Raw genomic sequence first — 72,089 nt, forward strand, 5'->3', positions numbered from 1 at the left:
TGTTGATGTTTGACACTCGTAAGGGAGTTCTATTCTTGATGTGGGACAAGAATAGATGTTTGGGAGATTATTGGTGCAACCGTAGGTCAAGGTTGACCTGGTTGACCTGATTCGGGAAAAGTCCAAGTATGGGGACTTGGCACGGAAAAGTCCAAGCAGGGAGCTTGGCACGCGAAAAGTCCAAGTATGGAGACTTGGCACGGGGAAAAGTCCTGGTGAGTGAAGCCAGGCATTCGGGAAAATCCTGGTGAGTGAATCCAGGTGAAAATCCTAGTGAGTGAAGCTAGGTGAAGGTGAAAGTCCTGGTGAGTGAAGCCAGGCATTCGGGAAAATCCTGGTGAGTGAAGCCAGGTGAAAATCCTAGTGAGTGAAGCTAGGTGAATGAGAAAGTCCTAACTGGGATGTTAGGCAGTGTGGAAAGTCCTGGTGAGTGAAGCCAGGCAGTGTGGAAAGTCCTGGTGAGTGAAGCCAGGCAGTGTGGAAAGTCCTGGTGAGTGAAGCCAGGCAGTGGGAAAGTCCTGGTGAGTGAAGCCAGGTGAAAGTCCTGGTGAGTGAAGCCAGGCAAGGGAAAATCCAGATGGATCAGGGATGATCGGACTTCTGGTGTTGGAAAGTCCAAGTAGGTCAAAGGGATTGACCGGACACTTGGCAGGGAGTTCTAGCAGGTCAAGGGAGTGACCAGATGTTAGGGATGAAGTACCAATAGGTCAAGGTTGACCGGATATTGGTTTGGAAGTCTTGGGACTTGGTTTGGGCCAAACCCAAGCTCCGGATCGGTCACCAAACCGATCCGGTGATATTTGTTGCTCGATCGGTCCGGTGACCGATCGATATCTGTTCGATTCTTGTCGATCGGTGACCGATCGGCCAACAGAGGCAAAGAGAGGCGGTGATCGGTCCACGCATCGATCAGTTACGTCCTCGATCGGTGCGGGGACCGATCGAGACGATGTCGCTGAGGTTGGGATCGTGTCGTGGACCGATCCAGATCGGTCCTGACGGCCATCGAACCCGCGAAGGTGGGCGGCTACGTGAAGCGTCGATGGGACCGATCGAATAGGTCTGATCGGTCCCCGACCGATCAGCACTAGCCGTTGCGTCGCAACGGCTAGATTTCTTCTGTGTTTTCTTCGCTTTTTTCGCAGGTTATAAAAGGAGGGCTACGGCTGCGAGCCAAAAATCTCTTCTTCCTTCTTCCTGTTCTAAGTGCTGCTGTGCTTGAGCTTTGTTGAGCTCCTCCGAAGCTTCGCGTGAGTTTCATTCTACGACTGGGTCAGCTGCTGCTGCTCGCTCTTCCGTGAAGTTGCTGCTTCGTCAACGGAAACCAGTCGAAGGCAAGCTAGCGTTTGTTTTTACATTCATATTGCTCTTGCTTCTTGCTGTATTTCTTGTACACTTATCTTGCTGTTGCAAGAGACTTTGTGGTGAGGTTTCTCCACCCACAAGGAGTATATTATTAGCCGGTTCTCCGGGGACTCATCCACCGACGGATTGACCGGACTCGTCCACCTTACGGACACGCCGAGGAGTAGGAGCCCTAATCTCCGAACCTCGTTACATCCATCGAGTTTGAGGTTTGCTTTCTTCTCCTTAGTTTCTTTCTTGTATTTCCGCTGCGACTAACCTAATCGTAGGAAGAAAATCGAACGAATTGGGGTCGGCTATTCACACCCCCCTCTCTAGCCGCACGAAGGATCCTAATAAGTGGTATCAGAGCGAGGTCGCTCTTCATCGGATTCACACCCGTGGGAGCACAAGCGCTAGAGATGGATCAATTCGGAGAAGACATCACCATTCCACCCTTCTACAACGACAACTTCGCATATTGGAAGGTAAGGATGATGTATTTTCTTAGGACTAATATGTGGAATTGGTTTTGTGTACAAGAAGGGTTTACTCCTCCAATGGATAAAGAAGGAGAGCCTCTAGAGAAGAACAAGTGGACAAAGGAACAAGTCCATCAATCAACGATCAACAATGAGGTAACTAAAACAATTGAATTTTCATTACCTACTAATATTTTGCGTAAGATAGGTGAATACAACAATGCCAAGGAGTTGTGGGATAACTTGGCCAAGTACCATGAGGAGAGTTCCACTTCAAGCCATGAAGAGGAGCCTAGTGAGCCAAGTAGCTCACATCATGGAGGGAGCGAATTGGGAGTTGAGGGCTACTCAACATCCAAGGAAGAAGAGGAGGAGAGTTCCTCTTGCTCAAGTTCGGAGCAAGAAGAAGAAGTTTCCACCTCCGGAAGGGTTGAAGAAGAAAGCTCATCTCCATCCACAACCCTAGGTAACTCAAACACTGTGATTTCAAGCAAATTACACATAATGTGTTTTGAGTGTAGGAAACATGGACATTACAAGAGTAAGTGTCCAAAGAGGGTAAGAAAGACTCCACCGGCGCCAAAGGTCAAGGAAGCCGGAGTCCCGAAACGCAAGGGCAAGGAGCACATCGTGTGCTTCCAATGCAAGCAAAGGGGACACTATAGGAGCCATTGTCCGAGGGGGAGGCAACCTCACAAGGGCAAGAGACCGGGCACATCGATAGGGGGAGCTAAGGCAAACCCTAAGGTAACCTCTAAGGTTCATTTTTGCAACTCTAATAAAATGCATGCTAGGAATTTTATTGCACTTGTCGATAATAACAAGCATGATAACCTTAGGAATCAATACATGTGCTTAGGTGCAAAACATGTGAGCCTAGATAAGGATAACACTAGGAAAGCCAACCCTAGAATTACCTCATCTAAGGTTAAGGAGAACCTAGGTAGGAATCCCAAATCAACTAGACACATGCCTAGGAATGCCTCAAAGAAAAATGACAAATCAAAAATTGAGGTATTAGAGAAGGAGAATCAAGTCTTGAGGTCAAGACTTGATACTTTGGAAAAGGCTCTTAAAAACATGGAGAAGTCATCTCTAGGGTTTAAGAGTCAAAAACCCAAGTTCAAGGACAAGAAAGGTTTGAGTCACAAACCTAAGTCCCAAATGGTCAAGCCCACTTACCACAATGTTCCATTTGATTATGGAACAAAACCTAGGGCTAGGAAGACCATTACCAAGGTCACAAGGGGAGTCATCCCTATAGTTGACCTTGATGAGACCCAAATGACCAAGGCTTTAAAGCCTAAGAGGGTCATTAGGAGGGTTGCTAGGGAAGTTATCCCTAGTGAATATTTAGTGAACCCAATGAGCTCAAATAGGTATTGGGTTCCTAGGAGCATCTTCTCTACCCCATAAATGGGTTAGAGAGTGTCAACTCAATAAGAAGGGTAGTTAACCCAACTTTGAGGAAATTGACACTCAAGGAGCATTTTCAAGGTTTGAGAACTTTTGAAAATGAAATGGAATTATCATTTACTCCTTTGAAGAGCTAAATGTGCCTAATGGTGGAAATATCATTTTAATCTTAAGTGGCACAATTTGAGAAAACCTAGAGAAATACCATAATTGGGATTTTGGTTTTCTCTTAGGGATATATGGGCAATCTAGGGTTAGATTTTAAGTTAGCTAAGGCTAAGGATACTTAGATAGAGATTTAGGTATTTTATTTGTGCTAACTTGCCATGATTGGTTGCCATATGCCATGTCATGACATCATATTTAAGTTATGATCACTTGAAATGTCATGATAATGCTTAGGTTATTATATGTCATGTTTTTTTTTAAGTTTTCAAGCTTTATGCCATGACATCATGACATTGGCACATGTTTTTACTTATGATATCATTTATGCCATGTCATCATCTCTTGCATTAATAATCAATTGAATTGGTTTAAGGATGAAAAACACATTTTGATATTGAGATCAAAGTGTAGTTTAGAAAATGCATGAGAACTTAGCCTAAGTTGACCTTAACCCATATCTCACATCAAATTGACTTGAATGTGGTTTGATACACTTTAGATGTGTGTGAGATATTAGGATCATGAGTTAGGATCAAGGTGCATAATTCTTGTACCTAGATGACCCTAATTCAAGAAATGGAGGATCATAGGGAAAGCTTATGTACAAGTCATGTACATTTAGCCCTAAGATTATGGTCCTAAATTCAAATGGTTTTAAAAGCATTTTAAAATTGATTTGAAAACCTTGATGAAGCTTTCTAGTGATAGCATTCATCATTGAACATTGTGATACAAAGTTGAGTTAAAACTTGAACTATTTCAAAGTTTTTGAACTTTGTATCAAGATTTGAAAATGGAAACTATTTTCATAGAAAATTATTTTTCCATGGTAGTGTATGATATGAGGAATGTATCCTCAAAATTTCACAATTTTTCGAATTTTCTGGAATTTATTAGGGGTTTCTGAATTTCGGGAGAGGAAAAATCAGAAATCCCTGTGATCAGTGTCTGGATCGGTCGCTGGACCGATCCAGGGAGGGCTGGATCGGTCACTGGACCGATCCAGAGTTCTGTGGATCGGTCTGGTGACCGATCCAGTGAGGTCTGATAGCGTGCCAATGTGCTGAAATTCGACTGCATGTCTGAAATTTCGGCTGAAAGTTGGTTTTTAGATTTCTAAAGGTTTGAAACTCTCCAAGACATTGTTGGTGCAATGGTCAAGGGGGAGTTGGCCTTTAGGGGGAGTTGGCCTTTAGGGGGAGTTTTAACTATTAGTCAAGGGGAGTTGACTTTTAGGGGGAGTTTTTACTCCTTGAGGATTAGTGATATGGTATTATCACTAAGTGGACTGTTGAGCTTAGTATCAAGGGGAAAATAAGAGTTTCAATGAAAGGTATGGGACTTTCATTAGGAAGAAACTCTTGACCTTGATACCCTCCTTATTCTTTTTGATGTGTGTCAAAAAGGGGAGAGTGCTCATTGGAGAGTTATTGGAGAACCCAAGTTAGGTTATCGGTTTAACCTAAGCTAGGGGAAGAATGTCAAGGAATGTTCGAGGAAGAACATTGGAATTCTTTTTGATGTGTGTCAAAAAGGGGGAGAATTATTGGAGAACCCAAGTTAGGTTATCGGGTTAACCTAAGGGGAGAATGTCCAGAGAATGTTCAAGGAAAGAACATTGGACATTGGAAGATGGTTGGAAAACCTAAGTTAGGTTATCGGGTTAACCTAACTTGATTATGATTTTGTCAAACATCAAAAACGGGGAGATTGTTGGTGCAACCTTAGGTCAAGGTTGACCTGGTTGACCCGACTCAAGTTGACTTGACTCGAGTTGTATTTTGATGTTTGACTTGGGAAGATTGTTGATGCAACTTTAGGTCAAGGTTGACCTAGTTGAGTTGCATGTTGATGTTTGACACTCGTAAGGGAGTTCTATTCTTGATGTGGGACAAGAATAGATGTTTGGGAGATTATTGGTGCAACCGTAGGTCAAGGTTGACCTGGTTGACCTGATTCGGGAAAAGTCCAAGTATGGGGACTTGGCACGGAAAAGTCCAAGCAGGGAGCTTGGCACGCGAAAAGTCCAAGTATGGAGACTTGGCACGGGGAAAGTCCAAACAGGGAGTTTGGCACGGGGAAAAGTCCTGGTGAGTGAAGCCAGGCAGTCGGGAAATCCTGGTGAGTGAATCCAGGTGAAAATCCTAGTGAGTGAAGCTAGGTGAAGGTGAAAGTCCTGGTGAGTGAAGCCAGGCAAGGGAAAATCGTGGTGAGTGAAGCCAGGTGAGTGAAGCTAGGTGAATGAGAAAGTCCTAACTGGGATGTTAGGCAGTGTGGAAAGTCCTGGTGAGTGAAGCCAGGCAGTGTGGAAAGTCCTGGTGAGTGAAGCCAGGCAGTGGGAAAGTCCTAACTGGGATGTTAGGCAATGTGGAAATCCTGGTGAGTGAAGCCAGGTGAAAGTCCTGGTGAGTGAAGCCAGGCAAGGGAAAATCCAGATGGATCAGGGATGATCGGACTTCTGGTGTTGGAAAGTCCAAGTAGGTCAAAGGGATTGACCGGACACTTGGCAGGGAGTTCTAGCAGGTCAAGGGAGTGACCAGATGTTAGGGATGAAGTACCAATAGGTCAAGGTTGACCGGATATTGGTTTGGAAGTCTTGGGACTTGGTTTGGGCCAAACCCAAGCTCTGGATCGGTCACCAAACCGATCGAGTGATACTTGTTGCTCGATCGGTCCGGTGACCGATCGATATCGATCAAGCTCTGTTGATTCTTGATCGATCGGTGACCGATCGCCAACAGAGGCAAAGAGAGGTGATCGGTCCACGCCGTCAGGCCATGTCTGATCGGCGGGACCGATCGAGACGATGTCGCTGAGGTTGGGATCGATGCGTGGACCGATCCAGGTTGTTTGATCGGTCCGCACCGATCGAACCCGCATGAAGGTGGGCGGCTCGTGAAGAAAGTCGATCGGGACCGATCAGAATAGGTCCTGATCGGTCCCCTGACCGATCCAGGCACTAGCCGTTGCGTCGCAACGGCTAGATTTCTTCTGTGTTTTCTTCGCTTTTTTCGCAGGTTATAAAAGGAGGGCTACGGCTGCGAGCCAAAAATCTCTTCTTCCTTCTTCCTGTTCTAAGTGCTGCTGTGCTTGAGCTTTGTTGAGCTCCTCCGAAGCTTCGCGTGAGTTTCATTCTACGACTGGGTCAGCTGCTGCTGCTCGCTCTTCCGTGAAGTTGCTGCTTCGTCAACGGAAACCAGTCGAAGGCAAGCTAGCGTTTGTTTTTACATTCATATTGCTCTTGCTTCTTGCTGTATTTCTTGTACACTTATCTTGCTGTTGCAAGAGACTTTGTGGTGAGGTTTCTCCACCCACAAGGAGTATATTATTAGCCGGTTCTCCGGGGACTCATCCACCGACGGATTGACCGGACTCGTCCACCTTACGGACACGCCGAGGAGTAGGAGCCCTAATCTCCGAACCTCGTTACATCCATCGAGTTTGAGGTTTGCTTTCTTCTCCTTAGTTTCTTTCTTGTATTTCCGCTGCGACTAACCTAATCGTAGGAAGAAAATCGAACGAATTGGGGTCGGCTATTCACACCCCCCTCTCTAGCCGCACGAAGGATCCTAATAGTAATATGGTATTGGTGCGGTAGTACAATAATAACTCTTTAGTGGAATGAGATATTATTGATGAACTTGAGTTGGGTGTTCGTGGCGAACACGGGAAGCTCAAGCTCATCGGGAGACTAAAAACAATTCCTCCTCTCAGTCCCTGTCGTAGCCTCTTATTTATAAAGTCTTATACCCACCTAAACCCAACTTCCTACCCACCTTAAGGTGGCCGGCCAAGCCTAACTTGGAGCCCGAGCTTGGGCTGGCTAAACCAAGGAGAGATGGGTTCAAGTAGGTGGTCGGCCCTAGATTGGAGCCCAAGAAGGTGGCCGACCACAATAAAAATAAAAGGGATTTTAATTTTAAAATCTTTCTTTATGTGAAAGCCATGATTTAAAAGAGAGTTTTAAAATTAAATTTTTCCTTTTATAGTTTCTATAAAGGATTAAGAGAAAGGTTTGATATCTTTCCTTATTTGTAGTTAAAAGGAAGATTTTAATTTTGGAGAAAACTTTTCTTTTTGCAATCATCCACATGTTTTGATAGAGAGATTTTAATTTATAAAAGTTTCCTTTTATAACCAACTATGAAGGGAATTTTAAAAGAGAAATTTTTATTTTAAAAATTTTTAGAAACAAATTAGGAAGTTTTAATTTTGTGTTTAAAACTTTCCTTATTTGGAGGACATGTAGGGGTCGGCCATTAAAAGAATAAAAGGAAATTTTTAATTAAATTTTCCTTTGATTGGCAAGGAAAATAAGGAAGTTTTAATTATGTTTAAAACTTTCCTTATTTGCCAAGACCAAAGAATATAAAAGAGAGGGTAGAGGTGCCTCACCTCACAATACATCTATTATTCCTCCTCTCTTCCTTGGTGGTGGCCGGCCCTCATCCCTCCTCTCCTCCTTTTCTTCTTCTTTGGTGGCCGGTGGCATCAATCCCTTGGAGCTTGGTTGGTGGCCAGATTTAGCTTGGAGAAGAAGTAGAGAAAGGAGGCTTTGTTTCTTAGCATCCCTTGGAGCTTGGGTGGTGGCCAAAGTTCTTCATCTCAAGGAGATTGTTGGCGGTCGAAACTTGCAACGAGAAGGAGGCTTGGGTGGATTCTCGTCTCGGTAGATCATCGGCCACACGACGTCCGAGATAAGAAGAGGAATACGATAGAAGATCGTGAGGTCTATAAGCTACAAAACGTATAACTAGTTATTAGTTTCCGCATCATAACTAGTTTATTCTTTTGTTTAGATCTTGAAATACCAAACACAAGAGGCTAATGATTCTAGGCAATCAAATTTATGTTTCAATTTTGTGTTTCTTTTGTTTTTCGATCTTGTGATTTGATTGTTCTTAATGGTTAAACCTAGGGTTACTATAAGGAGATTAAATATTGAATTTCGTTCAAAGGTTTTGTCTAGGAAGTGGTGGATGATCCCATACCCAAGAAGGCCTAGTGCCTCATCATGTTTAACCTAGAAGTCAATCTCTGAAATAAATATTTAATCAAATTTATAACATAGGTGGATTTGGATTAATAATGCTAAGCATCGTTTGCGATCCAAGTCTAAACCTCTAAGAATAGATAAGTTGAATTTAGAATCAATAATGTTAAGTTCTGTTTGCGATTCCAAATTTAATTTCTAAAGAACACAATAGGTTGTTAGGAAAGGTTCAGGACTTGTACAAAATTTTTGTACAGGGGAACCAGTACGATATTCCGGATAGCAACCAACACAGAGTTCTCTTCCAGTGACAGTCGTGAATAGACACCTCGGGCATAAGCATTTTGCTTGACCTACTTGCTCCAAATGGATTCGAGCTTGTGCCAGCTCGGCCTTAGTCAACTGAATGATGCATTGTTGTTGAGTAATGGTTTCATCTTTAATCTGGGCTTCTTTCTAAAGAAGAGATATAGAAGAGGTGTGTTTTTCTTTCGAATAGATCAGAAATTGGGCTTGGCTCTCCAGGTCTACATAACATTTATGTTTCAGCGCTACCTCAGCCCGGGCCCAAGATTTAGCGACTAACCAAAGTTCCTCAATTTCTCGGCGAAGGGAAGATTAAAGATCCCTATCTTGCATCATCATGGCTAAGACCGTACCCCTCTGGGTAAGTAATTGAGTCATCTGATCCAATTGTTGATAGAGGCACTGCAATTCATTCGACTCGAAATTCAAATCCATGATTAAGGGGTGTTAGTTGAAAGAAAGTATGACTCTATGAATGGAGATTAGCCCCTTTTAAAGAGGAGGGGAGGGAGAGGTCAACTCCTGTAGAGATTAAAGTGGCCTTTGCCCTGATGATGATTAAGCAATTAAACTGGTTATACTACCGAGGATCTGGGGAAAGGAACAACATTTATAGTCATAGAGGCGAAGTAAATGAAACCAGGGTTTGAGTCTAGTTAGTCGGACCTGAGCCTCCTTCGACTAGACTTGGAGGAGAGGCTTGTAATACGGTGCATAAAGGTGGGGTCCGATAAGGCCATACAGTCAAAAGTCAAGAGGACGTGGCAGTCAGAAGTCAAGGGGACGTGGCAGTTAGAAGTCAAGGGGGCATGCCAGTCAACAGTTAGGAGAAAGAAGGAGCTAAATCACCTAACGTCATCAACCGCATAATTTATGGTCGGATACTGGCAGATCAGGATCCTAGATTAGAGACATAAGATGTAGCCTAGCGTAAGGCTTGACCTTCCCCGTCCGATCTGGTTTCTTCAACCCGATCTGCATAAACAGGCCTGGTACTTTTAGTAAAACAACTCCCGTTCGACCCCTCAGTACTCCAAGCGTGAAAGAGGGGGCCCTCGTCGTAGTTTGTCTCCCTCCTCAAGACTTGGGACAAGCGCCACATCCTAACGGCCATCCCGAGCTACTCGTAGCTAAACCTGGGCGGGATAAAAGACACCAGGCGATAACAATGTCAAGGAATCATAACCGTCCGTCAGAAAATAACTATCATCTATCAAGGAATATTCTTATGGTCTGTTGTCATCTGCGAATGGAACCTTCTTTCATTCCATAAGAGGGTGTCACACGTCCTCCATCACCTGACAGGCCCTGACATCTGACATTCTCTGGTATCGGTCAGGCTCCATAGGTATGCATGGTCATATAAAAAGGGAGGTCCTCTCCCTTGAGCAGGTATGCGCACATTCGCACTTGTCTTCTACCATTCTTTTTCCTTCGTACACTGTTCTTCTGGGGAAAAAGTACCTGAATTGAGCGCCGGAGGGCTTGTGTCGGGGACTTTTTCCCTGATTTCCGATCTCTAACATTCTTTGTACCTGTATGAGTACGCGCAGAGCCTAAATACCACTGGCGTAGTCACCACCATCCGTCAGTCCCACATGGGGGTCTGTTTTCCTGGGCACATATACTAAGAGTGTCCAAGTCGCCTCTCCTCAACACCAGTGACATCTCACCCGGCCTCCATCTGACTTAGATTCTGGATAGGATCAATTCTCATTGCAACTTATACCTTGGGAATATCCCCACAATAGTATACTCACTTTGAGAATATCTTCGACCAAGAATATCCCGTAGCAGTTCACACCTTAGAAATATATCGACTAGGAACATCTCGCAACAACACACACTTTGGAAACATTCCCGATTGAAAATATTTTTTTGTAGCGACTCTCACCTTGAGAACATCCCTATTGAGTCAATAGTCAGTGCCAACAATTGTGGTCAATAGTCACTGCCAACAACCTCTGACAGGCTAATGAGCATGGGCAAGGTTTGCAGCAAGCAACTGGATGGTAGATGTATGACATTAATGTTGTTGCCTCTACTACCTGGCACAACTCTGCCATGCAGGACGACCATAGGCTAAGGTGACATCCTACATGGAAAGCAACACCTCTGAGAAACATGTTTAACATGATATGGTTTACATACTTAAGTTTCTAATAAATGTTCCAATGTTATATTATACTATTATTATTATTATTATTATTATTATTATTATTATTATTATTATTATTATTAGGATTTTCTATTTATTAGCTATTAAGGATAGATTAGTCTTTTTCTTATTCTTGACCTAACTATATAAACATCTTATTATGTAATTTTTCATTATTGATTGATGTACATAATAAAGCAAGCCATAGTTTTATCTCTTTTTTTATTTCTATATGGTATTAGAGTAATTAGTTCCTCAGTCATAGCATTCTATCAAAGTGGATTACAAACAACTTCTCTATAGGATATAAGCTCAAAAAATAACGAACAAATATAACAAATGAAGAAAAAGAACTAGAATAACAAGAGTAAGTAAAATCTTGTAGTTCAATAGAATTACGAACATGAGTGGACAAAAGAAGGAGCATCCGTAATTTTAAGAGATGATTGGGTAGTGACAAAAGGAGGAGCACTTAAAGCAGATGTCTCAGAATATAATAAATATCAATAAGAAATAAACAAGTAGTAATAATTGAACCAACACCTATTAATGACATAGGAGAATCATCAACCATCACAATAGATATAGATGAAATGGGAGAAAAAAGAAATAAAAGATTATAAATTATGTGACATATGATGGGAGACACCAGAGTTCAAAACCCACAAGGATGAAGATATATCTAAAATACCAGACGATGACAAACCTATATGAGAAGAAACTATCATGGCAAAGGACTATGAAGCAAAGAACTGTTGAAACTGCTCAAGTATATACAGATCTAAAGAGGGGCAACCACTACATTACTAGATTGAGGTAGTAGATATGACAACTATTGTAGTTGATTACCAGGTTTCATTGAAGCATTATGATATAGCAATAGTGGCTTTTGAGGTCGTTGTTGCTGATACCATTGGTACGATGGTAGTTTCTACTGCTGGGTTGGTTTACCTTTGTTCAATAATACTGGACAATAAGACTTCCATTGTCCATTATCTTTGCAATAACCACACTCATAACTAGAAACCTTCGAAGTTGACCTATTTAGATTATGAGGCTGAGGTCATTGTGGTGCTGCAAAAATAGAAGGCATAGACAGTGTAATAGTCCCCTTATCAATATGAGACATAAGGTGAATCTCCTCAGCTAACAATTTATGTACCACTGAATCAATGGAAAGGATAGGATTACGATGCAAAATTATCCCATGTAATACTTCAAAATCATCATGAAGATTCATCAAAAATTGGATCAGACGTTGTTATTCTCTACAAGTGACATAAGCTAGGAATGCTTGTAATTCTGAGGATTCTGTGAGTGTCAACTAGTCTCATAGTTCTGACATGGTAGAATAAAAATCTTGGACACCCCTATCTTTCTGCCAAAGTATGTGGATATTTGCTTCCAATTGATATTATTTGGCAAAGTTAAACTGCATCTATAATCTTACTAGATGATCTTAAACCTCTTTGATAATCTCATACATGGGCAATTGACTACCAATGGAGTGTGTAATAAAATTATTGATGATGGATCGAAAGCGCTAGAGGAGGGGGGGGGGGGTGAATAGCGCTCGTGACTATTTCGTTTTTCGAAATCGTAAAAGCTTGTTCAGAAATAACGCAGTGGAAAAGTAAATAAAGTGGACACGAAGGATTTACTTCGTTCGAAGCCTGTGACGACTCCTACTCGAAGGCCCGCGATCTTTGATCGCTTCCGGTGGGCAACAACTATAATTCTTAAAAGCTATTACACGCTAAGTACAATTTAAGCAGAAAAGAATATTATACCGACAATAAAAAGAATAAATCTGAAGCTCCGAATTGTCGTTGCAGCACTTCTGAGTCGAGACGTTAGCAGCTTGTCGCACGGAGATTGCTTAGAAGATCGTTGTCTTTGAAGCTGCACCTCAACTCTCATTTTATATGAGGTTCCGGGCGCCTGGGACCTTTCCGGGCGCCTGGGACCTTTCCGGGCGCCTGGAGTGTGACGTGGCCAGCCAACTAGGTTGCTCCACGTGGTGAAGTCGCGCAGGGGATAAAAGTTGGTCCCGGGCGCCCGGACCTCTTCCAGGCGCCCGGACCTCCGGGCGCCCGGATCCATCCCAGGCGCCCGACCTCCTTTTTCCAGGAACCGCTTCTCCTGCAAAACAAGGTTAGTCCGAGCAATTGCATACCCTGCAAGACAATGTTAGAATCTGATAATTCATAAGTGAAAAATAGCTGACAGTCTTTGGACTGTCCGAGTCTGACTTCGGATTTCCAACCGGAAACCCTAGGTTGACCCGACGCCTACTGTTCCCTCTACGGGGAACGCGTCCTCACCTACTCCACTCAGGAGATTTATCTGATGTCAGTCCGGTCCTCCAGACCGACTGGACTTTTTGCCTAGGGTTACCACCCCCTAGGACCTAGGGTTACCGCCCCCTAGGGTTTTTCTCCACCTAGGGTTACCACCCCCTAGGACCTAAGGTTACCGCCCCTTAAGATTTTCCTCCACCTAGGGTTACCGCCCCCTAGGACCTAAGGTTACCACCCCTTAGGGTTTTTCACCTGCCTAACCGCAGCTAGGACTTTCCTGAAACACTCATTCAAACATGTTAGATCACACACTAACTTAACTTTGAATCCTTTGCCATTATCAAAACCAAGGTTCGATCGTCGGATGCTTCCCGCACCAACAATCTCCCCCTTTTTTATAATGGCAACCGAAATTCAATGTTAAGTAAAAAATATGCAGTTATGTATAAGCACAAGAAATAAGATAAGCGTGATAGCAAGATAAGCATAAACATAGCTCCCCCTTAATATAAGTTATTCTCTTTGAATTTTTTGCTAATAGCCATAGCTCCCTTTAAAATATTTTCTTTGAATTTCTCTACTCTCCCCCTTTGCCATATATCAAAAATGAGCTAGTTTTGAAAAACTTAACTTTTCAAGACAGAATTTTGCAGAAAACATATTAGCTTAAGCAAGGAGCAAGTGAAAGGCAACACCTTAGAATAGCAAGATTTTATCAATTTATTTTGCTTGAAGAGATATAGCAAAAAGGATCTATTTTTAACTTAGTGTAATTTTAGGAGTTTCTAAAATTTTCACAGAAAAATTTTCAAAACACAACTTTCAACTTCAGAAATTTTCCGAAAAAAAATATTCAGGTTTTTAAAGAAAATTTCCAAGGAAAATTTTCAACTTAAAGAAGTTAATTGTAGCTTTAAAAAGATTTCAAACTTTAAAGAATTTTCTAACTTAAGGAAAAAATTTTAACTAATTTTCGAAAAAATTTCAGCTTAAATAATTTTCTAAAAAATTCCAAAAAAAAATTTGAAAGTTTTTGAAAAGCTGCTTAAGGCATGTTTTTGAAATGAATTTCAAGAATACTTAAAGCAAAGGAGAGGCGATAACTTTAATGTTTAATAGCTTGCCATTTTGTTTTAGTAAGGTATCAGAGCCCTAAAGACCAAGCATGAGTCAAGATTTGTTTTGATCTGGTATCAGATCCCTTAAGTACTGACATGCTTAAACTTATTATTTCCTTCACCAACTGTCTAACCGTTTAGCTACTTGCTGATTGCCTAGAGGGCAACAGTGTTCACTTGGTTAGTCAAGTCAAGTCAATTGATCCAGTTAGATTTGACTAAGGCTGGAAGACTTGATTTGATTACTGTTAATCACGTATTTAACGCCCAGACTCATATTGATGCACAGAAATAAGCATTCTCGAGTCCAGGCTGTACCCTATGCATCTCACACCATTCTATGTTTTACAAACACAATCAAGGTAAACCTAGGTGCTTGTGAGATGCTCTGGCTGAGACCTGGGGGAACATGATTTCTAGGGGAAATCCTAGGCTAAATCCAACTTTTGAAAGTCTAGTAAGTAGGGATTTTGAAAAATCAAAAGTTTGCCTAGAAGTTAAAAATGTGATTAAAAGACTGATCTATTAGATTAAGGTATAATCAATCAAGTCTGAAGTAAAAAGTCGACATAGATAAAAGAGTCATAAAAGGGTCATAATAGAGCTGCTACATGCTGCTACATGTTGTACTAGAGTCATAATAGAGCTACAGTCGGAGCTACTGAGATGATGAGGGAGGTGGTCCGGAACCCAGCGACCAGAGTAGTGTCAGGAGCTCAGTGTGACGAGCCCAATCGTCCTCTCATAGATCTCAGCGCAGGTCGGAGAGCTCCTGCCGTACGTCTCATCGTAAGTCGGAGACCTCCTGTCGGACCTCTCGTCGAAGATCGGAGACCTCTCACCGCATGGCCTGATGAAACTCGGAGCTCTCATTCTGGAGACTCGACATAGCCCTCTCTAGTCCGGAAACTCGATCAGCTAGAGTGCGGGGAGCTGGGTGTGGTGCTCGAGGTGGTGGTGGGGCAGGAGCAGCCTCCTCAGGAAATAGTGCCAACATGAACTCATCTTGCTCTGCCTCCCCCGCCTGCTGGTGCTGTGCCCCCCTTCGCCAGGACATGGTACCCTCATCGTCTATATGGATATTTGCTAGGGAAAAGTTCCTGGCTCCTATGATGTCAAACTCGGTCATGTGGTGGATGTCACCTCTGGTGACATCAATGTGCAATGAGGACATGTAAGCTGTCAGAATGTGACAGTAAGGCATATGTACTCGTCTGCTGGTCACGTATCCAGCTGCGTAAATAATAGTGGAAAAGATGTGTAGGCTGATGTCTATGTCTAACCTATGACACAGAGCATAGAGAAGAAAGGAGTGAAATGGACGCATCACCGCAATGTCGTGAGTGGTCAGCGGTAGAATACAAAGCACTAGAACCCTATAAAGGGCGTAGTCCTGAATTCTAAGGGTAACTGACCTAAACTGGGTCTCAATGGGATCACGCTGGTCCTCAAAGAAATACGAATAGATCGTATCGAGGGTAATATGTGAGTAGGGATCTTCAAAAGGTAGCTCCCTGGGAGGATAGCATAAAAAGGTGCAGGGTGACTCTCGTAACCCTAAAAACTCACGAATGGTAGTGGGAGATAATGTGATATCCATGCCAGCTGCCCTAGTGGTATAGGAGAAGTCGTCTACTTTTACTACGTTGTTGTAAAATTCGGCACATAAACTTATGTTTATTGGGCTGGTGCACTCAACAAGGTTTCGCAACCTATAGTGGTTTATAGCCTCGGAGACTGGAATACAAGAGCGTAGAAAGAACGATCTATCTATACATTTGGTTTTAATGGCCATGTAATTTGTTGACATAAACTTAATCCTAAGTTCTTCGGTGGGAAACCTAGGGTCAATGCTAGGTGTAGAGGGCCCAGCACCAGATTTAGAACGCTTCCTAAATTTCAAACTAATATTACACTAAGAAATAAACAAGCATTATAAGAAATAAAGTTTAGGAGGGGATAGAAATTTTACCGAGGAGCCATTGTAAGAAATTTTAGAACTGACGACCTCGGTTGAGTCACGACTCCGTGTCAACCGCGGAAAATTTTAATTTTGAAAGTCTTCGCAGGGAAGCTAAAAAGCTTAAGGAAGACTTGGAGGTGCAAGGGTAGGGGGCGCCCCCTGCCCCCTATATATAAGGGAGTTCGGGCGCCCGGACTTGTTCCGGGCGCCCGGGGTCGTGTGAGGTGGGGCGCCCGGGTTCTCTGCGGGCGCCCTGAGTCCGAATACCGGGGGCGCCCGCCCCCGATTTTTGACCCTTGTTTGTTCGTTTTTTTTTTAATGTTTTAATTTATTAACTTAAAAACGTTTAAGTTAATTTGATTTTAAAAATGTTTAAGTTAAGTAATTTGGAGGATTATATAAATTTTAATTTGCTTAGTCATCTCACCCGATGTATGTTTTCAATCAGGGGATCCTATTATTTTGTGAGATGAATTAGTTCAATTTATAGGGTTATGTTTAACTTTATGTTAGATTCGGGTTTAGCTTTGGGTTCAACAAGTAAGCGTTATTTGGATAAACTTCTGGGCTATGGTGAGTCACAAGGAGCTCATTAAAGTAACCATGCCTTCGAGGTTTCCCAAATAGTCCTACCCATTGAGTTTAATACTAAACCTTGGTCTAACTAGTTAGGATCCATTTAAGGGTAGCTTCGGTTAGTTCCACTTGGCCAAAAGCACCAGGTCGAAGCCATATCTTCCTAGACATGCGATGCCCAAGTTTTCCCAACGTACTATCATCCAAAAACTTCACCAGTACTATGCTTCAAGTTAAAATTTAACCCTTTTTAATCTATCCTTAATTACCCATCCGGGTAATCTACTCTTGTTTACCCATTTCGGGTAGATTAAGTTCGGTTACCCTGTCGGGTAAATAGATTTCGGAGTTGCCAGCTATTCTGGACCCTCCTTCTATTTGATTTTTGAGTTTTAAATTTTAAAATTTCAATTACGAATTTTGAATTTTGAGTTTTAGATTTATTTTGAATTTTGAATTTTGAGTTTTAGATTTTAGATTTTGAATTTTGAATTTTGAATTTTGAGTTTTAGATTTTGAATTTTGAGTTTTAGATTTATTTTGAATTTTTATTGTTTTAGATTAATTTTGAATTTTTATTGTTTTAGATTAATTTCAAATTTTTATTGTTTTAGATTAATTTCAAATTTTTAATTTTGAGTTTTAGATTAATTTTGAATTTTTATTGTTTTAGCTCCCCCTAGATCATAGCCTCGATAAGGTTTATTGAGGTAATGTATTTGATCTTTAGGAACCCAATAATATCCAAGTCCAACTTGATTGATCAGGTTGGACTTGGCAACCCATGCTTGGACCATTTTTCTATTTGGTTTGTTTATTAAGGATAGGTAAGATTTATATTTCTTTTTATATCCTAGTCCAGTTCGATTGTAGATTGCCCTTTGTGTTCCAAGAATCAAGTCAAGATTCTTGGATCCCAAGGAAAATCGTTCTAGGGTAATTTTCAAATCCTTTACCTGACTTTTCAGATTGGAATTCTCTTCCTCAAGTTTTTGAACTTGAGTTGAGGTTCCAGTCTGAACTTGATCAGTTAAGGATTCGTTGTTTGGTGTTTCTTTAAGGAGTGTTACCTCCTTTAGAAGCGTTTTGATTCGAATCTTGGACTTAGCTACTTTATGCATTAAATAATTAATTAAGCTATATAAACAATTTTTACTTACAGAGAGGTTCGGTCCTTCAGAAACGGATGCGGATACGTGGCTTCTCTCGGACTTGGTTTCCGATTCGTCCTCACTTCCGGATCCGTTGGTGTAGTCCCGGGCTGTCAAGGCGAGAAAGTTCGTCTGTTCTATTTCTTCGTCGTCGGATTCCTCGGAAGAAGACTCGTCCCATGTTGCCTTCAATGCTTTCTTTCTTTTGGGTTTCTTTGGATCCTTCTGGTTTGGGCAATTTGCCTTGATGTGACCCTTCTGATTGCATCCTTAGCAGGTCACTTCGAATTTAACCTTCGAGCTTGGTTGGGCTTCTTTAGACTGAATGACCTTTTTGAGATCCTTTTTGTCGAAGCCCTTCTTTTTGCAGAGCTTCTTTACTAAGTTGACTATTTCGGTTGTAAGTTCATCGTCGTCTTCTGAGTCAGGTTCTTCTTCAGACTCCGGTTCGGTTCTCCACTTGATTTTTGACTCACGCGATCTCCTTGTTCCTGCAACCAAAGCCAACCCTTTCTCGGTCGGGCGTGCATTAGTCTGTTCATGAAGTTCGAGTTTTGCAAAAAGTTCATCTAGTTTAATGGTAGATAAGTCCTTGGAGACCTTGTAGGCATCTACCATGGATGCCCACAAGGTGTTCCTTGGAAAGGCGTTTAGAGAATACCTTATGATGTCCCGGTTGTCTACCTTCTGTCCAATTGCATGAAGACCATTGAGCAGATCTTGAATCCGGGCATGGAGTTGGGCAGCTGTTTCACCTTCCTGCAATTTTATGTTACATAATTTATTAAAAATTAGGTCTCTTTTACTTACTTTGGTGTCGGATGTCCCTTCGTGAAGTTCAATTAGTTTCTCCCACAACTCTTTGGCACTGCTGAAGGGGCCGACGCGGTTGAGTTCTTCTTTTGATAGGCCACACTGGAGGGTGCAGGTTGCCTTGGCATTAGCTTCCACTTTCTTGATCAAAGATGCATCCCAGTCCTCGTACGGTAGTGGTTTGCCGGCGCTATCAGATGGTCGTTCGAATCCGGTTTTGACAATCATCCAGACTTCAAAGTGAGTCTGGAGATATGCCTCCATCCGACCTTTCCAGTACCCGAAGTCGTCCCCGGTGAATAGCGGAGGGTGGGCAGTACTGTAGCCTTCTTGAAGGGCCATTTCAGTTTTACCTAAAGTGAAAAACAACCAAAAAAAAAATTGTCCCAGGACTTGGTCCTGGCTTAGTAGTGCGGTAGGAAAAAAATGGATCACGAGCTCGGGTGGTGTTGCACCAATTCCGAGAAAAACCGATTCGAGGGAAAACAGAATTAGAATATAGCTATGAGGCTAAATTCTAATCGACTCCGAAAATAAAAAAAAAACATGAAAAAATATTTTGAATGGTGGTTGCACCGATTCAAAATGACCCCGCTCTGATACCAATTGATGGATCGAAAGCGCTAGAGGGGGGGTGAATAGCGCTCGTGGCTATTTCATTTTTCGAAATCGTAAAAGCTTGTTCAGAAATAACACAGCGGAAAAGTAAATAAAGTGGACACGAAGGATTTACTTCGTTCGGAGCCTGTGACGACTCCTACTCGAAGGCCCGCGATCCTTGATCGCTTCCGGTGGGCAACAACTATAATTCGTAAAAGCTATTACACGCTAAGTACAATTTAAGCAGAAAAGAATATTGTACCGACAATAAAAAGAATAAAGCTGAAGCTCCGAATTGTCGTTGCAGCACTTCTGAGTCGAGACGTTAGCAGCTTGTCGCACGGAGAATGCTTAGAAGATCGTTGTCTTTGAAGCTGCACCTCAACTCTCCTTTTATATGAGGTTCCGGGCGCCTGGAGTGTGACGTGGCCAGCCAACTAGGTTGCTCCACGTGGTGAAGTCGCGCAGGGGATAAAAGTTGGTCCCGGGCGCCCGGACCTGTTCCGAGCGCCCGGACCTCCTTTTTCCAGGAACCGCTTCTCCTGCAAAACAAGGTTAGTCCGAGCAATTGCATACCCTGCAAGACAATATTAGAATCTGATAATTCATAAGTGAAAAACAGCTGACAGTCTTTGGACTGTCCGAGTCTGACTTCGGATTTCCAACCGGAAACCCTAGGTCGACCCGACGCCTACTGTTCCCTCTACGGGGAACGCGTCCTCACCTACTCCACTCAGGAGATTTACCTGATGCTAGTCTGGTCCTCCAGACCGACTAGACTTTTCGCCTAGGGTTACCACCCCCTAGGACCTAGGGTTACCGCCCTCTAGGGTTTTTCTCCACCTAGGGTTACCACCCCCTAGGACCTAAGGTTACCGCCCCTTAGGGTTTTCCTCCACCTAGGGTTACCACCCCTTAGGATTTTTCACCTGCCTAACCACAGCTAGGACTTTCCTGAAACACTCATTCAAACATGTTAGATCACACACTAACTTAACTTTGAATCCTTTGCCATTATCAAAACCAAGGTTCGATCGTCGGATGCTTCCCGCACCAACAATTGATTCACGTAATAATCTTCGCATTATCAGTCTCCCAAACATCCAACAACTTTGCATAATTAGTAGCTTCATTGTCCGTAGGTTTAACTCGCACACTTGAAACATATCCCCATATAGATTTTCCTCGGAGGCAGTATTTCATAACATATTCCTAATATAAATAATTTTTCCATCAAATTGTATACTAATTGATTTAAGTGAATCATCTATATGACCAGTTATGGTGACAGAATGAATAGTGCTCATGAATAACCAAACAGTAAACAAAGCCAAGTTGATGTGAAAATAAAAGAAACCCAAACAAAAGGCTCAAAACAAAAAATTGTATGGATGCAACAAGTTTGATCCATGAAAGTTATTGATCTCTTTAACAACTCTTCAATCAAACTATCAAAACCATGAAGATGAAGGCTCTAATATCATGTAACTACATCAACTATAGTTTATTGGGATGTTGGTCTTCATATTATCAGATATCTTCGGGGCACTCAATTTCAAAGTCTTTTATTTTCTTCTACTTTATCTCTAGAGATACGTGCATACTTTGATACTGATTGGGCTGGTGATCTTATGGATTGAAAATCTACCACTGGCTTTTATATTTTTCTTGATGATTCCCTCATTTCTTGGAAGAATAAAAAATAAGATATTATTTCTAGATCTTCCATACAAGTCTAGTACTGTGTCATGGCCTCAACTACTTATGAGATACTTTGATTGCATTGGTTGCTTGCGGATCGACTATCTCTCTTGATCAACCTACTCCGTTATATTATGATAATCAGAGTATTATTCAAATTACACACAATTTAGTCTTTCATGGGCGGACAAAACATATTAAAATTGATTGTCACATTACTCGTCATCATCTTTAGCTTGGCTCCATCACATTGTCATTCGTTCCTTCTAATCTATAGATTGTTGATATGTTTACCAAGACCCATTCTGTTTCACATTTTAATTTCTTATCTGACAAACTCTCAATTCTTTTAGATGTAGCATTAGAGCCGTCAATTTGGGTGGAGCCCGTCGAATTGGCCCACTTTGCCTAATAATTTAAGTGGGTTGGGTTAGAATTGTTTTAACACAAGCCCATCATAGGCTGACCTGCCTAGGTCCGTAACCCATGCGGGTTAGCTCACCATGGGCTTGGATTGACCCGCAGATTGAGAAACACATGTAAGTCAAGTTTTATGTTAATTTATTATCTTTTTTTGTTATAATTTTGAAATAAAAATAATACTTTTCATCAAACATGAGTACTCGTTTGTGTCCATTTACATTTAAAATACATGTTTCTAGATATATTTGACTAATGAAATTTTTTTGAAGTAAAATGTTGAAGATATGTAACTTTTTAAATTTTTTTTTAAAATTTTTAATGGGCCCATGGGTTGGCCCACCGAACCCGCAACCCGCCTTGATTGGGTTGGGTTGGGGATTTTCCAACAGCCAAGATGACGGATCGGCCCACTCTGCCCCGCCAAATGGCTGGCTTGTCACTAATCGATCCGCCCCGCCATGGGTTAGTCCGCCTGATAGCTCTATGTAACATCATGAGTTTAAGAGAGGATGTTATATTATACTACTATTATTATTATTTGGTTTTTCTATTTATTAGTTATTAAGGATAGATTAATTTTTTTTCTTATTCTTGACCTAACTATATAAACATCTTATTGTGTAACTTTTCATTATCGGTTGATGTATATAATAAAGCAAGCCCTAGTTTTCTCTCTTTTGATTTCTATATCAGATAGTGATATGAGAATATTATAAGTACCTCTTGTTGGTTTTGATGTGATCAGCCAATTCAAGTTAGGCTCTACATATTTAATGTCTTGCATTTGAGTGAAACATCCCTAGTCTTCTTTTTTATTTTTCCTGTATTTTCAATATCAATTCATATATAACTATGGACGTCACGAATCATAATTACACTTACAATCATAACATACTTTTGATTTAACTAAGGTACTCCATTAATTCATAACATACAGCAATAACTAAACTAAAGGGTCTTCAGGTTCACTATGTGAAAAACGGCTTTTTACTTCGTTGATTACCTGAAGTGAAAGACCTGTTTTTACCGAAGTAGACACGCGTGTAGTAAAAAGATTCATTTTACTTCGGATAAACTCCGAAGTCGTAGGCCCAGAAAAAACGAAGTCGTATTGGGTGTCGGGTTCGGACATATTACGAAGTAAAAAGTGCATATAACTTCGTCGGTTTTTAAAAACACCGAAGTAATTAATCCTTTTCGACTTCATCGTTTAGTATTTGTTGTGAAGTAATATACCTACTTTAACTTCGGTTAAAAATGAAGTAAATGGATTACTTTTACTTCGTCATATATCGTTAATTCCTGAAGTAATTATCGATTAAATTACATTTAGCTTCGTTCTGGATCGAAGTAATAGATAGATACTACTTCGAAATTTTTGGTAATAACCGAAGTAGTTGATACTATTTTACAGCAACAAATTATATTGCTTCGAAGTTATAAGTAGATTTTACTTGGTATTTTATGAATAAAGTGAAGTATTTTTTCTCTTTTTACTTCATTATTTTTAGACTTCAGTAATTTTGAGCATCACAAAAGGTAACTTCATAAGCCTTGATCAAAATAAGTCATGATTTCAACATATGTTTATACAAAACAAATCTCCCTAAATATGATCAAAATAAGCTATAAAAAACCAAAAACATGTACTGGTTCATTCACACAACTTGCAATTCACTTCAAATACGAGTACACAAATTCACTCCATTCGATTCTCACGTCATCATATTGTGTCTGCGTATAGTACTGGTTCTTCACACAACCTGCAAACTGCAATTTAGAAAGAACCATCATGTTATGTTTTGTAACTGAAAACACTAAATCAAAACACAGTAAGTTGACAAAAAAATCATGAATTAAATTAACAAAAGCATGATAAGACAAATAAATATGTATTGTTATATGCACTCTTATAGTAACAATAACATTTCATCAAATGTGCAATAAAAATGATCCAACAGTTTTTTGAACCTTAAGTTTTAGTAGTTCCAATCGCATGGTGATTAGATGCTCAGTTAAATTAATGTATTGCATTCTCAATTTCACATGCACTATGACAAAAAAGCAAAAAATTGTACAATGAGACTTGCTCAATAATCACACAACACGAAAGTACTGAATTAGCGGTGTGGACAGATAACTGGATCTTTCAAGTAGCCTAGCTGATATGCTGAACATTTTCTTATGGTAGCTTGGGCATGGTTCTCGTGGAGATGTCAGTATTCTACCCACCTTGGTCATAAATAATGTTCAATATCGAGGTATGACTTATGATCCCTTGTCTCTCATCTTAAAACATCTAAATTTCAACTCATAATACAGTTTATATTTTGATGCCTAAGGTTCTATTGGATTTGATTTAAACTAAGCACGTGTCTAGAAAGGTTTTGTCATTGTTATTAGCAAATGACTAGTATTAATTAAAAGCATTTTATAACATTAGTGCTAATAGAAAGACTATTATAGTTGTTCCTTGACAGCCTTCTATATTCTCAATCATCGGCAAGCAGAAATTTAATAGTTTATTAGGTCTATAAGGTAACCATGCCCAAATCAGTTACTAATTTCCCCCAGCTACTAATAGAACTATGCATAACACAGTTTTGTATAAAACCATAAACAGGGTGTCATCTAAGGGCGAGGAAAAAAAAGAAGGAAAGAAGTCATATCAAAGCATGAGAAGAAAGCAGTAGCAGGGCGTGAACGATTTGATTCAGTATGTGCATTCCTGTTCAAAATGGAAGAAATTCACACACCTTCCTCTCCAACTGTAGATCCTCACATTCAACAATCTCCTTCATGTACCGCATGACACAATATCCACATTCAACACAACCTTGTTGTTTGAGATTACCCTAATGAATCAAAGTTAATGCAAAGTGAAAAACCAAATATATAAGAACCAGGAATGCATGTTTTCAATAAGACATACCGTCAACTGTTTGAAAGTTGGTCGTTTTGGATTACCCCTCATACAAAGGTACGTCCTCACTCCACTACATTATAAAAATAGAACTTATTTCATTTCATATTTGCTAATCAATCTATTCATAATCTACATAATCTAAAACATACTTGCACACTGTAGTTTTCCAAGCGTTATCTCGGTTCCTATTACCCATTGAGTCCAACAAATAAATTGTATCTTTGTCCTCGTTTATAACGGTCAAGATCCAGTGGTTCCTGCACGATTGTCAATATATAGCTAAGCTACTATGTATTAGGAATTGAGCAGGGATTAAAAATATACCCAGTGTTGTATGGGATAAGGCATATGCTGTCTCCGTTTGATACTTTCAACTGATTAGCAATGTGTTGTGAAGAGGTACTGCCATCTTGAGCGGCTGGTATTTTGCTGGGATCCACAAACGACACATACTCAGCCCTGTTTGTTTCCTTCAAGTACTTGTACAAGTAACTGCATTCAAGTAATAAAAAACATGGTTACTTAAGACATGAACTCATGCAAAGAGAAGAATTGTATATAAGACATAACTTACCCCATGTAAACCAATATTTGCCTGGACCCTATCTCTCTCATTTCCATACAGCGCATGATATCCTCTCTCAACAACGATGTACTCACATTACGTCCAAACATGGCTTCATCAAATTCGATAGGAATGGTCTCCTCCTCAGTCATCAGTCTAACAACAAAAGAATACAAAAACTTGCATGGCATTGGTAGAGCACTTTCAACTTCCTTGAATTTATTTTTCTCATCAGGAACCTCCAAAATAGCAAATGGTGGTGCAGGTTTCTCCTTTTTCTGTAATTTTAAATAATTGTAGCAAAATATATAACTATAGCAACAGAAAAGTGAACTGAAAATACCTTTGTCGTCGGAAATATCACCAATTCTTTTGGCCATCCAACCACAGTTCCAACAGCATCTACCATTACTGTTGGTCCCGACTTAAGTGGAATTGGAAGCTCTGCTTCCTCCTGTAAAACAACATCAACAGACACCTTTAAGTTGCCTTCCCCAAGTGGAGCATTGTGCAGCATTACATTTGGGCCTCCGTCGGATACTATCGTGCCATATGCCACCACATTCCCCTTATTCTTCAGAGCCAAATGACATTTTTTCCCCTGAACAATAAGATATTATCTTTTAATATCTGAAGCTAGGAAACAAATTTAATGTACCAAATATAATACAAAACCTGATTGAATGAATTGTCGCATTCAAAAACTTCCACATCATCTTCCAATATTTGAACTGCCATGTGCGATGACTTGTTAGATGCTACACGTTCAGAAACTCGATCACTTGTTTCTGGCATAAATCGAGCAAGAAGAGCCTTCAGTTTTTCAACTTCAGCTTTCAAAATCTTTGTTTCCTCCACTTGCTCTTTGAAGTTTTCAGCCAAAGCCTTTGACACCAACTCCCTCTTCTTCCTTGGAGTTTTGAAGTAGACTTGGGGCTTCACAAATCCCCCTACACCTCTAACCCTTCCGTAAGGTTCTTGGCTCCCTAATGCAGTAGTTAATACATCATTGCTTCCAGAAGATATGAACTCTCCCCTCTTTTTTTTGTCCAACAAATCGTCCTACAAATATGGAGGTAACATTAAATATCCAATGAAGACACTTTTTTCACTTATTATGAATGAACTTGAAATAAAACTAAAATAATACAATTTTTTCAGCAACTTCAGCAGTCTCTGTATTTGTGATGTTTCCGGATTTGTCTTCGCGGGCCTTACGCCAAAGGAATGGCCTATCAACTTCCTCATCCTCCCTGAATATTTTTCTCTGCCTCTACAATTCCAAAAAATGATCATTTAAAACATGACGTACTACATGAAAAGGATAATATAATGTTCCATGGATTACCAATTCAGTCTCCAATCCAATGTATCCCTTGCGAGACATTTTGTGATGATACTTGCAATTGCTCGCCCGTTCCTTTTGTTTTTCATGAGTGACCTATGTCACATAAAAAAAAGTAAATTTTTAGAAGAATGGCTAGAATTTAAAAACAATAGGATGGAGTATGATGAACTTATTATATATATTCCTGCTGTACATGAACTTATTATATACAGAACTTCATTTTGTTAATTAAATGCCCTAAATGTTTTAAATCTTGGTGTATATAATAATTTAAATATAACATGATAATATCATCAAGTACCTCCCAAGATGGATGTAGCCTCTCATCAACAAAAGATTTCCAAATTGCAGATGGGATCTGATACTGCTCCGGTGGTGACCTCAGTTTTTCAGGATTATCTCTATATGGCCAGACAAACCTACTATTGAGTTTGTTTTTGAAGTCTCTCCATTTCTGGCCTACTGAACTCATCACTGCCGCCTCGCTTTGAGGTGCAAAGTCGAAGACATTCTGTAACACACAGCAGTAATTGCTATCAGTTTGTATATTGAAAAAATCACAATGAAAAAAAAACATAAGCAATCTCATAAGGAAGTGTATTATTGGATTATACTCACCGATATTTCTTCCCACACTTTCTGTTTCATGTTCTCTGGAACAGTGGGCCATGACTTTATGTTAATAGGCACCATGGATCTAACAACAGAGCCTATGAAAGATTGTAGTGCCTTCCCATTTTCATTGTACACGGGTCATCCTATGTCATCATATTCAATCGTCGACTTTTTTTCCCATCTTGCAGCAGCAATAAGTCTGCACATTGATGTAGGCCCCCGAGTCTTCTTCTGCCCAGTAATAGGAGGTTGTTCTATTTCAGTCTCTCCTCGTAGCTCTGCAGCTGCTAACCCATCAGCATCTTGGTGTAGTTCGGTGTCCTCAACTACACGTGGCTCATCATATTTTGCTATTTTTCGCTGTTTTTTAGGACGCATTGTTCTTTTCCCTGCATATAGGAAAATAAATGATGAGATAACGGTATATAAAGTCTGCAGTGACAATATAATAAAAGAAGACGTGATACAAATAATAACATTAACACATACGAACAAGTAAAAATAATACTAGTAAAAACAATAAATATTAATGCAGATGACATAAAAGTGGAAAACATCATTTTTTCTTGTTTGTTACAAAGAACCCCTCTTTAGAAGATCTAAAGTATCCTTCATGTGTAGGAATACAATGAATATCAACATTATCAATTGGTCGAGCTTCGGGAATTATGGTCCAAAGATCCTCTTCTCCCTCGTAACATCTATTTGGAACTTGAAGCACTATTGACCACCCTTTGTTCAGTGGGTCAGCAACATAAAATACTTGTCTAACTTGACTTGCAAGCACAAATTCATCCTTCTGGTGGCCTCGTTTGTTCAGATTAACTAAGGTGAAGCCACATTCATCATTGTATTGTATTCCTTTGTCATTTGATACCCATGCGCACTTGAAAAGAGGAACTTGAAATTGATGATAGTCTAGTTCCCATATCTCTTCAATAACTCCATAAAAAGTCACATTCTCTAACACGGGATTCTTATCTTTGGCACTACAAACAAGCATCGTGTTGGCAAGTAGAGAAACACCACTGTTTTGACAAACTTTCTCATCATCCCGCTCTTTTGTTTGGTATAAATTGCCATTTATGACATAGCTATCACACTTTAAGACTCGCACACGTGGTCCATGGGCCAACCATCTCAATGACGATGTCATTCCACCATTGCAACTATCGATTTCAGCAGCCACCTGACATGCATTCCTATTAATTAGTGTGATCAAAACAATGATTACCAAATATTGTATGTTAGCATCTTCTACATCACCTTTGCACGAAACCAGTCAATGAACCTCTTATTATGAGCATCTTGTATCCACCTTGCATCTTTCTGTTTCTTGGGAAACATTGTCTTCAAGAAGGATTTGTGTTCACTGAAGAATTTTACTTCTAAAGTTTTATTTTCATGAATACATATGGACTGCCAAGTACATATAATTATTAGTTATGCAATACACTTACATAATGTATGGAGATATTTCTTCTGTATTTTCTAGAACAGTCAACTGTGCTTGTTGGAGATCAATTTGTTGGACGATGATTGATGAATTGCTTGCTGAGAATCCAGGAATGCTTGCGTTTGGGTCACGTAGTGATTTAGGGACCCCAACAGGATCAAGGTCATTGAGATATTCTGAACAAAATTCAACTGCTTCTTCTGCTGCATATCTCCGAACAATGCAACCTTCTGGATATTTTCGACTGCCTACGTAACTTTTCAACACCTTCATGCATCTTTCAAATGGGTACATCCATATGAAGTAGACTGGTCCACATAATTGGACTTCACGAACAAGATGAACTGTTAAGTGGAGCATGATATCGAAGAAAGAAGGGGGGAAATACTGCTCCAATAAGCAGAGTGTAACAATCAAGTCAGATTGCAGCTTATCTAACTTGGCTACATCGATAATCTTGCAACAAATATCTTTGAAGAAGAAGCATAATCTTATGACAGCATATCTAACATATTTTGGCAGAGAATTACGTATGACTATTGGTAGGAAGTGCTACATTATAACATGAGAATCATGTGATTTCAAGCTACTCAGCTTCATCTCATCCATGCAGACAAGATTCTTCATGTTTGATGAGAAACCTTCCGGAACTTTTATATCCATTAATGACCTACATACTTGTAATCTCTCATTTTTTTGTGAATGAGCATGCTGCAAGAGGTAGATATGTTCTTTTCTCACCAATTTTAGGAGCCAATTGAGGTCTAATTCCCATCTGAACCATGTCCAACCTAGCTACCACATTGTCCTTGGTTTTTCCCTTGATGTTCATCAAAGTATTAATCAGAGACTCGAAAATGTTTTTCTCAATGTGCATAACATCGAGACAATGCCTAACATGTAGGTATTTCCAGTATGGAAGATTGAAAAAAATTGACTTCTTCTTCCAACATTTACTGAAATTTGTAGCTCCAACATACTTTTCTTCTTCAATGTCTTCCACAATATTCTCCTTTGCTTTTTTCCTTATTTTCCCCTTCACACTTGTTTTCTTTCCAAACTCACATGTTATGTCTGAAAGCTTGTCAAACAACTTAATTCCAGATAATGGCCTACCTGCTTCACCAAGTTCCTCCATGCCATTAAACTCCTTTATTTGCCTCCGATATGGATGAAATCGTGGTAGGAATCGTCTATGCCCAGCAAATGACATTTTCTTCCCATTTGGTAAGTGCTTTGCATAAGTATCCTCACCACATATTGGACATGCGTAATAACCATGTGTAGTACATCCACTAAGGTTACCATATGCAGGAAAGTCGTTGATGGTCCATAAAAGAACTGCTTTAAGAGTGAAAACCTCCCTTCGATAAGCATCATAAACTCCATCAACTCCTTCCCACAAGAGCTGCAAATCATCAACCAGAACCTCAAGGTAGACGTCGATATCGTTTCCAGGCTGTTTCGGCCCTGAAATGAGCATCGTTAGCATGATGAATTTCCTTTTCATGCACATGTCTGGAGGCAAATTATATGTGGCCAGCATGATTGGCCAGCAACTGTAGCGACTACTAAGATTGCTGTGAGGACTAATTCCATCGGCTGCAAGTGCCAGGTGAATATTTCTTGCCTCACTTCCAAAGTCGGGCCACATATGATCCACCAATTTCCATGACGATGAATCAACTGGATGGCGTAACTGACCAACAACTCTTGTGCTATCTGCATGCCATGTTAAATTTCTGGAAGTTTCTAAAGATTTAAACATGCGCTTAAATCTTGGTATGGGAGGGAAATACCAAACCACTTTGGCAGGAACACCTTTCTTCTCAACATTTTTCTTGGTTAGCTTCCATCTTGATAAGCCACATTTCAGGCAGCTTACGCAGTCTTTATATTGTTTCCTATAAAGGATGCAATCATTGGAACAAGCATGAATCTTTTCATGACTCAAAGCCAAACAACTCAACGTCTTCTTTGCTTCATAAATTGACGATGGCAGATTGTGGTTATCTGGCAGCATGTCCCCAAAATCTGCTAGTAGATCTGAAAATAGAGCATCACTCATCTCATGCCTTGCTTTGGTATTGTATAGTTTTACAAGTGCACTCAACTTTGTGTAACGTTTGCATCCCTTATACAGTGGCTTCTCTGCTTCCTCCAAAAACTTCATAAATGCTTCTGGATTTTCTGTATGGTTATCATACGCTGCCTCACACAAATTAACAGTTTCAAAATTATCATGACAATTATCAGTTGGCTCTTGGTTGACACTCGAATTTAATCTATCCTTCTCCGCAACCTCACCATGCCAAATCCAATTCAAATAATTTTTACTGAAACCATTGAAGTAAAGATGCTCCCGAATCCACATAACCGCTCCCTTTTTAAGATTCATACATTTGCAACAAGGACAATGAATTAAATTGGGGTCGATATGTGGATTCTGCAAACAACTTCTAATGAATTGTTCCACACCCTCCTCATACTCTTTGGACCTCCAATCTAAGTAAATCCAGGATTTATCCATTATAGTATAACAGAATCCCAAGAAACTTCTTCAGAATTATCGTGCTAAAATTATTTACCGCTAGCTCAATGTGTTCTTTGATCAAAACCTGAAGATACTACATATATGTTAAGCAAACGTTAGAGTAAGACTGCAAAAAGGTAGTCAAATTCATATCGAGCACAGTTCCATATTTTATACTCATTCCAACAGCTGTCAATATTTTCTCCTCATCATGAAGAAAAATAATGCGTATTTTGTACAATATGTGGATATATAAAGAACGAAAGCATGGCACCAGTTGAATTTCCAAACACTTGTCTTTTTTCGAACATGCACACTCAATCATTTGACATATGAACACTCTTAAATAGATTGAATCTATTGGGTTGTCAGCAATCCAGTGTCGGAGACCATTCAGCCTGATAGTAGTAAAAGAAAACCCCTCTAATTTCTGATTTTAAAGTTAGTTTTTCATAATCATGCTGTTGTGATTGTTGAAATTTGTGATGGAAGCAGTTTTGAGTTCGTTTAATCCAATTGTAACCAAATTTCTTGAAATTTATGGTGGTTATAAATTGTTCATGGATGGAGCATTTCAGAATGTAGGAGATATGCTGGGTTGCATTTGTACAAGTTGTGTGATACATTTTCAGAGAGCTTACACAAGTTTTTTTATTAGAACTTTTTTTGTCATCCTGAGGAGTTAGGAAAGGTTTGAGATGTAACTATAGAAAGTGTGAATAGTAATTTTATTTAGTTTTATTGTATTTTTACTCTCATATTTTTTTTAGCCAAAGATTTACTTTGAATTTTATTAAATTATTTATCTTAAGTGGTATCATAGTTAGAAATTGTTAAATTAAATTGTTGTATTTGTGCTGGATGAAGCAGTTACACATTTCATCTCAATAAGTGATAGCATAGTTGAGATTGTCTGATTTTGAAATGTTGTATTTGGGATCTTCATAGTGGATGAAACAGGTAGCACAAAGACAAATTATGTTAGGATGGTGAGAATTTACTATAACTATTAGTGAATGTTGTATTTAAAAGTTATTATCATCATCTACTTAGTGGAGAAAATGCTAAGCTATCTTATGCCAAAGAGAGTAGCAAATAATAGAGAGATGTAATCACTCTTTATCAAATTATACCTAGTGTGGATCGAGTATACAACACAAGGCATTAGATAGAAATTGGATGCATCTCTGTTTTATTTCAATCCATTTCAAGAGGACAAAGATAAAGTATCTGATCACATTTATATAAAGAAAGGACGCATTCATCATCAAGATTTGAATAGGAGTGTAGTGGTCACCGAGAGAGCAAGGACAAAATAGAAATTATAAAGGTGAGTGTTCTAGCAATATTGATTTGTATATGAATGTTGATGGTTGCTTAGCAAATTGTCTGAACAAGGAAACAAAAACACACATTAGTTACATTAGTTTTTGCTATCTCATGGGAAAACAATCCATCTTCTATAGTTGATATTTAAATTCAACTGGTGCTATGCTTGCTTGCATTAGGAGGCAGGTATTTTTTTTTAAGAAAAATTAATACATATGGAACTGAGATTTTGAGGGACAACTTGAAGGAGTAAGAGTACAACACATGTCTTACTCTAACTTGAAAGCATGCGTATTTTTAGGTAATGACCTCGTAAACATAGAGAATGAAAAAAAAAAGCAAAAAAAATTTCCAAACACTTGTCTTTGTTGGAAGAATAGCACCAAACCTACAACAAATTGGAGACCGTCTTGTAACGCCCGCCCTCCCTGCTAACCCTAAGGGACGGGGCTACGATACTCTATGTACATATTACAGCGGAAGACTTGAAATAATTTTCTTAGTTTAATAAAGCTTTTCTTTTGTTTTCAAATCCGAACTACACTAATATGGTTTCCATAACATGATAATAAGATAAATAGAAACATAACATCAAGTTACCCATATAGTACTACAATTTACGAAACCAAAGCGAAATTCTTAAAAGTTCTTAAAGCAGGTTCTTATTTGGTTGCCTAGCCACCGCCACACACATCTCCTTGCCTCTCCTGCTGCTCCTTTAGCTCATCCAGCTTTTTCCTTTATCTGTGGTACAAGGAAAGTAAGCTATGAGCACTCATGGCTCAGTAAGTTCCTTTCCTACTCACTAAAACCGAAAATCATCACATGATCAAAGAATATCTCAACATAACATGATCTCAACTAGTCATGGCATAACATATCATACTCTTTAAGCATATCATGCAACATAACAAAATCATAACTAGTCATGGCATATCATCTCTTAAAGCATAGCATGATACATGACATAATCATATCTAATCATGGCATATCATAGCATCATCATAAGGTAGCATGGCATATCAAGCATAGCATGAAACATAACATAATCATATCTAATCATGGCATATCATAAATCATAGCATCATCACAACATGATCATAAGGTATATGCAATATGATTTTGAAAACATGTATCCGAAAAACATGTGTATGTCTCATGATCTTTAAAACCATTTCTTCTTACATATATACTTGAACATATTATCAACTTAAAGGGATCCCGGCTATGTACCACTTACATATTGCGCGCAACCTATGTAGGTCCAAGGTAGCAAGTCTTGAACCCTACAAGGCAAACATACTAGGCCCGAGTCTTACTCCATCGACCTAGGGGCACTTAGGAGCCCATCCCTAACGAGGCCCGAGTCTTATTCCATCGACCCCGGGGCGCTTATGGAGCCCACCCTTGGTACAAGTCATATAAAGTAAAGTACATGTCATACTTATACATATCACACATCATAAGAGCATGCATCACTTAGGCACACATCATATCATAAAAGTATGCATCACTTAGGCATACATCATGTCATAAAAGTATGCATCACTTAGGCATACATCATATCATAAAGGTATGCATCACTTAGGCATACATCATGTCATAAAAGTATGCATCACTTAGGCATACATCATATCATAAAGGTATGCATCACTTAGGCATACATCATGTCATAAAAGTATGCATCACTTAGGCATACATCATATCATAAAGGTATGCATCACTTAGGCATACATCATGTCATAAAAGCATGCATATTTTCACCACATAGCATATCATAAAAGCATGCATATTTTCACCACATAGCATATCATAAAAGCATGCATAATTCTATCCACATAGCATATCATAAAAGCATGCATATTTTCACCACATAGCATATCATAAAAGCATGCATATTTCTATCCACATAGCATATCATAAAAGCATGCATATTTCTAGCACATGTCATATCATGGAAAGTATGAATCACAAGCATACATATTTAAGCATAAGGGTGTATCATGTGATTATACTATCATAAGGAACATGGTAACATAGTTAACTTGGATTCTAAGCTTCCTAATCCCTTGGGTTCTTATCATGGCCGAACCCCCTTAGATCTCAATTTAGGTAAAAATAACCTCCAAGCATGTGGAACCTAAATTATTATCACATCAATTTCATAGGAAGCATTATAAGCATGATTAACTTGGTTTCTAAGTTCTCCAAGTCCCTAAACTTCATGTGGCCGAACCTTATCAGGTGTGAAACAAGGTCCCAATTGTCATGAAAGCATGGAAACCTTAAACCATATTTATAGCATTTTTCTTCCAAGTAACATAGTAATCATATTTGAGCTAATTCCTAAGTTCCTCAAGCCCTTAACATATGTCATGGCCAAAATTTCACAAGTATTCATTAGGGCTAAAAACAAGCATACAAGCATGTGAACTTGAACTAACATCATGTATAAATTCATAATAAGGTATCATACAAAGGGTATGGCCGAAACTTACCCTAGCCTCATTTTAGGTCATTAAGCAACATATAGCATGAGAACTTTGGCTTTCTACTTATCATATTTCATGTAGAGTGACATGAGCATATTTAAATTTTGTTCTAGGGTTTCTAGGGCATCTATCCCTTCATGGCCGAGACCTACAATGGTCCATTTAGGTCATGGAAAAATTATACAAGCATGTGACACAATCAACACATTATCATATTTCCATAAGAAGCATTTTTAACACAATTGGTTTCAATTCTAAGGCCTCTAGGTCATTTAAACCCTACTTGGACGAGACCCATCAGTGGTTAACTTTGCTTCAAATAGCCTAAAAGCATAGGAAGTCATACAATTTTCATAGCATGTATAAAGACAAGCATAATAAACATACATGTGCATTGTGTCTTAGGCTTCCTAGGTTTCTTTCCTTTTTCTTTTATTTTTCCTCATGGCCGAAACCTACCATTCTCTAAACTAGGTTTTAAGTGGCCTAAAGCATGGAAAACCTAAGTAAGTTTCATGGAAAAAATTACTAAGAACATCATATACAAATTTGGTTCATAAACAAGCTAGGACCCTTGTGACCTTACAAGTCATATATCATGTAACTAAATTCTCTATACCCTAATTAAGCATGAGAGCACTAAACCACTTTCATATCTTAATATCACAGAGGTCTTGAGCATGTTAAAATTTTGTTTAAGCTTTCCTAAGCTATCCATCTTAACATGGCCGAAAATCTTAATGAAGAGTTCATGAATTTCTAGCAATATTCAACAAGCAATTCTTTAAGAGAACTCTATATTCTATCATATAAACATGGTTACTTAAATTTAAAGGTCTTCCTAACCCTAAGCTCTTTTCTTGGCCAAAACATATGAGGGGATTTCCTTTGGTTCCAAGTAACTTTCAAGCAAGAAAACCAATAAAAGATCTTTAGTAATTCATGGAGGGAATCTTGTACTAGTTTGGTTAAACAATGATTTCCCTAACCTCTTTAAAACATTTTTGGCCGAAATTCTAGGGTTAGGTACTCCTCTGACCAAACATCATATAGGTATAAAAACATGAAGGAAAACCTTCCTACATAGCATAGAAAAAATATCATGAAATGATGACTTATTTAAACCTTCCTAGATTTGAAACTCTTCTTTGGTCGAATTTTCTTAAATTCTATTCTAGGTTTTCTAATCCTCATAAAATCCGAAAATCACATAAAAAGCCTTGTACCACAGGTGAGGGGAAGCTTACATCCTTTTCGCTTGTGGATCTAAGGTATGGTGATGGAAGAAGTAGCCTCTTCTTCTAGTTCCCTTCCCTTGTTCCTCTTGCTAAGTCCTCCTTGTATCTTAGGCTTTCTTAGGAGAAAACCTTGGCTTGGGGCCGAAGATGGAGGAGAGGGGGCTGGGGTTCTCGGTGATGGAGAGGGGAGAATGAGAGAAATGAGAGAAAAATTAGAATTCTTCTCTTTACTTGCTCCCTTTTATGTTAAGGAGGAAGAAGTAGCAAAATTAGTTTTTGCTTTCCTTCTCCCTTAGCCTTTTTTTTCTATTTTCTTTTTATTTTTATTTATTTATTTATCCTCATCATTCATGGTGAAATAAGGGGGAATAAATCCCCTTAATTAGCCTCTTTTATTTTCGGCAAGAGAAGAGAGAAAGAGGGAGAGAAGGAAGGAAGGCAAGTTGCCTTTCTCTTGCTCTTTTCTTATTTTCTTTTGGCTAACTTTTACTCTCACCCTTATCATGAGGTTACCTCCTTTTCTATCAATATCTTCTCTCTATCCCAATTGGTTTCTACTAATTAATTCTATAAATTATAATATAAGAGGTTCAAGGTTCAATCATTGACCTCCTCTTCTTTTTATTTCATTTTATTTCTTTTTGCTTCAACCCACTTCCTTTTATTTTTCTAAGGCAAAATCCTACATTCATACGCTTATCTTAAAAGCTTAGTGGGTGTTACACGTCTAAAACATGATTTTGCAAAATAAAGGAGGAGAAAAAGAAGAAGAATAAGAAAAAGAAATCGAAGGAAAGAAAACATACGGTATATCTCAAACACCTGCAACCTAAACCCTGCGTAAGAAAGTTCAAGTTGCCAAACCTTATTTCAGAAGCCCTAACGAGGAAACCTTCGTCTCTGTTGCCTAAGACTCCAAATCGGAAGCCCTAACGAGAGGGAACGGAGAGGACTGAAATGAAGGGGAAGGAAGAGGAGGTCCAACCTTATTTCGGCAGAGGGAAGCCCTAACGAGAGGGAACGGAGAGGACTGAAATGAAGGGGAAGGAAGAGGAGGTCCAACCTTATTTCGGCAGAGGGAAGTTAACGAAAAAGTGGGGGGAAATAAAAGTGGTCTCAAAATAAAAGTTAACTCTTGTACTATTACTTCGGAGTAAACACTAAAAATTCTATTCACGACGTTACTACTTCGGTATTTAACAACTTTCCGAAATAATAGCTTATTTCAGTTTAAAGCGAAGCCCGCGTTTTTAAATATGTGAAGTCTATATTTGTATATACTTCGTCAGTTTTTTCAGCGAAGTTGCTTATACACTTTTACCTCATATATTTAAATTGATGAAGTAAATCGTGGCGAAGTAAAACGTCATTTTTCACATAGTGGTTGTACTGTCGCTGCCCCGAGCTTGTTAAAATCTGTGAGTCGAGAAACTCAACACATTTAAATCAATGTATTAATTATTTCCTATATCCATGTATCTTAACGAGAATTGTACCTATCCAACTCTGTAAGATATTTTTCCTAACATACGCTCACTAAAGCATGAATGTAAACATACAGCGTGCAAGGACATCCTCATGAACATAATGTCATAGACATGAGCATGAACATACATGAACATAAGCACAAACTTATATGGATATAACGTGAACATGAACATAACATGAACCTAACCATATATATGGCATAGCATGAATATAAACGTAGCATATCATGAACCTAAACATATACATATAGTACGACATGAACATGAACATAGCATATCATGAACCTAACATATCCATAGCATAACATGAACTCGAACATAGCATATCATGGACCTAACATATTCACAGCATGACATGAACTTGAACATAACATGTCATGAACTTAAACATATACATAGCATAACATGAACATAAACGTAGCATATCATGAACCTAAGATATTCATAGCGTAACATGAACTTAAACATAGCATATCATGAACCTAAACATATACATAACATAACATAACATAAACATAAACATAAACATAAACATAAACATAAACATAAACATAAACATAAACATAGCATATCATGAACCCAACATATACATAGCATAACATGAACATAAAGATAGCATATCATGAGCCTAAACATATACATAGCATAACATGAATATAAACATAGCATATTATAACCCTAACATATTCATAGCATAACATGAACTTGAACATAGCATATCATGAACATAAATATATACATAGCATATCATGAACCCAACATATTCATAGCATAACATGAAGCTGAACATAAGCCTATCATAACATGGATATGTATATAGCATGAGCTAGCATGAACTTAATTGTAGCTTAACATGATCACTGGCATGGATTCCTTGATCATACCACCGTCTCATTCTTGATTACCAAGTTACGTATTTATATGGTTATCACAACCATGTTTCTAAAAAGGATCATATATCGTAAAATCTTTTTAAGGTAAGGTTGGATCGTTGACAGTGACTAGCTATCATCATATGGTCGATTGATCAATTTCAGTTGTAAAACCATGGTATCTGGCAGTGCGACGTCAGCAACTCTTATCTGGGCCATGGTCTAACATGGAAAATCGATATTGGGCTCCCTTTGGGGCCTTGTCCCATAAATAGGATCTCTCTGGGGTATTTTTTCCTCACGGTATTCCCATCAAATCATTATTATTTTGTCACAATCAGTGTACCCGATATTGGGTTCCTTTTGGGGTATTTTCCCATAAAGGGCTCCTCTGGGGCCTTTCCCTCACGGTATTCTCATTAAATCTGTATCATTATCGTTATCACTTTGTTACAATCAACCCACCCGATATTGAGCTCCCTCTGGGGCCTTTTCCCATAAACGGGCTCCCACTGGGTCATTTTCCCTCACGATATTCTCATTAAGAAATTTTCATTATCAAAAGCATGATCAGGGATATAGCTTATCAAACCCAAGAAATGGATAAGTGCATAAATGTTAAATCCTCAAATCCGTAGCTACCATGTATTATAAAGTTTTCATAAAACCTAAAATCTTAAACTGTCATGTGTGATACAGTGGTAAAAAACATGATTAATATCATAGCATGCTAACCCTAGTATCTGAATCTAGCATGTACCACAAGGTTATCAACATCCATGATTTAATTCATAGAATCCAAACCTTAAATCTGAAACTATCATGTAGTATAAAGTTATCAATCGTATGATTAAGGTCCAAAAACTCTAATATATACCTACAAGGTTATCAAACATAATTATCTTCATAACATGTTAAATCCTAAGGATCTGAAAACTTAACATGTAGTTTATAAATGTTATCTTGATAAGATGTAGGAAAAAACATAAACACATACCTAAACCTAGAATTCCGTAATTTACCTCTATCATATTAAGGTATCATAATCAGACATTAGAAGAATATAAACATACATTTAGCATAAGCATGCAAATTCATAATATAAGCTTAAGCATAGATTTAAACATAATCCTGTGCATAAACATAGTGTGAGCATACATAAACATAAGCATGGAAATCAACTAGAGCATCAAGAAACGGTTACTCGTATCCAAAACTAACATATAATCTATAAGCATCATCATGATAAGATATAAGAGGAAACATAAAGAGAAAATTATAATTTTGATCCTGTAACTTACCATTGTTCCCTGTTAAGAGTTAATTTACACTTTTAATCCCGTAACTTAATAATATTTTTCAATTTTAATCCTTTTTCTAAAATTAAAATTTTTAACTGGTAATCGCTTAGTTGGCAGTTATTAATTGTTTACGTGGAAAAAAAATTGACAAAAATAAGATGACATTTCACGTGAAAAAAAATGTTGAACTTAAACATATGCTAATACTCTTCCTACGCCGATCTCCATTCTCCCTTCTCCCTTCTCCTCCTCTAAATCGCCCTTCCACCCCCTGACACCGCCTCCCCACTGACCCCCGTAGGCTCCAGCGCCGACCATGCTCTCCTTCCCTACTTCTGCCATTCTCCCTTCTTCTCCTCTCAATCACCAGCATTGGATCAGTCAGCGGGGCTGGATCTGGGGAAAGAAGGGCCTCTGGTGCACATCGGAAGCTGCATTGCGTCCCTGCTTAGCCAAGGCGGATCCGAGTCCGACGACTATCGGCTAAAGTGCAAGTGGCTCCGTTTCTTCAACAACGACCGGGACCGCGGGGATCTGATCACCTGCGAAGCCTCCTCTGGCGATGGGGAGGAGGAGGTTGTTGGTGAGCTCGGGGAAGATGACGCAGAGGGAGACCGTCATCCGCATGGAGCCGGACATGAGGGCGGCGGCGCTGAGCACGGCGTAGAGGCCATGACCGCTGTGGATGTAGCTTTGGAGGGCGTGTTGGGTTTTTCGGGCCGCAAAAACCGCTTTTTGCTTTGCGGAAACCCCGAAACCCCGCCACCAGATCCGTGCGAAGAAATAAATTTCGTAAAAACTTCGAGTACGAGTTTCTAACCTAGATCTAAACTAGATCTAGAAAGTAAAAGACCTTTACCCTTGATGTGATGCCCTTCGCTTAATCCCGCTCGTCTAAGGTTCGCCGGATCTCGAGAGTATCAAAGTAGATACTCCTCTATGTGTATCCACACAAGCAAGAGATGAAGAAACCAAACAAAAAGGTGTGCTAGCACCTTTGATGGCCACGGCAAGGAGGAAGAGAGGGAGAAGAAGATAGAGCTTGAGGAAGAAGAAGGAGGTTTCAACACAAAATGAAACTTACCAATGAATTAGTGTGGTCTGCCACATTAAGAGGGATTATAACCTCCATGGAATGCCAAGAGTCACAACTCTTGGTAACTCCCATGAGGTGGTATCCCACTTAAGCAACCATGATAATGTGGAGCATCACCATTGGCCCACTTAATGCCAACTCACCAATGAGGTGGCAAATGGTCAAGTCAAACTTGACCCTTCATCTTCCTCTCAAGTCAAGTTAAACTTGACCACTTCTCTCCCATGGTTGATCAAATCTAACCATTGGTTCAAGTCAATATTAATTTAATGAATCTCTATTCATTGAATTAAATTGACTCAATGAGTCTAAGTCCAAATTAGACTCATCTAACACATGAACCAAATTGAGTCTAACTCAATTAGCCTAATTTGGATTACTCTTAATCCAATTTGGTTCATCACATGAACCTAATCCTTTAGGTTCATCAAATGAACATAATCTCCATCTAATTGCCCTTTGTGTATGACCCTATAGGTTCTTATAACATTGTAAATGCTCCTAAACTCATTTAGAAGCATAAGTAATGAGCGGTATCTAGCAACACATCATTACTACCCAAGTTATAAGAATGTTGAGATCCAACATCACCTTGTGAATACTAATTGTGACTCTTCACAATATATGACAAGTGTCCTTCTATCCTTGACATCTAGATTGATCAATGTGAGGCATAGACCGTGTCATCCTCTAATCAATCTAAATCTTGAATCCCAAGTAGACTCACTCAATCAAATGAGCTCAACATCTCATATTGACTCATTTGGGCATGGTCATGCACTTAGTGGTCTCACTCTATCAAGAATATCGATGTCACTCCCATCATATAAGAGGGATAGATCTCATCTACATCACTCACATCCCTCCGCATAATTTGTTACATACCCAGTAATCGCCTTTATAGTCCACCCAGTTACGGGTGACGTTTGACGAAGTCAAAGTATGCAACTCCTTATGTAGGGAACCATGGTGACTTCAGGTCCAAGGACTAATAGTCATACTAATAGTCACATGAGAAAGTATATGACACTCATATAACGATCCATGATACTCTCTTATGGCGGGTCATTCAGTATACATTCTCCAATGCATACACATGTGTCAACTTGATATCTCCATATCCATGACTTGTGAGATCAAGTCATCGAGTTGACCTACATGTTAGTCTCGTCATATTAACATTGTCCTTGAATGCTAATACTTGACTAGGAATGATTAAGAGTAGTGTTCTCTATATCATCTCACTATCGATTCAACTAACTGATTGATATAGGTAAGAACCTTCTACTCAAGGACGCTATTATACTTAGTTATTTGGCACCAATACAAGTAAGCATAATAACCATAAACAAATACCTTTATATATATAAGAATATGATACAACGAGTCCATACAACAATCATCAAATGATTGGCTCTAGGGCTCTAACTAACAATCTCCCACTAGCAATAGTGCCAATTAGTATAGGCTCTAAGGCCCAAAGACCTAGTGTGACCATCATGCTTTCTCTGTGCCAAAACCTTGGTCAAGGGATCTGCGATGTTAGTCTCAGTGGGTACTCTACAAATCTTCACATCTCCTCTATCGATGATCTCTCGAATGAGATGGAAGCGCGGTAGTATGTGTTTGGTTCGCTGGTGTGAGCGAGCACTGCAACAAAAACCCTCATAGACATCGGTTTTCCACCGGTGTCTATTACATTTTCGACCGATGTCTATGAAGCCGATGTAAAAGGTCTGCCATTTTAGACATCGGGTTAAAATCGGTGTAGTATCACTTAACGACACCGGTGTTCGAATCGGTTATTAACCGGTGTAGTATCACTTAACGACACCGTTTCATCAACGGTGTAAAACCGATGTAATATTATATGTTAATAACACCAGTTTTGGCAGCGGTATACGACCGATGTAATATTAATTAATAACACCGGTTTTGCAACGGTGGAAAACTAATGTAATATCATTATTTTTTAACAGCACAAATTTGATTTCCGAAACCGACAGTAACAAAAAAATTACACAAATTACACAAATATTCTTCATTCAACATTATCCATAAAATATACAAATATTCACAAATTACATAAATAATCTTCTTACAACAGTATCCATAAAATACACAAACATTCTTTTTACATCAAAAACTAATAGATATCAAAATCATTAAGGTAGAATATTCTTTTAGCAACACATCAAGGTAGAACCGCACTTCAAATGTAATCTAGCATGCATTTAGCCCACTCGAACCGCACTTCATCAATTTCAACTCTGGAGTACTTGAGATTTGTAAACTGTAAAAACACATAAATAATATATTAGTAAATCAAGACCAAAAATCATAGTTGAAAAAGCAGTAAGAGCACCAGGTAACAAGATGAGTAATTGGAATGCTTAAAAAGAGAAACATTCATCAATTATCTCAACCACAAATAAATAGAAAGAAGAATCATAGATGTAAGATACTGATATAGTCCAACACCGGCACAAATTCAAAGAAGAAATTACCTATCTTTGTAAGCTGAAGCCAAATTTGCATGGGCTTCAGGCATAGTTGGTCTGATATTCACAGCACGTATATAATCCTGAATTGCTTCAGTAACTCTACCAATCTCCTTAAATGTGTTCCCTTTATTGACAAGGCCATCAGCAGCAGTCTGCGAAGAACTTCATTGTAACAGGCTATCGCTTCTGCATAATTTCCCTGGTGTAATACAAGAGAACTATCAATTTCCAACTAGGGGCAAAGACAGCAAAGAAGATGATAGACAAATTATATGACTTTCTTCCATTAAATGAGGCAATATGCAGTAACTCTCAAACTAGCAATGAAAAAGGCAGATATAGTACTCTACCTGTTGCTTGTATATAATAGCCAAGTTGTTGAAGGGTGCAGATATCCCTGTTGCAACTGCTAAAGTTGCCTTATAGAATGATGCAGCAACACTCATCATGTTGCTGCATGAAGAGAAGTTTCATTAAGGAACAAAAATAAAGTATCCGCACAGTTGTCATCAAACATTTCTAAAGCTTACCAATCCATGTATATGTTGCCAAGGCTTGACAATGCTTGTGGATGGTTAGGTTGTAAAGCAAAGGATGACTTGGGAAAAATTATTAAAATGAAGTTATTCAACAAGGAAAAAAAACTTAAGAGAATAAAAATATCCAAATTAAAAAGTCACCCTATAATGTCCAACGTCTTTGAGAGCATGTCCAGCGTCTTTGAGAGCATTCCCCTTTTAATGTGCAAGAAAGTCAATCATTAACTAACCTGGCTCACTATCAAGAAGGATACCACATTTTGACATATTAGACCATTATCAACTTACCAGATTATTGTAAGCTTCAATAAAGGTAGAATCACAGTTGATAGCTTGCTTGTAATGCAGAATTGCCATGTTAAGTTGACTTTGTTCATAATAGATGCCAGCAAGGTTTCCTGCGTCCAGATATCCCCAATGCATAGTTGACATAATAAACTCTCTTCAGAGCATAGTTTGAAGCAAAGTTATCCACAAAATCAAAAAGAGATTAACAGTCCAATGACAAATGATAATCAAAGTGAAGAAATAAACAAGTAGATAATAGGTTCCATTATCACAACAGTTCACAGAACCTAAACATTCTAAAAATACTAAATCTAAGAATTTATTTCAGCCCTGGTCGAAAAGAGTACTCAGTTACTCCACAAGTTTACCGTGAACATAGTTTCTCAAGATCACAACATAGTGGTAGAAGAGCTTTGCTTCAGGTGTCTAAAACACCTACATTACAAAAGGATTCAAAACAGCCTATCAGGATATATTTAAATTATGATGCTGTGGGTCATTCTTATGATAGGGATTGCTTAAATGTTGGAGATCTTGTGAAGGTAATCTGTTAAAGTAAAATAAATCGCTCAATTATGGACAATGAGTTCCTGTATTATAAGCATGAACCATTCTCTGGTCTTGGTGTTATTTTAGCTTGGTGAACCTTCTGCAACATCAGTTCCAAGAAGCTCTGTGTGCACCCCTAATGGAGATAGGCCAGTATTTGCAGATTGTTGGTACAACTGCACATTGGAAGATATTTCAGGGGAAGATAAGAAGCAGCGTCTTAAGAAGGTATGACACATAATGTGTACAGATGAATTTAAATTGAACATATAAATTTAATCAACTTGTATATTTGATGATAGCAGATAATAATATGTACAGATGATCCATTATTCTGAGAGCGAAAAACGTTATAAACTTCATCCTCTTATCTTACATGTGCCTCAATAACCAACACATTTCTTCTTGTTTCTTTTTTGGAGGTGGTTTATGAAATCTCATGCATTCAACAATTTAGGAATCAATCTCTCCTGAAGCATTAATTAATTACATTAACTGCAAATATTACTCTACAGAGATTACCATTGCACGGCCATTGCTTCCTTATTCTATACATGATGGTTTGCCTTTTTTCCTCAAAATTATCCAGGTCCGAAACCCATCTCTTCCAGGAGTAGCGCCATGCTCCTGCTAGATACAAGTTGGACTAACTTACAAATAAATGAAAAATATAGTATACAACAACTCTACTCAATAACATACATTGAGAAGCAATCCTTGTCTTTATGTTCTCCAATCTCCAAACACTTCTAGAGATGTTAATTCCCAAGACAACTAAAACTTGAGGCAGTAATACCAAACTCGAGGTCCTATTTGTCCAAAGATTGCTATAGCAACAATAAATGTTAAATGATGATGCTCAAGATTTATTACCACGGCCCCTGAATCTAGATCTTAGTATTATTGAGCTTATAAGTTTGCTATAAGCTTGCAATACAATTACCAAAACCTAAGCTCCCTTCAAGACATAAGAATAATAGAGAATGCCAATAGATTGAAGAGTAATTAGTATGAGCACGCAATGACTGAGACAACGTACAGAAACTCATTATTAAATCAAGAGATTATGAGATATAATGGGCAAACAACCTTCTTATAAATGGAGGATAGCAACAAGGGTGACTTAGCTATGTGCCACTGTGATGATAACCTACATTGACAGTGACAAAGGAAGAAGAGGAGAGATAAGTGATCATGGGCTTCTTTCGATCAAGGTTTTGTAAACGATCGTGGCAAAAGGGCTACTATTCAAATGGGTGAACAGGAGGAGGACATGCTTGCTTAGCTCACAAGAGAAGAGAAAAGAGATGGGCCCGCTTGTAAGGAGCATTCAGGAGTTCAGGGAAAATAAGGATTGGGTTTTGATGCACAAAACTCTAATTTATCGTTGAACCAGTCAACAGGACCATCCCAGTTTAGTTCAAGCCTGGTCCCACCTCGGTTCGACCATAAGATTAAGCCTAATTTGAACACGAGATTAACTTAAATATATCTATACCAGTTCTAACTCTCAAATATTGATTAATAAATTTCCAAAGGAAAACATGAAGCAAAGAGGTCATCAAATTCATGCCCTTTGCTCCATAATAAAATGGATTAGATTGCTCAATAAGAAAATGGGTTAGATTCTATAGGTTCAACAAAACCTATGGGAACTTAACAGTGGAGTGGAGTGGAGTGGAATAAAAAGACGAGAGAGAAAGAAAACTAAAATAAAATAAAGAATAAAGCAAAAAAATAGCTATAAAAATAAATAGAAAATGGAGAGGAGTCCTGATTGTGAATGAACAAATTCACACACAAAATTTAAAAGGATCTTTCTAATACTCAGAAAAGAATAAGGGCCAAAGGAATGATCATGAAACATTTCATGTTTTTAGCAGTTAAATTATAAAAAAAGTTTCTAATTTTTAGGACTATTGTTTACTTGAAAAATAGTTGTAAGGATTTTTCAAAAAAATTTCAAGTAAACTCAAAGGAATTTTTCAAGTATTGAAGAAGTTTGTAAAAATTCTTTGACATATAATTTTAGGACTATTGTTAACTGCTAAAAATTTTGAAGAAGTTTACTTGAAAAATTCCTTTGAGTTTTTCTCAGAGTTGCATTCTATTTCATTTTAATTCTCTTCGCCAGGCATCAAGGTTTGTTACAGAGCAATCTTGGCCTCTTTTGATAGGATTCAGATGGAGTTGCAAATGATAGGTTTGTGACTTTCTACCCATTTTCTATGCTTAAAAGTTGGTTGGTGAACATTACTATACTGTTATGTATATCACACAAATGACAAATCCTTTGAATTGAATAGCAGTTTTGAACTGGTTTTTGTCAGACTACATTAGGCATACCCAAGAAAAGTTTTCTTCCTGATGGTGATAATAGACGCTAGTTGGGCTTCATATTCTTCTAGCTAGAACTAAAATGAGAAGAAACTTAGGGAATTAAATCATGTAAAATTCAACAGAAAAGGGTTGGATATAAGGAATATGTTTATACAACAACAACCAAGCATTTTACCACTAGGTGGGGTCGGCTGTATGAATCCTTTTACGCCATTGAGCTCTATCTCCTATTATATCATCATCTATATTTAAATAAATTTTATCTTGTTTTATTATTGCTAACCAAGTCTTTTTTGGTCTTCCTCTTCCTCGTTTGATATGCATGTTTATCATAGTTTCACATCGCCTAACTAGAGCATTTATTGGTCGTCTAAGTACATGTCCGTACCATCTTAAACGTGTCTCTCGGAGTTTTTCCTCAATAGATGCAACTCCGACTTTCTCTCTAATGCTCTCATTTCTTATTTTGTCCATCTTCGTATGCCCACACATCCACCTTAACATCCTCATCTCTGCAACTCTCATCTTCTGCTCGTGTTCTCGAGTCATAGCCCAACATTCAGCTCCATATAACATAGCAGGTCTAACTACGGTTTTATAGAACTTACCTTTAAGTTTAAGAGGTACTTTACGGTCACATAAAACACTCGACGCTCCCCTCCATTTCACCCATCCTGCTTGTATTCTATGTAAGACATCTCTCTCAATCCCTCCATCATTTTGTAAAAATGATCCTAAATATTTAAATCGCTCGGTTCCAGGCAACTCGTCCTCTCCTATCTTAACAATTATTTCATTACTTCTAATATTGCTAAACTTAAATTTCATATATTCTATCTTTAATCTACTAAGCTTAAAACCTTTCCCTTCTAGTGTTTCCCTCCAAGATTCTAGCTTAGCATTTACTCCTTCACGTGTCTCATCTACCAAAATAATATCATCTGCAAACAACATGCACCACGGTACTGTGTCTTGAATGTGCGCAGTGAGTTCGTCCATAATTAGTGTAAAAAGATAGGGACTTAGAGCTGATCCTTGATGTAACCCTATCTTTATTGGAAATGCTTCAGTTACTCCGCCTGAAGTCTTTACTCTGGTCGTTACATCCTCATACATATCCTTAATTAGTTCAATATATGTTACGCTAACACCTCTCTTTTCTAAAATTCGCCATATAATTTCTCTTGGGACTCTATCATACGCTTTTTCTAAGTCAATGAATACCATGTGTAGATCTTGTTTTTGCTCCTGATATTTTTCAAATAATTGTCTAAGAAGATGTATAGCTTCTATTGTCGACCTTCCAGACATGAACCCAAATTGATTTTCTATCACTGTTGTCTCCTTCCTTAATCTTTTTTCTATTACCTTTTCCCAAAGTTTCATAGTATGACTCATTAGTTTAATACCCCTATAGTTTGCACAATTTTGTACGTCTCCCTTATTCTTATATAAGGGAACTAGAGTACTTATCCTCCATTGATCAGTTATTTTTTTTGTTTTCAATATCATGTTAAATAATTTTGTAAGTCATTCAATACCTTGTTTCCCTAAGCACTTCCATACCTCTATTGGAATATCATCTGGTCCAACAGCTTTTCCATTGTGCATCTCATTTAAAGTTTATTTTACTTCTGAAGTTTGAATTCTATGATAAAAATTAAAATTTCGATGCTCATTTGACCTAATTAAATTACCCAAGTTAAGTTGGTCTCCTAAACCTTCATTAAAAAGTTTATGAAAATACCTCTTCCACCGCTCTTTTATTTCTCCATCGCTTACTAATACCCTATTACATTCATCTTTAATACATTTTATTTGGCTAAGATCTCTTGTTTTTCTTTCTCTCACTTTAGCTATTCTATAAATGTCTCTTTCCCCTTCTTTTATATCCAATTTTTGATATAACCGTTCAAAAGTTTCAATTTTTGCTTCATTCACCACTTTCTTAGCTTCTTTCTTGGCTATTGTATATTTTTTTAAGTTTTCCTCATTCTTACAAATATATAATTTCTTATAAGCTATTCGTTTTTCCTTCACTTTCTCTTGTACTTTCTCTTGTACTTTCTCATTCTACCACCAAGATTCTTTACTTAGCGGTGCATGCCCCTTTGACTCACCGAGGACACTCTTAGCTACTATTTTCAACTTTGATACCATCTTATCCCATGTTGTATTAGAGTCATCGTATATTTCACCTAATGCTTGTACTTCTACCTTCTCCTTAAATGTATGTTGCTTCCCATCCTTTAACTTCCACCACTTAATTCTAGGAATTGTATATATTTTCTTTCTATTGATACTATGTTTAAGACGTATATCCAACACTACTACCCTATGTTGGGTAGTTAAGCTTTCTCCATGGATGACTTTGCAATCTTTACAAATCTTTCTATCCTTCTTCCTAACCATAAGAAAGTCAATTTGCGATTTATTATTCCCACTTTTGAATGTGACTAAGTGTTCTTCTCTTTTCTTAAAAAACGTATTAGCTAATATAAGGTCATATGCTATCGCAAAATCTAATATAGTTTTTGTTGGGGATCGGACGGCCGGCTTGAAGGGGGGTTGGATAGACGGCGCCCCCAAATACTCGCTTCTTTCTACAACGTTAGTGCGCAAGCGGAAATGCAAACAAAACAAGTAGAAAGCTAAATACTAAAGGAAAGAATTCAAACCAAGCTACACGATCATTTACGTGGTTCGGAGATAAAGCTCCTACTCCACGGCGTGTCCGTAAGGTGGACGATCCCGATCCTTCGGTGGATTACTCCCCGGAAAACTTCCGGCTAGCTCAAACCTCCTTGTGGGTGGAGAAACCTCACCACAACCCTCACAAGAGCTCTTTTGACGCTAGGGCACAAGTAGACTACTAATAGAGATTAACCACCTCTATTTCGTCAACTCAAACCAAGCTCCCAAGCTTTGGTTTTATAGGCCACGGGTTGGAAAACCCCGCCTACCAGTCGACTGCTAAAACATGCAGTCGACTGCCCTCTGTGGAAATTCGACCGTTACATCCCAACGGCTCGATTCCACACTTTCTGTTCGCTGCCAGTCGACTGCTAAAACATGCAGTCGACTGCTACAGTACTGCTACAGTAGCGCTACAGTACTGCTACAGTAAACCCCTAAAAACTAGGATTTTACTCCGAGTACAATCTCTCGTGCACTCGTACCCTCACCCTTATGACTCACTTGATTCTTCCTTTGCAGCTTTGACCTTTTGCCTTCAAGCCTACTTCCTTTGGCTCTCGTCCCTCGGATGCATTCAAGCCCGCGGCTCGTCCCCAATGCCATCCTTCGCGTATGCCTCGAAGTCGCTTCCCTCGGCCCTTGTCCTCGCTGCCTTGTCCATGGTCCCTCAGATGCTCCATCCTTCACCAGACCCGAAGCCATCAACCTGAGTCACATGTGTATCCTGCAAACCTGCACAACTCAAATACACATATCAAATACAAGGGTGAACCTAACTTAAACCCTTTGCCCAAACACCAAAACACATGGTCGCACGGACCATTGGGATTGCTCCAACAGTTTTCCCTTCCTCATTCCTCGTTCCAAACCCATAACTCCCATGTACTCTCTCATATTCCTCATTTTTCACTCCGACATGTCCATTTAGATCACCTCCTATTAAAATCCTTTCATTTGGTGAAATATTTTGTAATATTTCATCTAAGTCCTCCCTAAACCTTGATTTGGTAGCTTCATCTAATCCTACTTGTGGTGCATATACGCTAATTATGTTCATAGTTTCTTTCGCCACTATTATCTTAAGGGCTATAATTATATCCCCTTTTCTAACTACTCCTACAACTTCATCCTTTAACAAACTATCTACAATAATACCCACTCCATTTCTTGTTTTACTCTTTCCAGTGTACCATAACTTAAAACCCGTGTTCTCTATCATCTTTGCCTTCTCACCTGTCCATTTTGTCTCTTGTACACACAAAATATTAATTTTTCTCCTAATCATCATATCTACTACCTCCATTGATTTACCAGTGAGAGTTCCTATGTTCCAAGTTCCAAATCTTAGATTATTAGTTTTCCTATCATATTTGTTCTTATCTAACCTATGGTGTGAGAACTCTTGCCTATTTAACACTACACCCAAGTTCTCATGGAGATGTAGCGGTCCTTGCTGAGACGTTACAGTCGGACCCTGTAACGCGAACTCTTGCATATTTATCACTACACCCGAGTTCTGGAGATGTAGCGGTCCTTGCCGAGACGTTACAGTCGGACCCTGCAACGCGTTCCTTCCGGGGAACAACCTAGCATTAGCACAATAGTTTAATGGATTCATTCATGAAATATTTGCCATAGTTTGACGCTGGCTGGCAACCTAACGCAACCCTCCTCCTTTATCTGGGCTTGGGACAGGCCATGACCGGATAAGGAATATGTTTATGATTAAAAAAAAAGAAGTATGAGCAATTCTGAATCCTGAAGATATTTTGTTATGGAACTAACAGTAACTATTGTGTTTAGTTCAAGCTAATCTTTATAAATTAGCAATACCATATCAGAAAATAATGAAGAATCAATACTCACATAAAAACTTTGAATATGTGAATCATGAAAGATCATGAAAGACTGCCTTGCTTTGCAGTTAACCGAAGCTTGGGATCAGGTTCCAACATCAGCCGAACTAAATTTTTAGCACTGTCAGAAATACTAGGCCATGGTTCCCGTTTGAAATCTATTACGCCCCTAAGAATTACTTGAGCAACTCCCTGTTCAGTTTCTGCAATTAAGAAATCATAGCTCGTTAGATAGAAAATGTATCTGAAGAAATACAAAAAGTGTATTAATTAATAGACAATAAGTATCTTATTAGCATAAAGTGATAGAACTAATAAAGAATAGATTTATTCATGGAAAGCTTACAGTAGACAATAAGTAACTTATTTGTAGAAAGTGGTAGAACAAATAATGAAGTGTGCAAAAATGGATTTATTGATAGAAAGCTTACCAGCCCAAAATGGTGGAACTCCACACAGTAAGATATAGAGTATAACTCCAGCACTCCATATATCAATTTCTGGTCCATAATTCCGTTTTAAAACTTCTAGAGCCATGTGATAAGGGCTTCCAACTATCTCAGAAAATCTTTCACCTAGAATTGGGGTAAAAAGAGAAAAAAAAAATAAGTAGAGCACGCCCTTATAGTAAAACTAAACTTCAAGTTATGTTATTGAATGGAAGTGATCATTAATGAGACTCAACAAAAATGAAGATCATTAGTATGCATTCATATGGTAACTAATCATTCTAACTTCATTAACCAGGAGAACTTTAAGACTAAAATAAATAGATGAATACAGTAAAAATAAAACTCTCCCTCAACTCCACTGAACAAAAATTGCTTCTTGTTCAAGTAGTGCCATTGCCAATAGTTCACTCCATTCATAATATTATGAACTTAATCTTCTCATTCCAGACACTCAGAGATCAAAATATTCAAATTAGACATGAAAACAATCTCAATAAGTGCGTTGCCAATAGTTCTTAAAATATTACCAAGGAGGAGAAAATAAGGAAAACATTCTTACGAAGTGTTCTTTTGTTTTAGCAAACTAACTTAGCGAAATGCAAGGAACAAAATGTTAAGTAAACAATGAATTGTGAGATAAATTCTTTCCTTAGAACAACATTAACGGCAATACATGAACTATTTTAGAAGACAACACTAGCATAGATAGTTCCACGGCTGCACCACATTGTTAGCAACACAAAATAATCAGATAAAGACAGTATCAGTGGAAGAAATGTTATGTTAATTATCTATTCTGAACCTAATCACAGGATTAAATCAATGTGCCCACATCCGTACCTACACAGAAACTTCAACTGGTCCAAGCTTTTCTAATTAGAAAGAAGACACTTCATCAAAGGGGGAAAAAATCAGCAAGCAGTAGAAGATGAGGATGATTTGGACCTGCGAAGTTCAAAGTGGCGAGGGTCTTCTGGTAGGACTTCGCGCAGTACAAGCAGCCATACACCATGGGACCTAAACTGATAGATGATGATCGTTCTTTGTCAATGAAATACGCAGCGAAATCAAGTGATCATAGTGGGAAAGAAGGGAGGAAATGGGGGATGAAGGAGAAAATAAGTGTACCCAAAATGGCGCCTCTTCCGGCTTCATCAATGTCCATTATGCAGGGCTTCGCAGTCCATCTTAGAAGGGAGGAGCAGGAGAAGACATCCTCCCTTCTCCACCTAAGTTGCTGCCAATTCCAACACAAGGAACTGAGGAAGGAACTCACGGATCATGAAGACATCCTCAACAATGGTCTTCATGACCACAGCTGCCGCGCGCTCTGAGTAGTGGCCCCTCGCCACAATGCGGTCAAAGAGCTCCCCGCCCTCGCACAGCTCCATGACCAAAAGCACAACTCCATCGTCCTCGCACGCCTCCCACAGGTTCACGATGTTGGAGTTCCTCGGAAGGTGCCGCATTATCGCGACCTCCCGCCGCACGTCCTCCACGTCAACCATCGTCCGCAGCTTCCTCTACGAGATCGACTTGCAGGAGAGAAGTTCCCCGGTGACGTGGTCCAGGCAGAGGTAGGTGACTCCAAACTCCCTGCGACAGAGCTCGCGATCTAGAACGTACTTCTCCTCGATCCCGCCCACCGCCCTGGCGTCGCCACTAAGAACCGCCGCCATTCACTTGGAGTGCCCGCCGCTGTTCTGGCGGAGGTGGTTCTTGTTGGCTAGTGGGCGGGTGTCGTGGTCATGATGGGGACGAGGGAAGGTCTTGATGTCCTCCCGGGCGACGGCCTCCGGCGAAAGGCAGCAGTTTCCCATATCGAACTCGGATCTGATACCTCCGCTCACACAAATCGACCTAACAGCATGGAAGTGACTAGGGTTTCACATCAAATCAACCTCTCGCAACCACAACGAAAAAGAACCATTTTTTCCCTTTTGATTGGGGAAAAAGAGATAGAAGCAACTGAGAAAGCATCCGATTGGGGGAAGGTGAAACTTTTATCGCCGACTGGACCAACAAAAAAAACAAGCGAGACTACGAGCAACGTGGCCGAGGTTTCACAACGCGGACGCTTCTCCTCCTCCGTAACCGTGGCCTTGGTTAGCGGAGTTACAGGCAAGATGAGGATGAGAAACGGAAGCTGCCATGGCGGTAGCTTTATCCTCCGCTTGGTCGAGTGCGAAGTGTAATGAGGACGTTTGTCAGTCGTGCTCCATCTTCTTCCTTGTTTTGTGTGCTTGAAGCCTTTTGAATTTGATTAGGGAACAAGAAGATGAAATTAGCGACAATGGATAAAGAAAAAATTACCAAAATATGAAGAAGGACTCCAGCAGTGGCAGTGAATGCTGGACCGGAGATGATGAAGGAAAAACTATCGGAATGCGAAGAAGGCCTCCTCTTCTCACCCAAAGGGAGGAGTTGGAGGAGATGCGGTGTGGTTGGACGGAGAAGCAAGGGCGTCGTGTCTTGATCCTGATCGGGAGAGGAAGGGGCGTCGATCTAGGAAGGGGAAGAGAGAGATGAGGTTGAGAGAGATGGTCGGAGGTTTAGGTTTAGGTTTAGGCGAGAGAGATGGTCGCGCGGAGGAAGGGGCGTGATATAGATTTAGGTTTGGAGGGAACTTCACAGTGTTGCAAATTTTGGCTTTGGGAATATTAAAATATTTGGTTCATTAACACCGGATTTTAAAAACCGCAGTTAAAATCGGTGTCTATTAACGAAAAAAAGGGTGCTCATAGACATCGCCTAAAAAACCGATGTCTATGAGCTAAAATCTGCGCTCATAGACACCAGTTTTTGGAAAAACCGGTGTAAAATACTCAAAGACATCGGTTTTTGCTTAAAACCGTTGTTGTTCCACTGATGTCTATGAGGGTTTTTGTTGTAGTGGAGGTTCCTTGGCCTGTGCTATTGCTCCATTGTTGTCACAATAGAGCTCTATCGGATCGGCTATACTAGGAACCACCCCAAGCTCAGTAATGAACTTGCGGATCCAAACTGCCTCCTTTGCTGCTTCTGATGCAGCAATATACTCGGCCTCCGTTGTAGAATCAGCTACTGTGTCCTGCTTTGAACTCTTCCAGCTCACAGCACCACCATTTATGCAAAACACGAACCCTGACTGCGATCGATAATCATCCTGATCAGTTTGGAAGCTAGCATCACTGTAACCCTTTACAGCTAGCTCGTCATCGCCTCCATATATCAAGAAATATTCTTTAGTCCTTCTCAAGTACTTAAGAATATTCTTGACTGTTATCCAGTGACTTTCACCTGAATCTGACTGGTATATGCTCGTCATGCTCAAAGCATACGAGACATCAGGATGAGTACATAGCATGGCGTACATGATAGATCTTATGGCTGAAGCCTAAGGAATCTGATCCATGCGGTCTCTCTCCTCTCTAGAAGAGAGACTTTGAGTCTTCGAAAGACTCATACCATGTGACATCGACAGAAATCCCTTCTTGGAGTTCTGCATGGCAAACTGAAGTAGTAACTTGTCAATGTATGTACTCTGACTTAGGCCAAGCAATGGATGCTTCACCTAAGTCCTTCATTGAGAAACAATTCCCTAGCCAAATCTTGACAGACTGCAGCAAAGGGATGTCTTTCCCAATGAGTAGTATGTCATCCACATACAATATAAGGAAGACAACTGTGTTCCCTACAACCTTCTTGTAGACACAAGGTTCATCTTCATTCTTGATGAAACCAAACTGTTTGATTGCATCATCGAATCGAATATTCCAGCTCCGAGAAACTTGCTTTAGTCCATAAATGGACCTATGCAGCTTGCATACTCTGCTAGTATGTTGTGGATCTACAAAACCCTCAAGTTGTGTCATGTACACATCCTCGAGCAGGTTTCCATTCAGAAACGCAGTTTTGACATCCATCTGCCAGATCTTATAATCGTGGTACGCTGCAATAGCAAACGTGATCTGAATGGATTTAAACATCGCTACTGGAGAAAAGGTTTCATCATAGTCAATACCATGAATTTGCTTGAAACCTTTTGCTACCAAGTGACCCTTATAAATTAGTCTATCCATGTCAGTCTTTCTCTTAAAGACCCACTTACACCCAATGGGTTTGACTCCTTCAGGTGGATCAACCAAAGTTCATACTTGGTTAGTGTACATGGATTCCATCTCGGATCTCATGGCCTCTAGCCATTTCTCGGAATCTGGTCTCATCATAGCTTCCTGATAGGAGGTAGGCTCATCCTCAATGAGCACAATGTCATCATGGTTAGACAAGAGAAATGAGTATCTCTCAGGCTGACGACGTACCCTATCAGATTTGTGAAGAGGTAGGTCTACTTGAACTAGTTGTGGTTCCTCAACTCCTTGTGGAACAACATCATCCACAACACTTTGTGGTTCCAGTTCAACTTCCATCGAGGCTTCTGTGCTATGGTCCACATCTTAAACTTCTTCAAGATCGAACGTACTCCCACTAGTCTTTCTAGAAACAAAATCCCTTTCTAGTAATACCCCAGTCTTAGCCACAACTATCTTGTGTTGACTGGGAATGTAGAAGTAATATCCCTTCATTTCCTTGGGATATCCAATAAAATAGCACTTATCGGATTTGGGTCCTAGTTTGTCTGAGACTTGACGTCGAACGTAAGCCTCACAACCCCAAATCCTCATAAAAGATACCTGGGCATCTCTCCCAGTCCATATCCTATATGGTGTCTTTATTACAGCCTTAGATGGAACTCGGTTGAGAATGAAGACTGCTGTGTCTAGAGCATAGCCCCAAAGATACATGGGAAGATCTGTGTGACTCATCATAGATCATACCATATCTAATAGGGTACGATTCCTCCTTTCGGATACACCATTCCACTGTGGTGTTCCAGGAGGAGTGAGTTGAGATAGAATCCCACACTCAGCTAGATAGTCACGAAACTCATGGCTAAGGTATTCACCACCTAGATCTGATCGAAATATCTTAATACTCTTGCCAAGCTGATTTTGTACTTCATTCTTGAATTCTTTGAACTTTTCAAAGGATTCTAATTTATGTGTCATCATATACACATAACCATATCTACTGAAGTCATCAGTAAATGTAATGAAGTACTTATGATCACCTCTAGCAGCGACATTGAAAGAGCCACATACATCACTATGTATAAGTCCTAACAAGTCAGTCGCTCTCTCGTTGTGTCCACTAAAGGGAGTCTTGGTCATCTTGCCCAGTAGGCATGACTCGCATGTCTCATATGATTCAAAATCAAATAAGTCCAGCAAACCATCTTTATGGAGCTGGGATAAGCGTTTGTCATTTATATGACCTAAGCAATAGTGCCAGATATAGGTTTGGTTCATGTCTTTTGACTTGAACCTCTTGGTACTTATGTTATAGATAGGGTTTTCAAGGTCTAGAATATAGAGTCCGTTCATCAGAGGTGCACTACAATAGAACATATCATTTAAATAAACTGAACAACATTTGTTCTTTATTGTAAATAAAAAACCTTTCTTATCCAAACAAGAAACAGAAATTATGTTCTTAGTTAAAGCAGACACATAACAATATTCATCTAATTCTAATACAAGCCCAGAAGGCAGAGATAGATGATAAGTTCCTACAGCAACAGCAGCAACCCGTGCTCCATTGCCTACGCGTAGGTCCACCTCGCCCTTCGTCAATGCCCTGCTATTTTTCAGTGCCTGCACATCAGTACAAATGTGAGAAGCACATCCGGTATCTAATACACATGATGAAAAAATAGATAGATTGACTTCTATAACATAGATACTTGAAGTGGAAGTCTCACTTCTCTTCTTTTTAAGATCTTCCAGGTACACTTTACAGTTCCTCTTCCAGTGCCCGGTCTGACTGCAGTGGAAGCAGGTAGCATCCTTGGCGACCCCTCCCTTGCCTTTGCCCTTGGCTTGGGACTTTCCCTTACCTTTAGGCTTGCCCTTGCCTTTGCCCTTTTGCACCATCAAAATGGAGTTGGGCTTAACCTTCTTAAGGTTGAGCTCAGCAGTTCTTAACATGCTAAGCAGCTCAGGCAGTGACTTGTCAATTTCGTTCATGTTATAATTTAGAACGAATTGACTATAGCTATCTGGCAAGGATTGCAAGATCAGATCAGTGGCTAGCTCTTGGACAAGTGGGAATCCCAACCTCTGTAGGTTTTCTATGTACCCAATCATTTTGAGTACATATAGGCCTACGGGAGTCCATCTTGCATCTTGCACTGAAACAGTGCCTTAGAGATCTCGAATCTCTCGTGCCTCGCTTGTCCTTGATATAGTTGACGAAGATGTTCAACCATATCATAAGCGCCCATCAACTCGTGTTGCTTCTGAAGCTCAGAGTTCATGGTCGCGAGCATAAGACATGACACATCTAATGCATCATCTTGATGCTTCTTGTAAGCATCACGGTCAGCTCGCGTGGCAGTGGCAGGAGGTGCCTTCGGAATGGGCTGCTCCAGAACGTACAGTTTACGTTCTTGTGTGAGAACGATTCTCATATTCCTGTACCAGTCCAGGAAATTAGCTCCGTTGAGCTTGTCATTCTCAAAGACGGAACGCAGGGAGAAAGAGTTCATATTTGACATCATGGTTATCTACAACAGAAAAATGTAGAAAATAAATAAATATCATATTCTATTAATCATCTAATTAGGCCTTTAATTAAATGATGCTCCCACTGAATTCTATAATTCATGTGGGACAAGATCCACATCATACTATGCCCTGGGTTAGCTTTGGCTAAATCGCCCAAGACTTAGTATGATCGGTAGGTAACTAATTACCAATTACATCTCTATGAAACTCTTGTTTATAGCATCAAGATCCGCATTTATATTAAAACTCGAGTTAGCTTTGGCTAATACGCCCAAGAGTTAATATAAACGTGATTTTGACCTATCTACCAACCATTTGAAAATACCTATAGTTAAACTTGATCCAATTGAGTTAACTAGTTACTCAATCTAATTGAGTTGTACTCACCCATGCGTTGATAGGCGGGACCAAGATTGTCCCTCCGTACCCTACCAAGATAATATGTGTTGCTCTGCTTTGGCAGATTCAACAACAACATGTGATTGAGGTAGTGATAGGTATCACGGCATGATAGGCATTTTGAGTTGACGCGATTGAGATCTAATCTAATCGACGATGCGTATCATATACTCGATTTAGATCTAATCTAATCGTGGAGGTGCATCATGTGCGCGACTTAGATCTAATCTAATCGTTAAGGCACTAATTAATTACTAATCTAGCATGCATCACATATACACACACAAGCAATTAATTAAACTTTTTGTGATTAGACATGGCCCTACTACGATCTTCTCAAACCAATAAGAAGATTGGATGGTCAACCTAAGGTCAATAGCTTCTCAAGCTCCTTCCTTGGACCACCTCGTGTTGCTCGCACCCTCCTCGTAACTCCGTCTCGAGTGGATCTTCCACCGCCTCAATTTTGTACATACCAAAAGGTGAAACTCAAGTTACATTCGAGTCTAAACTATTTACAACAGGAATAAGTAAAGAGAAGGGCACGACGCGCAGGTCGCGAATCAAGTACAACACGCACAATCACATGACGGCACGCAGGTCGTATTATGAATTACAACACACAATATCCAATCAAATTGGGTCTTTTGGGCCATGATCATCACAAAATAATATATAATTCTAAATTATGTAATTTCTATAAATTTCTGTAATTTTTCTTACAATTTTTACAATTTTTATGAGTAAAAATTCCGGGCAGTCCCGTTTAGCGATTTTCGGGCGCAATCGCTGAACGAAGCCCCTTGCGGGGTCAGGGGTGTTAGCTAGAGCCCTAGAGCCAATCATTTGATGATTGTATTTTGGACTTGTTGTATCATATTCTATATAAATAAAGGCATTTGGTTTTTGGTTATTATACTTACTTGTATTGGGGTCAAATAAATTAAGTATAATAACGTCCTTGAGTAGACAGTTCTCACCTATATCAATCGGTTAGTTGAACTGATAGTGAGATGATATAGGGAACACTACTCTTAATCATTCCTAGTCGAGTATTAACATTCAGGGACAATGTTAATGCAATAAGACTAGCATGTAGGTCAACTCGATGACTTGATCTCACAAGTCATGGATATAGAGATATCAAGTTGACACATGGGTATACATTAGAGAATGTATACTGAATGACCCGCCATGAGAAAGTATCATGGATCGTTATATGAGTGTCATATACTTTCTCATGTGGCTATTAGAATGACTACTAGTCCTTAGACCTGAAGTCACCATGGATCCCTACATAAGGAGTTATGTACTTTGGTTTCGTCAAACGTCACCCGTAACTGGGTGGACTATAAAGGCGATTACTGGGTATGTAACGAATTATGCATAGGGATGTGAGTGATGTAGATGGGATCTATCCCTCCTATATGACGGGAGTGGCATCGATATTCTTGATAGAGTGAGACCATGAAGTGCATGGCCATGCCCAAATGAGTCAATATAGGATATTGAGCTCATTTGATTTAGTGAGTCTACTTGGAGTTCAAGATTTAGATTGATTAGAGGATGACACGGTCTATGCCTCATACTGATCAATCTAGATGTCTATGATAGAAGGACACTTGTCATATATATTTTGAGGAGTCACAATTAGTAGTCACAAGGTGATGTTGGATCTCAACATTCTTGTAACATTGGGTAGTAATGATGTGTTGCTAGATACCGCTCATTACTTATGCTCCTAAATGGGTTTAGGGGCATTACCAACGTTACAAGAACCTATAGGGTCACACACTAAGGACAATTAGATGGAGATTAGGTTCATATGATGAACCAAGAGGATTAGATTCATTTGATGAATCAAATTGGATTAAGAGTAATCCTAATTGGGCTAACTTGAGTTGGACTCAAGCTGATTCATGTGTTTAATGAGTCTAATTTAGATTATGACTCATTGAATCAATTTAATTAAATGAATTAGATTCATTATATTAAATTGGCTTGAATTAAATGGTTGGATTAGATCAACCATGAGAGAGATTAAGTCAAGTTTGACTTGACTTGAGAGGAAGATGAAGAGTCAAGTTTGACTTGACTTCATGCCACCTCATTGGTGAGTTGGCATTAAGTGGCCAATGATGAGGTGCCACACCATCATGTTTAGTACATGTGTGTGCCACCTCATGGAGGTTACAAATCTCTTAATGGCCACACTTAATGCAAAAATGGGGGTTACACTTGGGAAAGTGGTCGGCCACCTTTTGTTGTGGATGTGAATTCATTTTCTCATTCATGTGCATTCATTTTCTCATTCATGTGCATTCACTTCATCTCCTTCCTCTAGCCATTTTTTGCTCTCCCTCTCCTTTCCTTGGCCGAATCCCATAAGGTGCTAGCACACCTTCTTTTGGTCATCTCCACCTAGTGTGTTCGTGTGGATACGTATAGAGAAGTATCTATCTTTGATACTTTCGAGATCCGACGAATCTTGGACGAGCGGGATACGAAAAGGGCACGCATCGAAGGTATAGATCTCTTCCATGTAGATCTAGGAGTAGATCTAAGTTTTAGTAAACTCGTACTCGTATTTAAATTTTGAAATCTATCCTTCGCACGAGATCCAGTGGCATGGGTGATTCGGGGTTTCCGCGATGCGAAAACGCGGTTTTCGCGGCCCGATAACCCAATAGTGGTATCAGAGCCACGTGCGAAGCGAGTACGAGTTTAGATTCGTATTTTTATGAAAAATATAGATCTGTAAATTTTCTGTAAATTCATGTTTTTATAGTTTTAATGGGTATTTTTCTCGTAGAAGCGAAGCACAAGTGTTTCGGCACTTGTAGGCTTCCGCTACCTGGAAGATTTTTCCAAAACGGCTTGGTTTCGCCCCAAATCTTTTTGGGACAGCGGGCTAAGGTGCTATTAGATCGCAATGGAATCCTCATGATGGTTAGATCGCGGGTAGGGGCGCTGCCCCTGGCCCCGCAAGGGGATTCGTTCCGCGATTGCGCCCGAAAACGCTAAACGGGACCGCCGGGAAAAATTTACTCATAAAATTGTAAAAAAAAAATTATAAAAATTACATAAAATTATGAAAAATATATAATTTAGAATTATATATTAATTTTGTGATAGTCATGGCCCAAACGACCCAAATTGGATTTGGAAATGTGTTGTAATTCATAATACGGCCTGCGTGCCGTTATGTGATGTGCGTGCTGTATTTATTTTTATTTTTTTATTTTCACGACCTGCGTGTCGTGCCTTTCTCTTATATTCTGGTTGTAAATTAGATTTAGACTCGAATGTAACTCGAGTTTCAAAATTGTAATGAAATTTTGAAGCGGTGGAAGGTCCACACGAGACGGAGTTACGAGGAGGGCGCGAGCAACACAAGGTGGTCAAAGGAAGAAGCTTGAGAAGTTGTTGACCTTAGGTTGACCATCCGATCTTCTCATTGGCTTGAGAAGATCGTAGTAGGGTCATGACACAATCACCAAATAATTTAATTAATTGCTTATATGTATGTGATGCATGTTTAATTAAGTAGTTAATTAGTGCCTAGCGATTAGATTAGATCTAAATCGTGCACATGATGCACCCTTCGATAAGATTAGATCTATCGAGTATATGATACGCATCATCATTTAGATTAGATCTAAAACGCGTCAACTCGTAATGCCTACCATGCCGTGATACCTACCACTACCTCGATCGCATGTTGTTGTTGAATCTGCCAAAGCAGAGCAACACATACTATCTTGGTAGGGTACGGAGGGACAATCTTGGTCCCGCCTATCAACGCATGGGTGAGTACAACTCAATTAGATTGAGTATTCCTAGTTTACTCGGTTGGATCGAGTACAACTATAGGCATTCTTCCAACGGTTGGAAAGGTAGGACAAAATCACGTTTATATTAACTCTCGGGCGTATTAGCCAAAGCTAACTCGAGTTTTAATATAAATGCGGATATTGATCCTATAAACAAGAGTTGCATAGAGATGTAATTGGTAATCGTTACCTACCGATCATACTAAGTCTTGGGTGTATTAGCCAAAGCTAACTCAAGGGTTAGTATGATGTAGATCTTGTCCCACATGAATTATAGAATTCAGTGGGAGCATCATTTAGTTAAAGGCCTAATTAAATGATTAAGAATATGATATTTATTTCTGTTGTAGATTACCATGACGTCGAATACGAACACCTTCTCCCTGCGATCTGTCCTCGAGAAGGACAAGCTCAACGGAGCAAACTTCCTGGACTAGTACAGGAGCCTGAGAATAGTTCCCACCCAAGAACGTAAACTGTATGTTCTGGAGCAGCCCATTCCGGAGACTCCTCCTGCCACTGCCCCGCGAGCTGACCGAGATGCTTCCAAGAAGCATCAAGATGACGCATTAGATGTGTCTTGTCTAATGCTCGCGACCATGAACTCTGAACTTCAGAAGCAACACGAGTTAATGGGCGCTTACGATATGGTTGAACATCTTCGTCAACTGTATCAAGGTCAAGCGAGGCATTAGAGATTTGAGATCTCAAGCAAGATGTCAGACGGGGCTCCTGTAGGCCCATATGTACTCAAAATGATTGGGTACATAGAGAACCTACAAAGGTTGGGGTTCCCACTTGGCCAAGAGCTGGCCACTGACCTGATCTTGCAATCCTTACCGGATAGCTATAGTCAATTCGTTCTAAACTATAATATGAACGAGATTGACAAGCCACTGCCCGAGCTGCTTAGCATGTTAAGAACTGCTGAGCTGAACCTTAAGAAGGCTAAGCCCAACACTGTTCTGATGGTTCAGAAACATAAGGGCAAGGGCAAGCCCAAAGGCAAGGGAAAGTCCCAAGCCAAGGGCAAAGGCAAGGCCCTGAAGCCTAAAGGAGGGGTCGCCAAGGATGCTACCTGCTTCCACTGCGGTCAGACTGGGCACTGGAAGAGGAACTGCAAGGTATACTTGGAGGATCTTAAGAAAAAGTGAAGTGAGACTTCCACTTCAGGTATATATGTTATAGAAGTCAATCTATCTATTTCTACATCATGGGTATTAGATACTGGATGTGCTTCTCATATTTGTACTGATGTGCAGGCGCTGAGAAATAGCAGGGCATTGACAAAGGGCGAGGTGGACCTACGAGTAGGCAATGGAGCACGGGTTGATGCTGTTGCTGTAAGGACTTACTTTCTATCTCTGCCCTCTGGGCTTGTACTAGAGTTAGTCGATTGTTGTTATGTGCCTGCATTAACTAAGAACATTATATCAGTTTCTTGTTTGGACAAGAAAGGTTTCTCATTTACAATAAAGAACAAATGTTGTTCCGTCTTTTTAAATGATATGTTCTATTGTAGTGCACCTCTGATAAATGGACTCTATATTCTAGATCTTGAGAGCCCTATCTATAACATAAATACCAAGAGGTTCAAGTCAAACGACATGAACCAAACCTACCTCTGGCATTGTCGCTTAGGTCATATAAATGACAAGCGCTTATCCCAGCTCCATAAGGATGGTATGCTGGACTCATTTGATTTTGAATCGTATGAGGTATGCGAGTCATGCCTACGAGGCAAGATGACCAAGACTCCCTTTAGTAGGCACAGCGAGAGAGCGACTGATTTGTTAGGACTCATACATAGTGATGTATGTGGCCCTTTCAATGTCGCTGCTAGAGGCGGTTATAGGTACTTCATCACATTTACTGATGACTTCAGTAGATATGGTTATGTGTACTTGATGACACACAAGTCTGAATCTTTTGAAAAGTTCAAAGAATTCAAGAATGAAGTACAGAACCAGCTTGGCAAGAGTATTAAGATACTTCGATTAGATCGAGGTGGAGAATACCTTAGCCATGAGTTCCGTGACTATCTAGCTGAGTGTGGGATTCTATCCCAACTCACTCCTCCTGGAACACCACAGTGGAATGGTGTATCCGAAAGGAGGAATCGTACCCTATTAGATATGGTACGATCGATGATGAGTCACACAGATCTTCCGACATACCTTTGGGGCTATGCTCTAGACACGGCAGCTTTTATACTCAACCGAGTTCCATCCAAGGTCGTGATAAAGACATCATATAGGATATGGACTGGGAGAGATGTCCATGTGTCTTTCATGAGGATTTGGGGTTGTGAGGCTTACGTTCGACGTCAAGTCTCATACAAGTTAGGACTCAAATCCGACAAGTGCTACTTTATTGGATATCCCAAGAAAACTAAGGGATATTACTTCTACATTCCCAGTCAGCACAAGGTAGTTGTGGCAAAGACTGGGGTCTTTCTAGAAAGGGACTTTGTTTCTAAAAAGACTAGTGGGAGCACGTTCAATCTTGAAGAAGTTCAAGATGCGAACAATAGCACTGAAGTCTCGATGGAAGTTGAACTGGAACCACAAAGTGTTGTGGATGATGTTGTTTCACAAAGAGTTGAGGAACAACAACCAGTTCAAGTAGACATACCTCTTCGCAGGTCTGATAGGGTACGTCGTCAGCCTGAGAGATACTCATTTCTCTTTGTTAGGATCCTTCGTACTCGGCTAGAGAGGGGGGGGTGTGAATAGCCGCCCCAAATCGCTCGTTTCTTCCTACAATTGGTTAGCGCAGCGGAAAATACAAATAGAAACGAAAGGAAGAATACAAACCTTAACACAAGGTTGTAACGAGGTTCGGAGATTAGGGCTCCTACTCCTCGGCGTGTCCGTAAGGTGGACGAGTCCAGTCAATCCGTCGGTGGATGAGTCCCCGGAGAACCGGCTAATACAATATACTCCTTGTGGGTGGAGAAACCTCGCCACAGACGTTTGCAACAGCAAACAAAGAGTACAAGTACAAAGAATAAGCAAGAAATACAATAAGAATACACAAGCACTCTACCAATCTTGCTTTCTCGTCGACTGGAGTCCGGATGAAGCAGCAGCTTCAAAAACCCTAACAGCAGCAGCTGTTTCAGTCGGGGAAGCTCACGCGAAGCTTGCGAAGAAGAGCTCAACAAAGCTCAAGCACCAGAACAGCAGCTCTGTAGTCAGAAGAAAGAGGAAGAAGTCCTCGCGCAGCAGCAGCCCTCGACTCCTTTATACCTGCGAAGAAGACAGCGAAGAAACTAGCCGTTGCGTCGCAACGGCTAGAACCCTGATCGGTCTAGGGACCGATCAGGCCCTGCTCTGATCGGTCCCCAGACCGATCAGTCAGTGCACAGAACCTTCTGTGCGTACTCTGATCGGTCTGTGGACCGACACGCTGGACGACGCCGCGCTCGTGCTCGCCACGCTGCCGCGTGTGGGCGACGACCTGTACCGCCGCGCCCTGGACGACCTGGATCGCCGCATCGCGCTGGACCGATCACCGCCTTTCTTTCCGCCTCTGTTGCTGCGATTGGTCACGATCGATCAAGAATCGAAAGAGCTTCGATGTCGATCGGTCACGGACCGATCGAGCAACAGTATCATTGGATCGGTCGGTGACCGATCCTGGTTTTTGCCCAAACCAAGTCCCAAGACTTCCAAACCAATATCCGGTCAACCTTGACCTATTGGTACTTCATCCCTAGCATCTGGTCACTCCCTTGACCTGCTAGAACTCCCTGCCAAGTGTCCGGTCAATCCTTTTGACCTACTTGGACTTTCCAACACCAGAAGTCCGATCATCCCTGATCCATCTGGATTTTCCCTTGCCTGGCTTCACTCACCAGGACTTTCACCTGGCTTCACTCACTAGGATTTCCACACTGCCTAACATCCCAGTTAGGACTTTCTCACTGCCTGGCTTCACTCACCAGGACTTTCCCACTGCCTGGCTTCACTCACCAGGACTTTCCACACTGCCTAACATCCCAGTTAGGACTTTCCATTCACCTAGCTTCACTCACTAGGATTTTCACCTGGCTTCACTCACCAGGATTTTCCCGAATGCCTGGCTTCACTCACCAGGACTTTTCCCCGTGCCAAAACCCTGTTTGGACTTTCCCAGTGCCAAGTCTCCATACTTGGACTTTTCCAGTGCCAAGTCTCCATACTTGGACTTTTCACGTGCCAAGCTCCCTGCTTGGACTTTCCCATGCCAAGTCTCCATACTTGGACTTTACCAGTGCCAAGCTCCCTGCTTGGACTTTTCCAGTGCCAAGTCTCCATACTTGGACTTTTCGCGTGCCAAGCTCCCTGCTTGGACTTTCCCATGCCAAGTCTCCATACTTGGACTTTACCAGTGCCAAGCTCCCTGCTTGGACTTTTCCGTGCCAAGTCTCCATACTTGGACTTTTCCCGAATCAGATCAACCAGGTCAACCTTGACCTACGGTTGCACCAATAATCTCCCAAACATCTATTCTTGTCCCACATCAAGAATAGAACTCTCTCACGAGTGTCAAACATCAACATACAACACAACTAGGTCAACCTTGACCTAAGGTTGCACCGACAATCTTCCCAAGTCAAACATCAAAATACAACTCGAGTCACGTCAACTCGAGTCGGGTCAACCAGGTCAACCTTGACCTAAGGTTGCACCAACAATCTCCCCCTTTTTGATGTTTGACAAAACCTTAATCAACAATATCCCCGATAACCTAACTTAGGTTTTCAATCATCTTCCAATGTCCAATGTTCTTTCCTTGAACATTCTCTGGACATTCTCCCCTTAGGTTAACCCGATAACCTAACTTGGGTTCTCCAATAATTCTCCCCCTTTTTGACATACATCAAAAAGAATTCCAATGTTCTTCCTTGAACATTCCTTGACATTCTTTCCCTAGCTTAGGTTAACCTGATAACCTAACTTGGGTTCTCCAATAATTCTCCAATGAACACTCTCCCCTTTTTGACACACATCAAAAAGAAAAAGGAGAGTATCAAGGTCAAGAATTTCTTCCTAATGAAAGTCCCATACCTTTCATTGAAACTCTTAATTTCCCCATACTAAACTCAACAATCAATTTAGTGATAATCACATATCACTAATCCTCAAAAGTCTTAAGGAGTACAAACTCCCCCTAAAAGTCAACTCCTCTTGACAATTAGGTAAAACTCCCCCTAAAGGTCAACTCCCCCTTGACCATTGCACCAACAATGTCTTTGAGAGTTCCAAACCTTTAGAAATCCAAAAACACCACTTCCATAACTGAAATTTCAGACAAGAGCTGAAAAATCAGAAATTCGGCACGCCCTGATCGGTCCCCAGACCGATCCACGCTTTCTGGATCGTCACTGGATCGGTCTGCAGACCGATCCATGCTTCACTGGATCAGTCCGCAGACCGATCAGGACTTACCTGGATCGGTCCCCAGACCGATCCAGACTCTGATAGGCAGATTTCTGAAATTTCCTTCCCGAAATTCAGAAACTCCTAGAAAATTCCAGAAAATTCGAAAAAATGTGAAATTTTGAGGATACATTCCTCATAACATATACTATCATGGAAAAATAGTTTTCTATGAGAATAACTTCCATTTTCAAATCTTGATACAAAATTCAAAAACTTTGAAATAGTTCAAAGTTAAGTCAACTTTGTATCACAATGTTCAATGATGAATGTTATCACTAGGAAAGCTTCATCAAGGTTTTTCAAAACAATTTTGAAATGATTTCAAACCCTTTAATTTGGGACCACAATCTTAGGGCTATATGCACATGACTTGTACACAAGCTTTCCCTATGATCCCAATTTTCTTGAATTAGGCTCATCTAGGTACAAAAACTATGCACCTTGATCCTAACTCATGATCCTAATATCTCACACACATCTAAAGTGTATCAAACACATCCAAGTCAATTTTGATGTGAGATATGAGTTTAGGTATCTTAGACTAGGTTTCATGCATTTTCTAAACACAAATTTGATCTCAATATCAAAATGTGTTTTTCATCCTTAAATCAATTTCATTGATTATTAATGAAAGAGATGATGACATGGCATACAATGATATCATAAATGAAAACATGTGCCAATGTCATGATGTCATGGCATAAAGTATGAAACTTAACTAGAGCATGACATATAATAACCTAAGCATTATCATGGCATTTCAAATGATCATAAATTAAATATGATGTCATGACATGGCATATGGCAAACAACCATGGTAAGTTAACACAAATAAAATACCTAGATTACCTATCTAAGTATCCTTAATCACTTAGCTAACTTAAATTCTAATCCTAGATTGCCCATATATCCCTAAGAGAAAACCAAAATCCCAATTATGGTATTTCTCTAGGTTTTCCTCAAATTGTGCCACTTAAGATTAAAAATGATATTTCCACCATTAGGCACATTTAGCTCTTCAAAGGAGTAAATGATAATTCCATTTCATTTTCAAAAGTTCTCAAAACCTTGAAAATGCTCCTTGAGTGTCAATTTCCTCAAAGTTGGGTTAACTACCCTTCTTATTGGAGTTGACACTCTCTAACCCATTTATGGGGTAGAGAAGATGCTCCTAGGAACCCAATATCTATGTGAGCTCATTGGGTTCACTAAATATTCACTAGGGATGACTTCCCTAGCAACCCTCCTAATGACCCTCTTAGACTTTAAAGCCTTGGCCATTTGGGACTCATCAAGATCAACTCTAGGGGTGACTCCCCTTGTGACCTTGGTGTTCGTCTTCCTAGCCCTAGGTTTTGTTCCATAATCGAATGAAACATTATGATAGGTGGGCTTGACCATTTGGGACTTAGGTTTGTGACCCAAACCTTTCTTGTCCTTGGACTTTGAAATTTGACCCTTAGACCCTAGAGTTGACTTCTCTAAATTCTTTAGGGCCTTTTCTAGAGTGTCAAGTCTTGACCTCAAGACTTGATTTTCTTTCTCTAAAACCTCAATTTTTGATTTATCACTCTTCCTTGAGGTATTCCTAGGCATATGTCTAGTTGATTTAGGATTCCTACCTAGGTTATCCTTAGCCTTAGATGGGTTGATCCTAGGGTTAGCCTTTCTAGAATTATCCTTGTCTAGACTCACATGTTTAGCTCCTAAGCACATGTATTGATTCCTAAGATTATCATGCTTGTTATTATCGACAAGTGCAATAAAATTCCTAGCATGCATTTTATTAGAATTGCAAAAATGAACCTTAGAGGTTACCTTAGGGTTTGCCTTAGCTCCCCCTATCGATGTGCCCGGTCTCTTGCCCTTGTGAGGTTGCCTCCCCCTCGGACAATGGCTCCTATAGTGTCCCCTTTGCTTGCATTGGAAGCACACGATGTGCTCCTTGCCCTTGCGTTTCGGGACTCCGGCTTCCTTGACCTTTGGCGCCGGTGGAGTCTTTCTTACCCTCTTTGGACACTTACTCTTGTAATGTCCATGTTCCCTACACTCAAAGCACATAATGTGTAATTTAATTGAACTTAAGTTGCTTGAGTTACCTAGGGTTGAGGGTGGATGCGAGCTCTCTTCTTCATCCCTTTCGGAGGTAGAAGCTTCTTTTTCTTGCTCCGAACTTGAAGAAGAACTTTCCTCCTCTTCGTCCTTAGATGTTGAGTAACCCTCAACTTCTAATTCGCTCCCTCCATGATGTGAGCTACTTGGCTCACTAGGCTCCTCTTCATGGCTTGAAGTGGAGCTCTCCTCATGGTACTTGGCCAAGTTATCCCATAATTCCTTGGCATTGTTGTAACCTATCTTACACAAGATGTTAGTAGGCAATGAAAATTCAATTATTCTCGTTACCTCTTCGTTGATTTCGGATTTGTGAATTTGTTCTCTTGTCCACTCCTTCTTCTCAAGTGGTTTTCCTTCCTTATCCACCGGAGGAGTAAAACCTTCTTGTACACAAAACCAATTCATTATGTTAGTCATAAGAAAGTACTTCATCCTTACCTTCCAATACGCGAAGTCGCCGCATTCGTAGAAAGGTGGAATGGTGACATCTTCTCCATAGAGATCCATTCTCTAGCTTTGCTCCCACGGGTGTTGATCCGATGAAGAGCGGCCTCGCTCTGATACCACTTGTTAGGATCCTTCGTACTCGGCTAGAGAGGGGGGGTGTGAATAGCCGCCCCAAATCGCTCGTTTCTTCCTACAATTGGTTAGCGCAGCGGAAAATACAAATAGAAACGAAAGGAAGAATACAAACCTTAACACAAGGATGTAACGAGGTTCGGAGATTAGGGCTCCTACTCCTCGGCGTGTCCGTAAGGTGGACGAGTCCAGTCAATCCGTCGGTGGATGAGTCCCTGGAGAACCGGCTAATACAATATACTCCTTGTGGGTGGAGAAACCTCGCCACAGACGTTTGCAACAGCAAACAAAGAGTACAAGTACAAAGAATAAGCAAGAAATACAATAAGAATACACAAGCACTCTACCAATCTTACTTTCTCGTCGACTGGAGTCCGGATGAAGCAGCAGCTTCAAAAACCCTAACAGCAGCAGCTGTTTCAGTCGGGGAAGCTCACGCGAAGCTTGCGAAGAAGAGCTCAACAAAGCTCAAGCACCAGAACAGCAGCTCTGTAGTCAGAAGAAAGAGGAAGAAGTCCTCGCGCAGCAGCAGCCCTCGACTCCTTTATACCTGCGAAGAAGACAGCGAAGAAACTAGCCGTTGCGTCGCAACGGCTAGAACCCTGATCGGTCTAGGGACCGATCAGGCCTACTGATCGGTCCCCCGCATCGATCTACGTAACCTTCATGCGACTACGACGGCCTGCGACCGATCGAGCCCATCTGGATCGGTCCACCCGATCCCAACTCGGCGTGCTTCCGCGACATGCCGTCTCTGATCGGTCCCGGCATCGATCGGGACATATTTGATCGATGCGTGGACCGATCACCGCCTTTTTCGCCTCTGTTTCTGGCGATTGGTCACCCGATCGATGCCAAGAATTCAGATGTCGATCGGTCACCACCGATCGAGCAACAGGTATCCGGATCGGTCGGTGACCGATCCGATGGTTTTTGCCCAAACCAAGTCCCAAGACTTCAAACCAATATCCGGTCAACCTTGACCTATTGGTACTTCATCCCTAGCATCCGGTCACCCTTGACTGCTAGAACTCCCCGCCAAGTGTCCGGTCAATCCTTTTGACCTACTTGACTTTCAACACCGTAAGTCCGATCATCCCCATCCATCCGGATTTTCCTTGCACGCTTCACTCA

At 39.9% G+C, this 72,089-nt stretch overlaps 2 protein-coding genes and 3 long non-coding RNA genes across 5 annotated transcripts; all 5 read right to left on the reverse strand.

The window, feature by feature from the left end:
- Window positions 1-24,290: 24,290 nt before the first annotated feature.
- LOC122025256 lies at window positions 24,291-24,809 on the reverse strand. The gene is made up of 3 exons (XR_006123642.1): window positions 24,763-24,809; window positions 24,445-24,508; window positions 24,291-24,367 (listed from the first exon to the last, which is right to left on the reverse strand). It is a non-coding gene; the product is annotated as an uncharacterized LOC122025256 (long non-coding RNA).
- Window positions 24,810-24,891: 82 nt separating this feature from the next.
- LOC122022917 lies at window positions 24,892-25,851 on the reverse strand. Its single transcript, XM_042581022.1, has 4 exons — window positions 25,679-25,851; window positions 25,347-25,604; window positions 25,099-25,281; window positions 24,892-24,930 (listed from the first exon to the last, which is right to left on the reverse strand). Exons 1-4 carry the CDS (start codon window positions 25,796-25,798, stop codon window positions 24,892-24,894), a joined length of 600 nt encoding a protein of 199 aa, XP_042436956.1. The 5' UTR covers window positions 25,799-25,851.
- A 370-nt stretch (window positions 25,852-26,221) lies between these two features.
- On the reverse strand, window positions 26,222-26,700 carry LOC122022657. The gene is made up of 3 exons (XR_006123054.1): window positions 26,653-26,700; window positions 26,352-26,444; window positions 26,222-26,276 (listed from the first exon to the last, which is right to left on the reverse strand). It is a non-coding gene; the product is annotated as an uncharacterized LOC122022657 (long non-coding RNA).
- Window positions 26,701-42,987: 16,287 nt separating this feature from the next.
- On the reverse strand, window positions 42,988-43,753 carry LOC122025553. Its single transcript, XR_006123752.1, has 3 exons — window positions 43,625-43,753; window positions 43,278-43,473; window positions 42,988-43,063 (listed from the first exon to the last, which is right to left on the reverse strand). It is a non-coding gene; the product is annotated as an uncharacterized LOC122025553 (long non-coding RNA).
- A 7,800-nt stretch (window positions 43,754-51,553) lies between these two features.
- On the reverse strand, window positions 51,554-52,112 carry LOC122025625 (calcium-dependent protein kinase 13-like). Its single transcript, XM_042584459.1, has 2 exons — window positions 51,975-52,112; window positions 51,554-51,746 (listed from the first exon to the last, which is right to left on the reverse strand). The coding sequence occupies exons 1-2, from the start codon at window positions 52,078-52,080 to the stop codon at window positions 51,586-51,588; spliced, it is 267 nt and encodes an 88-aa protein (XP_042440393.1). The 5' UTR covers window positions 52,081-52,112; the 3' UTR covers window positions 51,554-51,585.
- Between the last annotated feature and the right edge of the window lie 19,977 nt (window positions 52,113-72,089).

The sequence above is a fragment of the Zingiber officinale genome, chromosome 9B (genome assembly GCF_018446385.1).
Source record: "Zingiber officinale cultivar Zhangliang chromosome 9B, Zo_v1.1, whole genome shotgun sequence".
Lineage (NCBI taxonomy): Eukaryota > Viridiplantae > Streptophyta > Magnoliopsida > Zingiberales > Zingiberaceae > Zingiber > Zingiber officinale.

Bases quoted from the DNA above. Each gene is read 5' to 3' on its own strand.
- LOC122025625 (XM_042584459.1), bottom strand. From the start codon at position 52,080: ATGGCTCTAGAAGTTTTAAAACGGAATTATGGACCAGAAATTGATATA. The intron at 51,747-51,974 runs GTAAGCTTTCTA...TCTTAATTGCAG, and splicing joins AGTTCCACCATTTTGGGCTG to AAACTGAACAGGGAGTTGCT.
- LOC122022917 (XM_042581022.1), bottom strand. From the start codon at position 25,798: ATGCCAGAAACAAGTGATCGAGTTTCTGAACGTGTAGCATCTAACAAG. The intron at 25,605-25,678 runs GTTTTGTATTAT...CTTATTGTTCAG, and splicing joins GCGACAATTCATTCAATCAG to GGGAAAAAATGTCATTTGGC. The intron at 25,282-25,346 runs GTATTTTCAGTT...TTAAAATTACAG, and splicing joins TGATATTTCCGACGACAAAG to AAAAAGGAGAAACCTGCACC.